Below are 60,948 nucleotides of genomic sequence, written 5' to 3'. Positions count from 1 at the left end.
CTCTTCATTGGAGCCTATTTCTTCTAATAATATTCACTCTCTGAGCAGTCCTACCTGCCCACTCTGGTCTTGTGGGCTCATGGCTGGTGTCTGCTGCTGGATCTGCTTTCTGACTCTGAGGAGCTACAAGACAAAGTTTCCCAGTTATGTGGCGTCACATCATACTATTATTTAAATTGCATAACGTTATGTTACACGCCACATTGCCACACAATTCACTGACTCGATAATTAACTAACTTGAAAGGTGGTTTACCCGGTTCATTATCCTCATTAGTTGTTTCCAACCAGGAGGATGTTTTTGTGAAAAAGTTGCCAATTTTGGCACATTTGGCTGCGTTTGCTTCAAGAGCGTTCCTCTTTTTAATTCTTGCCTTCTCCGCGCCACCCTTGCTCTTTCTATTCTCCATGTTTCAAACAGCAAGCACAGCTGACCATCCACAGCCTACAGAGCACAGATCGTATATGCTCCACAGCTACAGTATAGAGCTACTAACCGTATGTAAGGACAGATTACGTCAGGTCACGGTGCGTCTGCAAAAAAGACGAAGGAAAAAAAAAACAGCTTGCTAGTAGAGGGGTGGCAGCCCAAGAACAGCGGCAGCAGCTTATGTGATCAACTCAGTGCTATGACTGAACACCCCCCCACCCCCCCCAAAAAAAAAAAAGATAAATAAAATATGAAATATATATTTACAGTGAACTCCGGCCCTCGCGGCCCAAATATTATACCGGCCCACCGGGAATTGTCCCAGTCCTCCCGATTAGCCAGTCCGGGCCTGCACATAATGCAGAAACACAAAAACACTCTTAACATGCTTAACACAGGGTATCACAGTATGTTTCAGTCTGGTTTACTGCTGTTGAGCTGGTTTATATATGTTTCAATCTGGTTTATATATGTTTCTATTTGGTTTACTGCGGTTGAGCTGGTTTATATATGCTTCTATCTGGTTTATATATGCTTCTATCTGGTTTATATATGCTTCTATCCGGTTTATATATGTTTCTATCTGGTTTACTGCAGTTTGTGCTTGCATTGTCGCTGCTGTAATTCTTTCGAAGGATTTGTGTTGGGCGCATACGCACGCAGCGACCGGCAGTGAGCAAAAGCTTGCTGCAAAACAAATCTACCCATGGGTACAAATAAAGTCACCTTGAACCTTGAGCTGGTTTATATATGCTTCTATCTGGTTTATATATGTTTTGATCTGGTTTACTGCTGTTGAGCTGGTTTATATATGTTTCGATCTGGTTTATATATGTTTCTGTCTTGTGTATATAGTCACAAGTGTTTGCTCCTGGAGGATTCTGTTGGGTTTCTGTAAATTGGCTTAGAGTCTGGTTTTGACCAACTCTATATGTAAAGTGTCATGAGATAACTTTTATTATGATTTGGTGCTATATAAATAAAATTTGATTTGATTTGATACATGTTTCTATCTGGTTTACTGCAGAGCCAGAGCTGTTATAAAATGTAAAACTGCTGGCTGCTTTGTGCATCTCCTCTTACATAACACATCAGTTATTGTGCTGCTGAAATTTGATTACCAGTAGGGACAAATAATACTGAAATAATAATTATTGTTAAAATATTGTTGAGAATGTATAACTTTAGTGCAACCTCTTGTTTTTTTTTTTGTAATATCACAACTAGATATTTGATGTTATCTTCTATAATACATAAAATGCATATCTCGCCTAAGGCGCCAAAATGCCTGGAAACAGCCCTGACCGATGGGGGAAGTAATTGAGGTCATATTATTTTGATGTTTGTTGACATGCTGACCCCTTGTGGCCAAACTGTGGCACTGCTGAATCAAAAAGTCCAAGTCATTCTCTTTATTACCTTCAAAAAAAAGTTACAAAAATAATAATAGACAAATAGTTTTAGCATCTAGTTTCAAATGAAGCAGTGAGATTTATTTATTTATTTATTTTACATTTTTATGATGTTAATTATTTCTTTGTTTTCTTTGATCTCCACCGCTGCCTTCGCTGGTATCTCCTTCAACAGTCTGTCCTTTGAGACGTCCTTCCGTCTGATGCCGAATGCCTTCGCCAGTCGGGCAGGTGTGATGCTTAATAGCTTAATCTCCCCGTTGACCCTAACGTGCAGGTGAACTATTGTCTGTAGGACTTTGTGGATTCCTACAATCCTCACAGTGTGCTTGTCATTTGCATTCTGGGCCTGGATACAGACACAAAGACATTCAGTCACACTAACAATGAGATGTGAAAAGTTACATACACCATTATTAAATCAGAAATACTTGATAACCTGTAACCCGTAAATATTGTACGAGATATTGGAATACTGATTGAACTTGGTAAAGTCAAGTACTTATTTTAATGAAGTTGGTTTTAGGTTTGTTTTGATGTGATATTAAATTGTGCATCAACTTCATAGTCCATTCTAACATCAGTTTATCTATTATAGGTTATTGTCAATAATGAAATGTGTGAATGTCTGGTTTTGTTTGTGGTTTTAACTGGTGTATGAACTAAATATTACACTTATAATTTTTAATGTCAGTCTTTGTGAATAATGCATGAATGTCTTGGCTTTTTTTGTGGATGGAATAATGGTTATTAATAACTAACGGATATCCGAAGTAAATAAATTAATTAATAAAATAAAGTCAGACATTTTGAAGAATAGGTTTCATTGTCACAGATGTTTCTCAATTTGTTTTGGTTTTTTTGTTTAATTTCACTGGTTCTCAAATTGAGTCATAGTGAAATATCATAGATGTCATAGAAAAACTTTCACACTTTTAATTGTACTTAAACAAGACAATTTCAGTCTGTCAGATCATCACACTAACATTTGTTACAATGCTGAATCTCATGACTAACATATTAACCTCACCTGTAAATTTCCAGCTTCTCCTTCAGCTTCTCCTCCTTCATCTGCTCCATCTTCTCCTCCTCCATCTACTCCAGCCTCTCCTCCTCCATCTGCTCCAGCCTCTCCTTCAGCTTCTCCTCCTCCATCTCCTCCTCCTCCATCTGCTCCGGGCTCTCCTCCTCCATCTGCTCCAGCCTCTCCTTCAGCTTCTCCTCCTCCATCTCCTCCTCCTCCATCTACTCCAGCCTCTCCTCCTCCATCTGCTCCAGCCTCTCCTTCAGCTTCTCCTGCTCCATCTCCTCCTCCTCCATCTGCTCCAGCCTCTCCTCCTCCATCTGCTCCAGCCTCTCCTTCAGCTTCTCCTGCTCCATCTCCTCCTCCTCCATCTGCTCCAGCCTCTCCTCCTCCATCTCCTCCATCTGCTCCAGCCTCTCCTCCTCCATTTCCTCCTGCCTCTCTACTGTCTGACAGCTGACAAAAATATGTTGATGCATGACATATGAACAGATTAGGGATACGAGTGAAACTTTTATTCAACTTCTCACCTGCCTCTGTACTTGTGAGGCAGGACCTTGATTCAGCCCAAAGCATGTTGGTCATGTTGTGAATGTATAAATGGTGTTCTGGTCCATTCAGTGCAGGGGTTCATCCTGTGCTCCACATATGTAGACACTTGCTTTTTTCCAAGGTTCTGTTAGATTATTTACAAGTCAAACTGGGTTGCTGCATGTAATATGTACGGTCTATGATCATGTGTTACTGAAGCAGGTGGTCTGAGCCACGTAAGAGTAAAAATTGGACATGTATGATAATTTTCCTTCAAATATAATTTTCAACTGCTGGTATGATACGGGACTCACTACAAACCAGGTGTTTCAATCAATGCACCTGTTTTCATACAGAAAACCTGGCACCTTTTTGCACACTTTTCTTCTAGTTTTAAAATAAATGTTCTAATGGGAAAGTTACATTGCAATATCTTGTGTGTTGTGTTTGAAAAAAATGAGATCAGAAATCAGGATCAGCCCAAAAAATTGTAATGGGTACAAGTCTATTACATTATACCTATAAATAATGTCAACTCCAAATTTTTCTCTGTTTTAGTGCAGAAAAAGTAACATTAAATTATTAAAAATGTTTACATTAACAAACAATCCTTTCACAAAAAATGTGAATAACCTGATATGATATAACCTATATGAACATGAAAGAAAATTAAGTGTAATTTTAACAATATTCTGCCTGTTACTAAATGTTTTATGCCTTTGTAGATCTGATCCATAATGTACATGCATAAATGATAAGTTGAGGCATAATATTGTTAAAATTGCACTTAATTTTCTTACGAAATTTCCTTTTTTTCAGGTTATTCACATCTTTTTTGTTTGGATAGTTTGTAAATGTAAATATTTTCATAATTTCATGTTATATATAGAGGGGAAAACATTTGGAGTTGTCATTCTGTATAGGTTATTATGCTATTATTTTACTGGTCTGACCCACTTGAGTTCAAATTGGGCTGAATGTGGAACCTGAACTAATATGAGTTTGACTCCCTGACTTACACAAACCAACTTCCTCACCTTAAGTTTATTCATATCATCAGTCAAAGCTTTGATTTCATCATCAGGTTCACTGCCGTCAGTTGCATCGCAGACAGGTTTCATCTGGAAACAAAAGACGAAGTGAAGAAAATCAACGTGAAGTCCACTGTGCACAGTACAGCATTAATATTAAAGCTGGTGTGAGTTCATGTTGGTCTTACAGTTTTGGACGTGGCCTCCTGCTGATCTTTAAAATCAGAAACAAACAAAAGTATGAAACAATAACCATTCTTTAGCTTTTAAGCATCAGTGAATCTGTTAAACAATTATGGAGATTATTTTGTGACTTTTATTATGCAAGCAAAGGGAAAAAAGGCAAACAAAAAATACAGTTTTGAAAAAGAAGAAAAAATCAAGATTTGAAAACACAAATGAAGGTTTCAAAATTTTTTAAGCTTAACGAAATTAATTGTGTTCTCATATTTTAGTGCAAACTGTGTTTTCCCAAAAAATGTGAATAACATGAACAAATATGAACAACCTGAATTGTCTTAAGAGAAGTAGCTAAGTGCAATTTTAACAATATTCTGCCTGTTACTAAATATTGTGTGTATTTGTAGATCCACTGTGATCTGTAAGTTATAATGTACATGTGTAAATGCACCTGTGTAAATTAGAGGCCAAGACAAATTATTGTTTAAAAATGCACTTATTTCCGGTTCATGGTTATTCACATTTTTTAAAGGAAAGTTTATAGATATAAACACTTAAATAATGTAAATTTTCTTCTTTTTTTTTTACACAGTTTGGAGTTGACATAATTTGTAGGTTATTATTCTGTTATTTTCCTGGTCTGACCTGTTTGAGATCTGATGAAGCTGTAGGCCATGTGGACCCTGAACTAAATGAGTGGTCTGTGGTCATATTATTTTGATGTTTGATCACATGGGGACACCCTGTGGCCAAAGTATGGTACTGCTGAATTAGAGTCCAAGTCATACTGTATATTACCTTTAATAGAAAGGTTCAAAAATAATACTAGACAAATAGTTTTAGCGTATCTGGTGATGAATTAATGATAAAACCCTTGTTCAGTACAGTAGTGACCCACCTGCTGCAGGATTCTGCTTCACGGCCACAGCCGGTTGACTCTTCGCCTCTGAAAAACACAATTTAAAGACTGAGTAGATCCAGATCCTTTACTGTAGAAGTATTAATACTGCAGTAAAAAAACACTTATCATAACACCTTCATCACAAGTGCATTTTATCCTCTTTTAATTGCTTATAATTCTGTTTTTATATTGTGTTTTTTATTGTATTTTATTTTGCAAAGCATCTTGTAACTGGTTGTAAAAGGTGTAGAAATAAATTTTATTATTATAGTTTTATAGCTATATTATTTTTTATAGCTATTTTATTTATTTATTTATTTATTTATTTATTTATGGGTGACAAAAACAGATCAACAAGGGCAACAAGCTGTAGTAAAAATATGTATTTCCACTGTGCCCCAGAGATTACTAATATGCTCACTAATTCTAGTATTTTGATTGTCCTGTTTTTAAAAAAAAAAAAAAAAAATCTGTCTTGCCTGGTAAAATACAATAAAATAAAATATAATAAAAGACGCCCTTTGGTTTAATTATTTATTTGTTTTTTTATCATTTCTCCAAAGGTGTCCAGTCAGACATTCCATTTCAATTGGCGAATAAGATATTTTTCAACCACAAATTTAATAATAAATCGTGGAAATTTATCTAAAACGTAAAATAATCTGAATTAGATTGGATTTTGTGTTTCTGTGATGCTAAAATTCAAAACGTGTCCCTGTGCTGAACATTGAATACTTTCTGGTGATATTTTTCTCAACGACTTGCAAAATTTGTATCTGACCGGAGTCAGAGGAAAATAAGAAACAATTGATGGATCCCACAAACATATGGCTACCTCCAAAAATAAGAAAATATTTGTTTATATATGATTTCTTGCATGAAGCCCAATGTTTTGTTTGTTTTTACAGGTGATTATCTGCAGCACATTCCAGTACAATCACTTCCCTCATGCAGTCACTCCCAATAATGTGCAATAACACTGTATAGTGTGAAATATGTGCAATAAGTCCTCTGTTCTGGCAACAACAATGCAATATTTATCAAACATACATGCACTATTTTTATAGACTCATTCATAGATATACATACTGTGAATATTGTTAATATTGTGTCAGTTTTCTTATTTTATTCTACTTTTAGTTCTATTTGTATTTTACTTTTTGGAAAATTTTATGCTGAGTCAAAAACCACACTTGTTTTTTATTGTGACACCTCTCTTTTACTCCTCACCGACACAAACATTAACTCAATAGCAACATCTGCGAAACATAACGTCACTAAGGATACCGCATCCCTCCTCCAATCTACACATGCGCGGTAGGTTCATCTTACCTTCCCTTTTGCCTGAACAACTCATGTAATGGGCACTCCCAGTGCTGTCCTGTCGTGGTGAAGTAACATCTCCAAATATTCTTTTCAAGGCTGATTTCATATTGGCAAAAGAGACACTGGGACAGGCTGTAAGCACCAACTGTTTGTCTTTTATGTTCAGTCCAGCTGCATTAAGTAGTTTGAAGGCCAGCACTGTGTCTGGTAGTTCCATGTTGAACTTACGTATCCTATTGTATCGATGTTCAAACTCCACAATGTAATTCACCATAGACACACCGCTGTCACGTGTAAAGCAATCAAACTCCGTGTACGCCTCGTACTGTTGATCTATTTCTTCTTTTAAAAACACTGAGTCCAGTTTTTCTATGAGTAAATCCATTCCAGTGTCATCTTCCAAGTCATCTGCAGAAATCTCCAGTGCACTTTCCCTCGCTCTGCCTGTCAGCGACAACGTAAGCACTAATGCCTGCTTCCTCCTGTCCACGTCAGTGACACGTCTCCAGATTTCAATCTCCTTTTTCCAACTTTTATAAGACGTCTTTTCGTCAAACGGCGGCGGAGTATTGTAATTTCCAGAAGCAGCCATCCTCTGGTGCCAATATTGAATCAATAACCACACTTGTTTTTTCTTGCGACTGTCGTATGTGACTAGTCTGTATGTTGTGACTAGTCTCTGGTTTTTTCTTGCTGTAGTTACTTGAAGTTGATATGAGGGTTGTGGGCAAAACTGGTATTGGATAGAACCTGTGTGAGGATGTGTTTATATATGGATGAGTACATGAGTGTGTCGTGTGTGCGCAGGCGCTGATGGTCTCGTGTCATACCACCCCACCCTAAGTTAGTGCCCCACTTGGGCCCTACCGATAAAAAATATCTGGACACACCGCTGTTGCACACCTCTCTTACTCCTCACCAATGCACACGTTAATTCAATAACAACAGTAAAATAATAATGGATTAGATTTCTGTAGCGCTTTTCAAGGCACCCAAAGCACTTCACATTATTGATCCATTCGCTCTCACATTCACACTCTGGTGGTGTTAAACTACATTTGCAGACTGACGGAAGCGTGGCTGCCATTCCGCGCCAAATGGCCCCTCCGACCACCAAACATTAATATGCATTCACCAAAGTGACTGACACTGGAGGTAACATGGGTGAGGTGTCTTGCCAAAGGACACAATGGACTGACTAGGACAGAGCGGGAGTTGAACCACCAACCCTTCGGTTATTGAACGACCCGCTCTACCTCCTGAGCCATGGCCGCCCAAAAGATACTACGTCCCTCCTTCAATCCACGCATGCGCAGTAGATAAAACACAACTTAACATTTTATATTTTATATTTCTTTATTTTACTCTTTCGTCTCTGTCATTTTATATTTGCTCTGTTCTTATTTTGTGACATATTGTTATTTTGTTCATATTGTTGCACTGACTGGAGTAGCACTCCTAATTTCATCGTACACACTGAAATATTATTTTAATTTAGATAGTTGAAGTCTTATGTTTAATCACATATTAGTCAGTAGTTCAGGTTTTAAGATAAAATTTTCTTTGTTTCACTTGATTTCTTTGTTTCTCTAGTGAGTGGTGAAGTTCTTAGGATAGGATGGGTCACATCTTGGTCAACATGACAAACAGACAGACAGATTTATGAACACAGGACTTAGGTTTTACCTTAGGCGCACTTTTAAATACAAATGCTCACATAGGATTGTAAACCACAGGAGGTAAGATGTAAAAACACTGTCAGTATAGGTTTAGTCAGGTAACACCTGCCCATTTTTGTGACCCAACCCACTTAGCCCACAAGGGGTTAGCCCATAGTTTGAAGATCAGTTGACAAGGATTATCAAAGTGATGTGCATTGGAATGTCTGGATCCATTTCCTGCTTGGGGTGTGGATCCTCAGTGCTGAGTTGTACTTTGTTGGTGGTCAGATCAAGTCAAAATTAAATTTAGAAAAATGAGACTGAAAAGAATCCGGACTTATTCTTGGAGCTTCCAACAAACGAACACGTTAACAAGACAATCACAGCAAAGTTATTCTATTCTATTCTATTCTATTCTATTCTATTCTATTCTATTCTATTCTGTTCTGTTCTGTTCTGTTCTGTTACAGATACACTAAGGCTCAATCCCAGTTCACCCCTTGGCCCTCCCCCTTACCCCTACCACTTGGCCCTTGCTCTTGCCACAGTGTGGGGTTGAAACATTCCCCTATGAAATGAGACAACCCTTCGAGACCTGTTACATCATCAGCAGTCATCGTGTGCGGCTATAAACAGATGCGACAACTTTGTTTCCGAAAGTATTCACCGTGCCGTCAGCGGCTGTAACCGTCTGCGTTCCGTGGGCTTTGGGCATCTTTTTACGGCTGTCAAACACAAACTGCAGAAATGTGGTCTGTAACGGTCGATCAAATGATTACGTTGTTTACGAAGAAAATACATACATTCGTGTGTTTCTTTCATTGCTGTGTTTACCTCCATCTTGCCAATGATTGGAACAGAATTAAGGGAGATTTCTCATACCCCTCCGCTTGTAGTGTGGCCCTGAAAAATCTCCGTTTCGAGAGCCAAACAGCCCTCCCCCTTAGCCCTTCCCCTCTGACTCATTGAGAACCAGGACACCCCTACCCCTCCATGCGAACGCACAAAATGGAGGGGAAGAAGTAAGGGGGAGGGCCAAGAGATGAAATGGGATTGGGCCTAAATATGCTGAAGTACAAGAGCAAGGACAGATAATGTGACAATACCTGAACACCAGCTGATGTTAAAAACAGACTTACTCTTGTTGTTTTTCTCCTGTTTTTTCTTCATTTTGTCCACAAAGCGACGCAGCAGGTCCTGGACCTCAGCGTCCCTCCTCGGGATCTTGTTCATAATTTCATTGATGATGATGATGGACTCTTCGACTCCATAGTATTGCATGATTAACCGAGGAATGTCTTCCCTGGAGCGTTCGTCCTTCACCCCCTGAGGGATCTGGTCCAGGTAGAAAAGCAGCTTCTTGTACTCAGTCTCATTCAGATGGTCCAGGATGGAATTCAGGGCCTGTTTCCACCTCCTCTCTAAAACTACTAAAGCCATCTGGAAAAAGGTCAAAACAAGCCCGGATGTTCTGAGGACAGAGTGATGCAAAAATAAAACCAAATATTAAACCAATGATGTGAAAAAATATGACTAGAAATTGAAAAGTGCAAAATATATCACATGCAAAATTCATACAAATACTCGTGTTCAAAATGATACGAAGCTTTTCAGCGAACGAAGAATAAATCAAACCAGGATAAATGGAAACAAAAACAAAATACGTTACTGTTACTTAATCTGTCATGTTATTATTACACTTAACATATGAAATTGATTTTCACTTTTTTAAAGTAAAAACAAGCTCATAAATGGTCTGTTTTAATAAATAATAACTGCTTTAAAACAGGATGAGAACATGAAATAGAATGAGAATTGAAGGTTTATGAGTCACTTTTAGCAGATTTTTCATTCTGCCTTATATTTTGTTCATTTGTTGATTTTTGTAATCAAACAAAATTAATTTCTGTTCATTTTGTTGAATATTTTGTTCACTTCAGTTTATTTTGTTGCTTCGTTTATCATACTCCTCTTTCCTGCTTGTAGAGCATAGAGCCTCAACAGTTATCTTCCGCTGTTTTCTGTCTTTTGCTGCCTTCTTTATTTGCTCCCATGTAAAGCAACTGATTTTAATTCATCCACAAGTCTACATCTCCAGGTCCTCTTTTTCTGGATCCCTGGGGTTCTATTCAGTTACCATCTGGTGACATTTGTGACTTCTTTTCTTAGGGTTTGTCCAATCCATTGCCATTTCCTTCCTGTGATTTGTGGCTCCTGGTTGGTTCTCTTCCATAGTTCTGTTTGTTGTTTGGTCGGACCACTGGAGGTGGAGGAGCTGTCTGATCTGTAGATGAAAGTCTGGAGCTTGTTGGAACTGTCGTCGTTTGTTTCATAAAGATGAGGTGAAACCAGTGGATCGTCTCAAAGAAGAGGGATTTATTTGGCACATACATGTACATGGTAAACGGCATACTGGCAGCGTGTCGGCATCCGAATACGAATTACAACCAGTGACTCGTGTTTTTCAAGGATTCCTCAGAGTTGTTACACGTATGTGTTTACGTAAATTGTAGGTAAGTCCATGGCTCAGCTAGTGCCACTGTATCCGTGGAAGGCCTTGGCACACTAAGATTGTTTCTAACAGCTTATATGAACTTTATACAGAGTAAAAGTGTGTCCAAAGTTCACATATAGTATAATATGTCTAAATAATGACATAATAAAAGTAAAAGTAAAGATCCACAGAACCAGCTGTTGTAACTTTCCAAGTTTCTGATTCATACAATAGGATGGATTTAATGTTTTAATTGAATAAATATATTTTGGTTCTGCTCGAAATTGCTGCAGTTTTCCAGACAGGTCACAAAATTATGTAGTATTGAGCTATTTCAACCCATAGAGACTCAAACCTCCACCGGTGACCAAAACATCTACTGATTTAAATATATAATAACTTCTGATCCACAAATCCTATCAATACATGTATAATAATTGGTGTAAAATGCAGTTTTTCCTCTTTTCATGGTCATCAGATATGACCCATTTGGATGTTCAGAGGCTTGAAATAAGAAAAAAAAAAAAAAAAATCTTGAATTAAGCAAAACAAATCTGCCAATGGAACAAGTGAACATTTCCTTGGTAAGATTTCTTGAAATAAGATTTCCAAGATCTATTGTCTAAAAATAAGTTCTTTTATCTCACTGAAAACTTACTCTTTTAAGTGTGATGAGATATTTTGACTAGAAATGAGAAAAATACACTTGGTAAGACTTTGATTTCTGCAGTGTGTTACTACCATGTAAACAAATATCTTATTTTGAGAAAAAAAAATAAATGTTTCCTTTCACATATTTTCCTTTAGATCTGTTGAGAAAAACATGACTAAGATATTTGACGCATCGATTCAGGTTGGACAGGGGGCTAATAATGGCTTGAACATGCACTCAGAAAGCTTATAATGCATACAGATAACACACCAATTAAAAGTGGCCTGTATATTTATTTGAGTCTTAACATCATGTTGACATTTTGTTGACATGACCTGTTCAAAGATCAGCTCAGATGAAGATTTACAGCAAAAAGCATCAAAGTTTGTAGAATTTACATCTCACCTTGTCCTTCGCTCAGCTGCTGTTGTTTCGAAAGATGCTTCTCTTTGATATTTGGAGGTTGTCTGCAGACTTACTGGATGAATGGAGGAAATGTGTGGTTTGATGTGACCACAAACCAACTTCAACAATACTTCAAAACACTCCTTTTTAGAACACGGGTTAATCTAAAGGCAGATACTCACACATTCTATTCATCTCTATATCTCTAAATGACTGTTAACCTTTAAAATATCTAGACTGAAATAAAGAATCCCCCTTCAGCAGACAATGGTTTAGCCTGATCTTTTTCTGCCGCTCAACAAACAATCAACTTTCAGTTTCATTTCATTGTCATACATATGTGGTTTACAGAGGCCTTTTCATTCATTCCTCTGTTGTTTTTTTTTTTTACCATGCAGTGAAGCAAACCTTATAAAAAAAACACTACTTAAAAAAAGATGATGAAGAAAAAATGCTGAGAAATGATTGAACTACAAATGTTGTCATGCCATTCAGCCATGTGTGGGTCTTTCACTTGAAGGCTGACAGAGGGTGTGTCAGTCTTTCTAATCTGACATGTAGCAGCTTGTGAAATGATGTAATTATAAAGACTATATCAGGGATGTAAAACATTTGCCCTGTGGGCCAAAGCCATCCAATCCAATCTGGTCCATGGAATGTATTTGTGAAATGGAAAAAATTAACCATCAGTGGAGTCGAAATCATGTTAGTTCAGGTTCCACATAGTTTAGTTTAGTTTATTTGTCTCAAACTTTGAAGTAAAAAACAAACAATAAAAGCAAGAAATCAATTACATATGCACCCATCAGCGGTCATTAATCACAGAAAATGTAACAAAATACAATAAATTTAACAAATGTACATACAGTTGTGGAAAAAATTATTAGACCATCAAGAGTCTTCAAAAACAATGATTATACAATCAAGTACTAACTCCTGTGTGTATCATGTGACTAAAACAGACAGAAAAGAAAATATGGAATGCCTAAAAGCACTGTTTTGTCAGTACAATGCCATAGATATTGATGAAACTTAAATTATTCTGGTTATTATCAAGAAAACCATGGAAAATGGCTAGATATTGGCTCTGAAATTAAACTTTTATGAGCTATTTTTGTTGTTATCATTATATTTGTCCAAACAAATGTACCTTTAGTTGTACCAGGCGTTAAAATGACCAAGAAATTGAAGAAAACAAGGGTGGTCTAATATTTTTTTCCACGACTATATGTATCAACTCATAATTCACAGTTTGAGAAGGGACAGAAAGAAGCCAAAGCTTATCTAGTCCCACCCTCTCCTTACCAAATAAATTTCCTTCATCGGCTATCATGTTGAAATAGAAAACAATAAATAACTAGTCATAGCACCTTTGTATTGCTTGTATCACCATGGTGTAAACATTCTGTCGAGAAAAAAAAAAAACAAAAAAAACAAATAGAGAACTTAACTATGCAGGGTATAGTATGTAAACCCCAAACTTCATATAAACCCATCAAAAATATATCAAATTACACATACAGTAATATGAAAGTGGTCTGATTACTCAGTATATTTGTATGAGTTGATTAACATTTGTTTGTATTGTCTATTAAATAACAGTGTGTTCTTACATGACTTTAAAGCGTCATCAAGTTTATTCCATAACTTGATCCCACATACAGAAATGCACATACTTTTCAGAGTTGTGTGGACCGCTGGGTAAATGAAGTTATGTTCACCCCTTACACCAGTGGTTCCCAACCTTTTTTGGTTTGTGACCCCATTTCAACATCACAAATTTCTGGCGACCCCAGACATTCAAAACTGAGACTTTTTTTTTTTTTTTTTTTGCTAAAATTAATGTGCTTTTGATTATATAATAGTTTGCTATACAATTGTTATACTATGTTGCAAATAAACATTACTTATAGATGACATTTAAGCTATATAATGTATATAATGCACCTTTTTGGTGTCTGCTTCTCAGTTTCTCTTGGAGTTAAAGTTAGTTCAATTTCACTTATTTTATACTTACTTTAACATTATTGACAGGTTAATATGCTATTATTTTACTGGTCTGACCCATTTGAGATCATATTGGATGGTATTTTGTCACTTGAACTAACATGAGCAAAGTGAATGAACAGTGGCTGCTGAGCTGGTTCAGTTAAAGGACTGTATCCACGGCTACTACAGTGAAACTTGGCAAGTGAACATGACAAATGAAAAGAATAAGAACCAAACAGCAACACAAACAGATGACAAACAGGTCTGACGTGAATGTTCACAGGTGAGTCTTATTTGCAGATCCGGACAGTTATAGGATATGCTAATGATGAGGTGTGGACCAGTAAAATAATAACATAATCACCTACAAATAAGAACTCCAAAATTTCTCGCAAGTGCAGTTTTATAAATATATGTAAATATAAAATAAATATATATAAATATATATTATATTTATATATTTATATATATTATATATATATATTATATTATATATATATATATTATATATTTATATATATATATATAAATATATATATATAAATAAATGTGCAAGGACTTTTGACTGCTTTCCAAATCTGCTCATTTATGACATAAGTCCAGGTGCCAGGCTTCAAATGGTGTACTTTTTTTTTTTTTTTTTTTAGTTTTGGAAAATTTGTCGTACTCAGCCTTTTCTGGAATAAATTCTCTCCATTTGTCAAAAGGGTTACTTTAATAAATTAGCAATATTTTGTGAGCAATTTTTGAGTCAATATTCTGGTAACTTAGTTTTAAAACATTTCATTTACATTGGCCAGAAATCAGATTTTGCAGAGGGTTGTAAATCCTATGCTGAGAAGCTAAAACTTGTAAAAACGTGCAATATTAGATGTGAAATTCCTGCAGCACTAACTTTTTTTTCACAGGTTTACTTCAGGTTCAAACCTGTCCACCCCCCCCCCTAGTGGTAAAATTGTGAAGTCTCATGATGCTCCATTTACATAAATCGGGAACAAAACTACTGAACAAAACACTTACTTTGCATTGCTTTTTTATTGAAATTTCAAACATTGTTGACAGGACAACTTTACCAGGTAAACAAGGAAGAAGCATCAAGAGGTTATGATCAGGTAAGACCACCGTGACAGCTGTGATGAACAGGGTAAGAGCAATGTGGAATCCAGTGAAATCATACTGTATATTACCTTCAAAAGAAAGTTACAAAAATAATAATAGACAAATAGTTTTAGCATCTAGTTTCAAATGAAGCAGTGAGATTGTTATTTTTATTTATTAATCGTAATGATCTTTATTTCTTCGATTACTTTGATCTCCACGTCTGCCTCCACTGGCATCTTCTCCAACAGTTTCTCCTTTGAGAACTCCTTCGGTTTGAGGCCAAACGCCGATCTCAGTCGGCCACGTGTGATTGGTAATCGCTTCATCTGCCCGTTGACCCTAACGTCCAGGTAAACTATTTTGTCTTTCTCTGTTAATTGTTGATTTTGGATTCCTACAATCGTCACAGTGTGCTTGTCATTTGCATTCTGGGCCTGGATACAAACACAAAGACATTCAGTCACACTGAGAAATGAGATGTGAAAAGTTACATACACCATTATTAAATCAGAAATACTTGATAACCTGTAACCTGTAAATATTGTTCTAGATATTGAAATACTGATAGAACTTGGTAAAGTCAAGTACTTACTTTAATGAAGTTGTTTTTAGGTTTGTTTTGATGTGATATTAAATTGTGCATCAACTTCATAGTCCATTCTAACATCAGTTTATCTATTATAGGTTATTGTCAATAATGAAATGTGTGAATGTCTGGTTTTGTTTGTGGTTTTAACTGGTGTATGAACTAAATATTACACTTATAATTTTTAATTTCAGTCTTTGTGAATAATGTATGAATGTCTTGGCTTTTTTTGTGGATGGAATAATGGTTATTAATAACTAAAGTATCCAAAGTAAATAATTAAATGAATAAAATAAAGTCAGATGTTTTGAAGAATAGGTTTCATTGTCACAGATGTTTCTCAATTTGTTTTGGTTTTTTTGTTTAATTTCACTGGTTCTCAAATTGAGTCATAGTGCAAAGTATTTGTGATTTTTTTTTCATATTGAATGTGTCATTTGCATCAGTTTTCAAAGCTGTGTGAATAGTTTTGAGGCCGGTGGTTATAAGGATAGAAAAACTTTCACACTCTTAATTGTACTTAAATGAGACACTTTCAGTCTGGCGGTCTTTTGTGCTATTTTATGTAGTTAGTGCTATCCAAAAAAAAAAAAAAAAGGAAAAATATCAGAGATGCAAACAGTGGATCATGAGTAAGGTGTCCACATCAAGGGAGTAGGTTTGATTTTGACATTGGTGAGGACACAAAAGTGCTCACATGCTGAGGCCTCTTAGAACACCAGACTTGATATAAAGCTCTGATTTTAAAGCCTCATGGGTGAAGCATTGTTATTCAGATCATCATCACACAAACATTTGTCACAAGGCTGAATCTATGACTAACATATCCATCAGTATTTAACCTCACCTGTAAATTTCCAGCCTCTCCTTCATCTTCTCCTTCTCCATCTCCTTCATCTTCTCCTTCTCCATCTCCTCCATCTACTCCAGCCTCTCCTCCTCCATCTGCTCCAGCCTCTCCTTCAGCTTCTCCTCCTCCATCTCCTCCTCCTCCATCTGCTCCGGGCTCTCCTCCTCCATCTGCTCCAGCCTCTCCTTCAGCTTCTCCTCCTCCATCTCCTCCTCCTCCATCTACTCCAGCCTCTCCTCCTCCATCTGCTCCAGCCTCTCCTTCAGCTTCTCCTGCTCCATCTCCTCCTCCTCCATCTGCTCCAGCCTCTCCTCCTCCATCTGCTCCAGCCTCTCCTTCAGCTTCTCCTGCTCCATCTCCTCCTCCTCCATCTGCTCCAGCCTCTCCTCCTCCATCTCCTCCATCTGCTCCAGCCTCTCCTCCTCCATTTCCTCCTGCCTCTCTACTGTCTGACAGCTGACAAAAATATGTTGATGCATGACATATGAACAGATTTGGGATACAAGTGAAACTTATTCAACTTCTCACCTGCCTCTCTACTTGTGAGGCAGGACCTTGGCTCAGCCCAAAGCATGTTGGTCATGTTGTGAATGTATAAATGGTGTTCTGGTCCATTCAGTGCAGGGGTTCATCCTGTGCTCCACATATGTAGAGACACTTGCTTTTTTCCAAGGTTCTGTTAGATTATTTAAAAGTCAAACTGGGTTGCAGCATGTAATATGTACGGTCTATGATCATGTGTTACTAAAGTAGGTGGTCTGAGCCACGTCAGATTAAGAATTGGACATGTATGATAATTTTCCTTTCATTCATTCATTTTCTGAACCTGCTTTATCCTCACTAGGGTCACAGGGGTCGCTTGGAGCCTATCCCAGCTACATAGGGGCGAAGGCGGGGTACACCCTGGACAAGTCGCCAGTTCATCGCAGGGCTAAACATATAGAGACAAACAATCACTCTCACATTCACACCTATGGGCAATTTAGATTAACCAATTAACCTATTAGTGCATGTCTTTGGATGGTGGGAGGAAGCCGGAGTACCCGGAGAGAACCCACGCAGACACAGGGAGAACATGCAAACTCCACACAGAAAGGTCCCACCCCCCGTCGACTGGTGTTAGAATCGAACCCAGGACCTTCTGTCTGAGAGGCACGAGTGCTAACCACTGCACCACCGTGTCGCCCATGATAATTTTCCTTCAAATATAATTTTTAGCTGCTGGTATGATTCGGGACTCACTACAAACCAGGTGTTTCAATCAATGCGCCTGTTTTCATACAGAAAACCTGGCACCTTTCTGCACACTTTTCTTCTAGTTTTAAAATAAATGTTCAAATGGAAAAGTTACATTGCAATATCTTGTGTGTTGTGTTTGAAAAAAATGAGATCAGAAATCAGGATCAGCCCAAAAAATTGTAATCGGTACAAGTCTATAACATTATATCTATAAATAATTTCAACTCCAAATTTTTCTCTGTTTTAGTGCAAAAAAGTAACATTAAATTATTAAAATATTTACATTAACAAACAATCCTTTCACAAAAAATGTGAATAACCTGAAAAAAAGAAAATTTCTTAAGAAAAAAAGTAAGTGCAATTTTAACAATATTCTGCCTGTTACTAAATGTTTTATGCCTTTGTAGATCTGATCCACAACGTACATGCATAAATGATAAGTTGAGACATAATATTGTTAAAATTGCACTTACTTTTCTTAAGAAATTTTCTTTTTTTCAGGTTATTCACATCTTTTTTGTTTGGATAGTTTGTAAATGGAAATATTTTCATAATTTAATGTTTTATTTATATTTATTTATTTATTTATTTATGGAGAGGAAAACATTTGGAGTTGTCATTCTTTATAGGTTATTATGCTATTATTTTACCGGTCTGACCCACTTGAGTTCAAACTGGGCTGAATGTGGAACCTGAACTAATATGAGTTTGACTCCCTGACCTACCAACTTCCTCACCTTAAGTTTATTCATATCATCAGTCAAAGCTTTGGTTTCATCATCAGGTTCACGGTTGTCAGTTGCATCGCAGACAGGTTTCATCTGGAAACAAAAGACGAGGTGAAGAAAATCAATGTGAAGTCCACTGTGCACAGTACAGCATTAATATTAAAGCTGGTGTGAGTTCATGTTGGTCTTACAGTTTTGGACGTGGCCTCCTGCTGATCTTTAAAATCAGAAACAAACAAAAGTATGAAACAATAACCATTCTTTAGCTTTTAAGCATCAGTGAATCTGTTAAACAATTATGGAGATTATTTTGTGACTTTATTATGCAAGCAAAGGGAAAAAAGGCAAACAAAAAATACAGTTTTGAAAAAAAAAAAAAAAATCAAGATTTAAAAACACAAATGAAGGTTTCAAAAATTTTAAGCTTAACAAAATCAATTGTGTTCTCATATTTTAGTGCACACTGTGTTTTCCCAAAAAATGTGAATAACATGAACAAATATGAACAACCTGAATTGTCTTAAGAGAAGTAGCTAAGTGCAATTTTAACAATATTCTGCCTGTTACTAAATATTGTGTGTATTTGTAGATCCACTGTGATCTGTAAGTTATAATGTACATGTGTAAATGCACCTGTGTAAATTAGAGGCCAAGACAAATTATTGTTTAAAAATGCACTTATTTCCGGTTCATGGTTATTCACATTTTTTTAAAGGATAGTTTATAGATATAAACACTTAAATAATGTAAATTTTCTTCTTTCTTTTTTTTACACAGTTTGGAGTTGACATAATTTGTAGGTTATTATTCTGTTATTTTCCTGGTCTGACCTGCTTGAGATCTGATTAAGCTGTAGGCCATGTGGACCCTGAACTAAATGAGTGGTCTGTGGTCATATTATTTTGATGTTTGATCACATGGGGACACCTTGTGGCCAAACTGTGGTACTGCTGAATTAGAGTCCTAGTCATACTGTATATTACCTTTAATAGAAAGGTTCAAAAATAATACTAGACAAATAGTTTTAGCGTATCTGGTGATGAATTAATGATAAAACCCTTGTTCAGTACAGTAGTGACCCACCTGCTGCAGGATTCTGCTTCACGGCCACAGCCGGTTGACTCTTCGCCTCTGAAAAACACAATTTAAAGACTGAGTAGATCCAGATCCTTTACTGTAAAAGTATTAATACTGCAGTAAAAACACACTTATCATAACACCTTCATCACAAGTGCATTTTATCCTCTTTTAATTGCTTATAATTCTGTTTTTATATTGTGTTTTTTATTGTATTTTATTTTGCAAAGCATCTTGTAACTGGTTGTAAAAGGTGTAGAAATATTATTATTATAGTTTTATAGCTATATTATTTATTTATTTATTTATTTATGGATGACAAAAACAGATCAACAAGGGCAACAAGTTGTAGTAAAAATATGTATTTCCACTGTGCCTCAGAGATTACTAATATGCTCACTAATTCTAGTATTTTGATTGTCCTGTTTTTAAAAAAAAAAAAAAAAAAAAAAAAATCTGTCTTGCCTGGTAAAATACAATAAAATAAAATATAATAAAAGACGCCCTTTGGTTTAATTATTTATTTGTTTTTTTATCATTTCTCCAAAGGTGTCCAGTCAGACATTCCATTTCAATTGGCGAATAAGATATTTTTCAACCACAAATTTAATAATAAATCATGGAAATTTATCTAAAATGTAAAATAATCTGAATTAGATTGTATTTTGTGTTTCTGTGATGCTAAAATTCAAAACGTGTCCCTGTGCTGAACATTGAATACTTTCTGGTGATATTTTTCTCAACGACTTGCAAAATTTGTATCTGACCGGAGTCAGAGGAAAAATAAGAAACAATTGGTGAATCCCACAAACATATGGCTACCTCCAAAAATAAGAAAATATTTGTTTATATATGATTTCTTGCATGAAGCCCAATGTTTTGTTTGTTTTTACAGGTGATTATCTGCAGCACATTCCAGTACAATCACTTCCCTCATGCAGTCACTCCCAATAATGTGCAATAACACTGTATAGTGTGAAATATGTGCAATAAGTCCTCTGTTCTGGCAACAACAATGCAATATTTATCGAACATACATGCACTATTTTTATAGACTCATTCACAGATATACATACTGTGGATATTGTTAATATTGTGTTAGTTTTTTTATTTTATTCTACTTTTAGTTCTATTTGTATTTTACTTTTTGGAAAATTTTATGCTGAGTCAAAAACCACACTTGTTTTTTATTGTGACACCTCTCTTTTACTCCTCACCAACATAAACATTAACTCAATAGCAACATCTGCGAAACGTAACGTAACTAAGGATACCGCATCCCTCCTCCAATCTACACATGCGCGGTAGGTTCATCTTACCTTCCCTTTTGCCTGAACAACTCATGTAATGGGCACTCCCAATGCTGTCCTGTCGTGGTGTCGTGTCGTAATCGACCTCCGTGTACGCCTCGTACTGTTGATCTTTTTCTTCTTTTAAAAACACTGAGTCCAGTTTTTCTATGAGTAAATCCATTCCAGTGTCATCTTCCAAGTCATCTGCAGAAATCTCCAGTGCACTTTCCCTCGCTCTGCCTGTCAGCGACAACGTAAGCACTAATGCCTGCTTCCTCCTGTCCACGTCAGTGACACGTCTCCAGATTTCAATCTCCTTTTTCCAACTTTTATAAGACGTCTTTTCGTCAAACGGCGGCGGAGTATTGTAATTTCCAGAAGCAGCCATCCTCTGGTGCCAATATTGAATCAATAACCACACTTGTTTTTTCTTGCGACTGTCGTATGTGACTAGTCTGTATGTTGTGACTAGTCTCTGGTTTTTTCTTGCTGTAGTTACTTGAAGTTGATATGAGGGTTGTGGGCAAAACTGGTATTGGATAGAACCTGTGTGAGGATGTGTTTATATATGGATGAGTACATGAGTGTGTCGTGTGTGTGCGCAGGCGCTGATGCATTCGTGTCATACCACCCCACCCTAAGTTAGTGCCCCACTTGGGCCCTACCGATAAAAAATATTTGGACACACCCCTGTTGCACACCTCTCTTTCTCCTCACCAATGCACACGTTAATTCAATGACAACAGTAAGATAATAATGGATTAGATTTCTACTAGCGGAATTGTACCTGTGGTGCCATTGTACGATAGCACCCTCCCGTGGTGCAACAGTGGCATTGTACCCGTACACCCTCTGGTCTGTGGTGAGTTGGGACCCCGTTAAAATCGCCCAGCATACCTCACGACATTTGAATACGGACATAAAATTGTGCCTAGTAGGTCAGGTCAGGTAATATTTCTATTCATTTGGCAAGTTTGGGGCGAGCGAGCCTGTGAAGGCTGAGGAAAACCCGTACAAATGCCTTCCTGTGCTGCAACATCGATCACACATCGATGAGACACGGAGCAGGGCCGAAACGCACATTAGTAGTAGGATAGCGCTTTTCAAGGCACCCAAAGCACTTCACATTATTGATCCATTCGCTCTCACATTCACCCTCTGGTGGTGTTAAACTACATTTGCAGACTGACGGAAGCGTGGCTGCCATTCTGCGTCATATGTCCCCTCCAACCACCACCAAACATTCATATGCATTCACCAGAGGGACACTGGAGGCAAGGTGGGTGAAGTGTCTTGCCAAAGGACACAATGGACTGATGGGATTTGAACCACCAACCCTTCGGTTATTGAACGACCTGCTCTACCTCCTGAGCCTAAAAGATACTGTGTCCCTCCTCCAATCCAGAGATGTGCAGTAGGTAAAACATAACTTAACATTTTATAATATTTTTATTATTTTACTCTTTCGTCTCTGTCATTTTATATTTGTTCACTTCTTATTTTATAACGTACTGTTTTTTTGTTCATATAGGTCATATTGCCTCAGTTTCTCTTTTTCACATTAGCATCACAACTTACAGATCACAGTGGATCTAAAAAGGCACAAAACATTTAGAAACAAGCCTAATATAGTTCAAATTTCACTTATTATATAGGTATTATAACATTATTTATAGGTTATCATGCTATTATATCATGAATCTGACCCATTTGAGATCATACTGGATGGTATTTTGTCACTTGAACTAACATGAGCAAACTGAATGAACAGTGGCTGCTGAGCTGGTTCAGTTAAAGGACTGTATCCATGGCTACTACAGTGAAACTTGGCAAGTGAACATGACAAATGAAAAGAATAAGAACCAAACAGCAACACAAACAGATGACAAACGGGTCTGACGGGAATGTTCACAGATGAGTCTCATTTGCCGGTCCAGACAATTATAGGATATGCTAATGATGAGGTGTGGACCAGTAAAATAATAACATAATCACCTACAAATAAGAACTCCAAAATTTCTCGCAAGTGCAGTTTAAACAATATTCTGCCTCAGTTTCTCATTTACATATGTGCTTTACAACTTACAGATCACAGTGGATCTACAAATACACAACATTTAGAAACAAGTGTAATACAGTTAAAATTGTATTTATTTTCCTTTAGACATTTCAGGTTCATGATTGTTATTCACATTTTTTAAAGGACTGTTTGTAGATGTAAACATTTTCATGTGTAATTTTACTTTCCTCACATTGAAACAAAGAGAAACGTTTGTAGTTGACATTATTTATAGGTTATTATGCTATTATTTTACTGGTCTGACCCATTGTCATGTCATTCAGCCATGTGTGGGTCTTTCACTTGAAGGCTGACAGGGTGTGTCAGTCTTTCTAATATGACTTGTGAAAATATGTAATTATAAAGACTATATCAGGGATGTAAAACATACGCCCTGTGGGCCAAAGCCATCCGATCCAATCTGGTCCATGGAATGTATTTGTAAAATGGAAAGAAATTAGACTTAAGATATTAACCATGATTGGTGTCAAAATCATTTTAGTTCAGGTTCCACATAGTTTAGTTAAGGTTATTTATCTCAAACTTTGAAGTAAAAAACAAACAATAAAAGCAAGAAATCAATTACATATGCACCCATCAGCGGTCATTAATCACAGAAAATGTAACAAAATACAATAAATTTAACATAAATGTATCTACAGTTGTGGAAAAAACTATTAGACCATCAAAAGTCATCAAAAACAACGGTTATGCAATCAAGTACTAACTCCTGTGTGTATCATGTGACTAAAACAGACAGAAAAGAAAACATGGAATGTCAAAAAACACTGTTTTTGTCAGTACAATGCCATAGATATTGATGAAACTTAAGTTATTTTGGTTATTATCAAGAAAACCATGGAAAATAGATAGATATCAGCTCTGAAATTAAACTTTATGAGCTATTTTTGTTGTTATCATTATATTTGTCCAAACAAATGTACCTTTAGTTGTACCAGGAATTAAAATGACCAAGAAATTGAAGAAAACAAGGGTGGTCTAATATTTTTTCCCGCGACTATATGTATCAACTCATAATTCACAGTTTGAGAAGGGACAGAAAGAAGCCAAAGCTTATCTAGTCCCACCCTCTCCTTACCAAATAAATTTCCTTCATCGGCTGTCATGTTAAAATAGAAAACAATAGATAACTAGTCATAGCACCTTTGTGTTACTTGTATCACCATGGCGCAACCATTCTGTTGAGAAAAAACCCCAAAAACAAATAGAGAACTTAACTATGCAGGGTATAATACGTAAACCCCAAACTTCATATAAACCCATCAAAAATATATCAAATTATACGTACAGTAATATGAAAGTGGTCTGATTACTCAGTATATTTGTATGAGTTGATTAACATTTGTTTGTATTGTCTATTAAATAGCAGTGTGTTCTTACACAACATTAAAGCGTCATCAAGTTTATTCCATAGCTTGATCCCACATACAGAAATGCACATACTTTTCAGAGTTGTGTGGACCGCTGAGTAAATGAAGTTATGTTCACCCCTTACACCAGTGGTTCCCAACCTTTTTTAGCTCGTGACCCCATTTCAACATCACAAATTTCTGGTGACCCCAGACATTCAAAACTGAGACTTTTTTTTTTTGCTGTAATTAATGTGCTTTTGATTATGTAATAGTTTGCTATACTATTGTTATACTAAGTTGCAAATAAACATTACTTACAGATGACATTTAGGCCATATAATGTATATAATGCATCTTTTTGGTATCTGCTTCTCAGTTTCTCTTGGAGATGTCTTAGCGGGGCCAGGCGGGGGAAGAAATCGTTCCATTCTCTGTTTGGTCCGGTTTTCTGACTGCGACTGTGTCTGGGCAGGTTGAAGTATAGTAACGCACGTGGTCACATGATCGGGTCAGTGAAGGTATGCCCTCTCAGATATTATATCCTGCATTTTATTTTAACTTGAATTTTGCGAGGAAAAGTGTCTGCTTTTTTAATTGTAATGGAATATGTATTAAATCATTAAAAAATATTTTTATAAGCAATTTATTTTATCAATTACAAGAAATTTCAGGTGACCCCATTTGAATTCTAGGTGACTCCACATGGGGTCAGGACCCCAAGGTTGAAAAACAGACTGTAGCCTTCATCTCTCATTTTGAACATGTTTTGTGGATTGCTAGGTAGTCTAACTATCATAGCACTGTGTAGGACTAACACTGTTTTAAAAGTAACTAAATCAAAAAATTGTAATAGTCTTGATTTTAAAAATAGGGCATTAGTGTGGTCTCTGTTGCCCAAATGATTAATGATCCTCACAACTCTTTCTTGTAGTGTGCAGATCTTTTGTAAGTTAGATTTATGTGTTACCTCAGACTTCAACACAGTAACACAGGCATGGCAGGATCATTTATGTAAAGACTTACAGACCAATATGATCAGAAGTGGGTCAGACCACTGAAGTACTATCAAAATAACCTATAAATAATGACAACTCCAAATTTTTCTCTTTGTTTTAGTGTAAAAAGGTAAAGTTACGTGACAATATTTACATTTGCAAATTATCCTTTCACAACCTGGACAAATATGTACACCCTTAAATGTCAAAGGGGAGGGAATGCAATTTTAACTACATTATGGCTGTTACTAATATTTTGTGCCTTTGTGTCACTGCAATCTGTAAGTTGTAATGCACATGTGTAAATGAGAAGCTGAGACAAAATACTGGATCAAATTCATGGATCAATGAGTTCTACACAGGACTGGAGCCAAGGAGAATGGGCTCTGTGGCCTAAAGGAAAATACGGTATTTATACCAGGGGTTTCAACTCATTTTAGTCCAATATGATCTCAAGTGAGCTGGACCAGTGAAATAATAACATAATAAACTATAAATAATAACTCAATGTTTCTCTTTTGTTGAAAAAAAAAAAATTCAATTTTAACAATATTATGCCTCAGTTTCTCATTTTCTCAGTTCTCAGTTTCTTGATAATAACCAAAATCACTTAAGTTTCATCAATGTTCACATATTATTTTTTTTCATCAGTTTATTTATTTTATTTGCACATCATAAAACAACAAGAGAAAAAACAACAACAACAACAACATTCAAACAAGACAGCTCTTTTAAAGATAGTCAATGATCTCAGGTGCAACTTGGACTCACACAAGATCTCAGTCCTGGTGCTACTGGATCTGAGCGCTGCTTTTGACACAGTAGATCACCCAATTCTTTTAAATAGACTGAGACACCTGGTGGGCCTCTCTGGTACTGTTTTTAACTGGTTTCAATCCTATCTCACAGACAGGAAATTTTTGGTAAGTATGGATACATGCTCTTCAGCGATCCATGAAATTAGATGTGGTGTGCCCCAAGGATCAATCTTAGGCCCCATACTTTTTAATTTATATATGCTCCCACTTGGGGATATCATCAGGAGACATGGCATCAACTTTCACAGCTATGCTGATGACACACAGCTGTATATTGCCATGTCTCCTGAAGACACTCGGCCAGTTGATGCCCTTTTTAACTGTATTTTAAATATTAAAACCTGGATGGCAGAAAACTTCTTACAGCTCAACCAGGGCAAAACTGAAGTTTTAGTTATCGGTCCTGAGGCTACGAGAGAGAAATACTTACCAAAATTACAAGCATACTCTTTCAACCCATCGGTACAAGTAAAAAACCTGGGCGTTATCTTTGACTCTGAGCTCACTTTCATCCCACACATTAAATCTATTGTAAAAACAGGTTTTTACCATCTTAAGAACATAGCCAGAGTTCGTCCAGTTCTCTCTCGAGCCAACACGGAGATGCTGATGCATGCTTTTATTTCCAGTAGGATTGACTACTGTAATGCCCTGCTTTCTGGTCTTCCCAAAGACAGAATCTCACAACTCCAACTTCTCCAAAATTCAGCCGCTCGAGTGCTGACGAAGACCAGAAGGCGGGCTCACATTACACCGGTTTTAAAATCACTGCATTGGCTCCCCGTGTGTTTCAGGATTGATTTTAAGGTCCTTTTAATAGTCTTTAAATGTCTTAATGGTCTTGCGCCTTCTTATCTTTTAGACTTGCTTTTACCCTATGAACCCTCGCGGACCCTGAGGTCCTCTGGCACTGGCCTTTTAACAGTTCCAAAAGCCAATACAAAAACCCATGGAGAGGCAGCTTTTCAGCATTATGCTCCTCGCCTCTGGAACAGCCTGCCAGGGAACCTCAGGGCCGCAGAGAATGTAGAAATTTTTAAAACCAGGCTCAAGACCCACCTTTTTAATTTGGCTTTTAACTGATGCTTCTGTTTTATCTACGCAAAGGTTTTATAGTTATATTTAATATATATATCTTAAGATTCTTTTAACCAGTGCTTCTGTTTTATCATTTTAATGTTTAATATTTTTATTATTTTCATATATGTCTTAAATTTAGCTTCTTTTAATCAGTTCTTTTATATCTTTTTAATGTTTCTTATTCTCCGGTGTTTCATCAGAGGGAGCCCTCCATGCCGGGGGGCGGCTGTGGACTCCGGGGGCTGTGGCGCCTTCTCTCACTGGGGTCCGCTCCTTTCTGGTGGGTGGGGGTCCCAGTTGGCCCTCTCCCGCTAGTTGGGATGTGGGGCTGTGTTGCTGGTGCCTGGTCGCCGGGGTCGGCGGCTGCCTCCTGGTGCGGATGGCTCCCTGACACAGCGCCTCCTAAATTGATCTTTTACCTTTACTTGTACATTTTTGTTCTGGTCTACCCGTGCTCAGTCAGTCTTCTTAAATATGTGTGAGCTTGTGGGTTTGCATGTATATGTGTGTGTGTGTGTGTGTGTGTGTGTGTGTGTGTGTGCGGGTGAGTGGGTGGGTGTGGGTGGGGGGCGGTACTGATTTTTAAACTGATATGTAAAGCACTTTGTGCTACAGTTTTTAATGTATGAAAAGTGCTATATAAATAAAGATTATTATTATTATTATTATTAAACAAGTCACATCATTGTGCAGGAGAGGTTAGAAGCCAAAAAAGGCTTATATGAATACCTCCCCGGAAATGAACAATACACAGGAAAAAAAGGGGGGGGGAAAGAAAAAAGAATTAAAAATACAATATAACTGAATTAATAAACTAAAGTAAAAACTAAAAATGCAAATCACATTATAAATCATCAAATACAAATCAAATGATATACAGCCTTACATTTTTTCATGAATTAGAGTCCTTTTCAGATGCTTTTTAAACAATGATAAAGAAGATGTTGATTGAAGTTCAGGTTGTAGATTATTTCACAGATTTGGGATCAATTTGAGATCATACTGGATGGTATTTTGTCACTTGAACTAACATGAGCAAACTGAATGAACAGTGGCTGCTGAGCTGGTTCAGTTAAAGGGCTGTATCCATGGCTACTACAGTGAAACTTGGCAAGTGAACATGACAAATGAAAAGAATAAGAACCAAACGGCAACACAAACAGATGAAAAACAGGTCTGACAGGAATGTTCACAGATGAGTTTCATTTGCCGGTCCAGACAATTATAGGATATGCCAATGATGAGGTGTGGACCAGTAACATAATAACATAATCACCTACAAATAAGAACTCCAAAATTTCTCTTTGTTTTTGTTGAAAAAAAGTTCAATTTTAACACCATTATACCTCAAATTTCTCATTTGCACATGAGCACCACAACTTACAAATCACAGTGGATCTACAAATACACAAAACATTTAGAAACAAGCCTAATACAGTTAAAAATTTCACTAATTTTATACTTACTTTAACATTATTGACAGGTTAATATGCTATTATTTTACTGGTCTGACCCATTTGAGATCATACTGGATGGTATTTTGTCTCTTGAACTAACATGAGCAAACTGAATGAACAGTGGCTGCTGAGCTGGTTCAGTTAAAGGACTGTATCCACGGCTACTACAGTGAAACTTGGCAAGTGAACATGACAAATGAAAAGAATAAGAACCAAACAGCAACACAAACAGATGACAAACAGGTCTGATGGGAATGTTCACAGATGAGTTTCATTTGCCGTCCAGACAATTATAGGATATGCCAATGATGAGGTGTGGACCAGTAAAATAATAACATAATCACCTACAAATAAGAACTCCAAAATTTCTCGCAAGTGCAGTTTAAACAATATTCTGCCTCAGTTTCTTATTTACATATGTGCTTTACAACTTACAGATCACAGTGGATCTACAAATACACAACATTTAGAAACAAGTGTAATACAGTTAAAATTGTACTTATTTTTCTTTAGACATTTCAGGTTCATGGTTGTTATTCACATTTTTTAAAGGATTGTTTGTAGATGTAAACATTTTCATGTGTAATTTTACTTTCCTCACATTAAAACAAAGAGAAAAGTTTGTAGTTGACATTATTTACAGGTTGTTATGCTATTATTTTACTGGTCTGACCATTTGAGATCATATTTGGCTGTATGTGGCCCCTGAACTAGAATGACTTTGACACCCTGGTTTTCGTGGGGGTGGTCATATTTGTAGCAGCCCCAGTGTAGAGAGTGACTGGTACAAAACTTTATTCCATCATTGAGCACCGTGAAACTAAAACACAAACGTTTGTACATAATCAGTAGTTTTGCAAATTTGTCTTAGTTTATATTTTCTTTAAAAGCACAAACCAATCAAACATAAAACACACTCATAATTAAAATTCTAACTTAATGCACACAGACATTTCAAACAAACAAAAGAACAAAACAAACCAGTATAATTAATTGCTTCATACCTTACTCTGCCTACCAAGGGTGCAAACTCTTCATTCATCTGGTGAATGGCAACAGGTACACGACCCCCCCCCTCAAAAAAAAAAAAAAAAAAAACCCAAAACAAAACAAACAAACAAGAACAATTTGACATGAATATCAAGCTTGATATAGTTGTCTTCTCTGTTCAGCATAACCTGGTCTGTGTGGGAACCAAGCGAATGTGGCAAATACAGGTGTGTGATAGTCAACCTGATTTAACTCAAAGGGGTGTGGCAATCCCAAAAAAATGGAAAGAATACCCCAGCAGAAAACCAAATAAAAAGAAAATCCAAAATAGTAATAACCTTCTCAGTCACTAACAATATTATTTGGATGTTTGATCTTATGCTGACACCTAGTGGCCAAACTGTGGTACTGCTGAATCAAAGCGTCCCAATCATACTGGAAATCCAGTGATTTTAAACATTTTCATAATGTAACTTTACTTTTTCCGCTCCTGTTATTTTACTGATCATATTGGACTGAATGTGGCCCCTGAACTAAAATGAGTTTAACATCCTCTTTATTACACCAAAGAAGAAAAGGAAGCAGTTAAACTGACAGCAGAAATGTTGGAAGGAATGTGGAGAATTTAATGTAGATCAGGGGTGTCAAACTCATTTCAGTTCAGGGCCCACATACAGCCTAATATGATATAAAGTGGGCCAGACCAGTAAAATAATATCAATAATAGGATAAGAACTTAGAAATAATGTCAACTCCAAAGTTTTCTCTATGTTTTTGAGTGAAAAAAGTAAAATTCCATTATGAAATTGTTTACACCTACGAACTGTACTTGAACATAACATGAACAAATATGAACAACCTGAAAATTCTTAAGAAAAAAAGGGCAATGTTAATAATATTATGCCTAAATTGATCATTTATACATATGCATCACAACTTAAAGATTTAGTAACAGGCAGAATATTGTTAAAATTCCACATACTTCAGATTGTTCATATTTGTTCAGGTTATTCATATTTTTTGTAAAAGGATAGTCTGTAAATGTAACTTTTTTTTGTAATTTTACGTTTTTTTACACTAAAACAAAGAAGAAAAATTGCAGTTTTCAGTATTTATACGTTATTATGGTAATATTTTACTAGTCTGATCCACTTTAGATTGAATTGACCTAAAATGATTTTAACATCCTCGATTATTAATATCTTCAGTGCAATTTTTGTATTTCACAAATTCATCCCAGGGGCCAGATTGGACCCTTTGGCGGGCCGGATTTGGCCCCTGAGCCGCATGTTTGACACCTGTGATGTAGATCAATACACACACCTTTTGGAAATGTGATAAAATAACTGTGTTTTGGGGGATGGTGTGTGGAGTGGTATGAGATTCCAATGTGCTGTAATGTTCTGTCTTTGTGTAATTTGTCTGATGGAAATGTAGTGGGAAACGACATATTTGTTTAAGATACTTTTAGCGGCTTGCAAAAAAGCTATTACAAGGAACTGGGGAAAGACAGAACCACCAACAAGGGACCAATGGATTACAATTATTGAGGGAATATATACAATGGACAAAATAACTCACAAACTGTGACTGCAAAATGCACAAATGGACAAAAAAAGGAATAAATGGACTGATTACAGAACTTAGAATGGTGGAAGGACTGAATAATGTGAATGTAAGATCATGTAGTATACCCAAGCAAGGTTTGTTTGTATTTTGTTGTTTTTGCTGATTATGATTGTAAAATTTCAATAGAAGCTAAAGTTAAAAAAAAAAAAAAAAAGTTTAACACCCATGCACTAAATGTTAAAGAACCGACCAAATGTCATGTTTTTAAATAATACAAGTCTTCTCAGTACTTACACACACTTTATTGCACATATTTTTGCAATATGGTCCAATCCCCACATACGTACACACATTTAATTATCAATACATCGTCTTATTTCAGCAGGTCATCACGGTTTCTTCTCTTTAAAACAACATTTGGACCAGTGATGAAAATAAAAATTGGGAATATTCAAAATGCTTTTCCACTTCAGTACAAAGAAATCAGACGTGCATGTCGCTTTTATGTATCACATGTATGAAGGAATGATTTTAACATTTGATCCAACAACAACAACAACAGTAACAAACACATTGAAAATAAATAATCCATCTGAAACCTGCATTAAACATCAGCTGTTCAATCCGTGGTCAGTTTCAAAAGAAACCGCTGACAGTAACTGGGGAAGGTGACGTCCAGCGACTGACGTGAGGGGTCAAAGGTCAGGTCTATGTGACCATGTACTCCTGTCGTTTGTTGAGGCGGACCTGGCACAGCGACACGGCGCCCACAGCCACGTAGATGGCGGCGGCGATGAAGCAGTTGATGCCGACCTGGTTGTACAGACTGTAGATGTTCCCAGGAGGATTTTTACTGGAGAAAGAAAACCACGTTACTGAAACACTGACAGACACCGTTTGTAGGATTAACCTGTTGCTGCTCTAAAGGCTTTATTTCAGACTCATTAAGTGTGAATATGACAGTTTATGACACAAGTGAAAGTACAAAAGCAGATGACACGTTATAAAAGCACTGTTTATGTTAATGGAGAACATTGGACCGATGTCCCTGTGTCTAACCGGCATGCTCTATCGAAGAATCAATAACAAGTTGAACAAATTACTATGTTACAGTCCTGTGGTCTTGATGCAGGAGATTAATTTCCCAATAGAAGTGGCTGGTACTTTCACTGGAGGAGAACTCAACTAATTAAAGTCCATATGTATGTCTTCCTATCAGTGATCAATAGTAACAACATTGATAACTGTAACCATTTCAATGTTATTACCCACAAGTGTCAAACATGCGGCCCGGGGGCCAAATCCGGCCTGCCAAAGGGTCCACTTCGGCCCTTGGGATCAATTTGTGAAACGCAAAAATGACACTAAGATATTACCAATCCTTTTAGTTCAGGTTCCACATTCAGACCAATTCAATCTCAAGTGGATCAGACCAGTAAAATACTATCATAATAACATAGAAATAATGACAACTCCAAATTTTTATCTTTGTAAATGTAAATATTTTCATGTATTTACACTAAAACAAAGTTTAATTTCGCAAAAAATGTGAATAACCTGAACAAATATGAACAACCTGAAATGTCTTAAGAGAAGTAAGTGCAAGTTTAACAGTATTCTGTCTGTTATTAAATGTTTTGTGTGTTTGCAGATCCACTGTGATCTGTAACTTACAACGTACATGTGTAAATGATAAACTGAGGCAGAATATTGTTAAAATTACACTTATTTTTTCAGTTTGTTCATGTTATTCACATCTTTTGAAAGGATAGTTTGTAGATGTAAACCTTTTCATAATGTAAATGTACTTTTTTCACTCTAAAACAGAGAAAAGTTTGGAGCTGACATTATTTATACATTATCATGTTATTATTTTACTGGTTCAGCCCACTTCAGATAAAATTTAGCTGAATGTGGAACTGAACTAAAATGAGTTTGACACCCCTGTTTCAAGTTGTTCATGCTATTCAGATTTTTAAGGAAACGTTGTAGATGTAAACATTATCATAATGTAATTTTTCTTTTTTCATGAGTATTATTTTACTGGTCCAGCCCACTTCAGATCATATTGGGATGAATGTGGCCCCTGAACTAAAATGAGTTTGACACCTCTGTTATAAACCATCTAAATATGGACCACTATAAGTACAGGGAAATTTTTAATATTTCTAAAAATTTGTCAAAAATTTTAAAATCAAAATTTCTGAAACCTGTGAGCAGATGTCATAGACATTGTCCCAATGAAGTGCCAATTCTTTTTTTTTAATGACTCTGACCAGTAGTTTCAGAGAATAAGAGAGTTGAAATCTAGACATTGTAGACTTTGATTTTGACCCTTCAAGGTCACTCAAGGTCAAAGGTCATGAACCCAAATGAAAGTCCATATGTGACTTCCTATCAGTGCTCAATAGTAGCTATATTAATATCTCTAAACATTTACATGTTATAAGCCATCAAATTATGGACCATTAAAGACCAATTTTTAATACTTCAAAAATTTGTCAAAAATGTAAAAAATCCAATCAGCTGGTGAGCCAAAAGGGAATGTTGACAAAGAGAATGTGGACCAGAACAGAGGCCAATATGGCTTTGTTCAGACAGCAGGTCTTAATGCACAATTCGGATTTTTTGGTGAAATCCGATTTTTTTGTGTGCTTGTTCATATTAGCCTACATATTAAATGCGACTTCTATCAGTTTTGAGTATGAACTGAATGCGACCTTGAAGTGACCCGCATGCGCAAAAGAGGTCCTGATGTAATACATGACCATGTGGGCACGAACTGCGTTTACGGAGGTAAATGTTGGTTTGTGTTTTTCCCACCACTCCTCCTCCTGGGACGCAGAATTGTGACATTCATCGCATTTCAGTGACATAAAGGTTGGATAAATGCGACCTGGCCGTTCAGACTGAAGTCGCATTGCTAAATATCAGATACGTATTGAATTTAGGACCACATATGAAAGTGGCCTGGGTCAGATTTGAAAAAAAATAGGATATATGCCGTTTAAACCGTCTTTTACAGATCGCATACAGGTCATATATGGGCAAAAAAAAATCGGATTTGGGCCACATTTGCCTTCAGTCTGAACGTAGCCTGTGTGATGAGAATTTTGTAAATTGATCACAGACTCTGACCAATGCTGGTCACATGCAGGAAACCATATATGAACTATATTTCTGAGAATGAACTTTGTCCCAGTCTGTCTTTAGTCACATGACTGGGGGCGGGTCCATCAGTGAAACATCAAACAACCACTATTTTTTAGCCACGACCAAAGTTAAAGCCATATTTACTCATCATTTGTCTGGGGCAGAAAAAAAAAACATGGTTTGTACTCAGCGTTAAACTTTCAACAGAATTCAGTGATGGTATATAAAGCACAGAAAATCATCAGGCTGGTCTCTTAAAACAGTGCTGTTGTTTTCATGATACTGCATAAATGAATAAAACTCGCAGTGTTGGACTCACTCGTCTCGGATGTCCGCTTCAGTGAAGGGGACGTCTTCAATCAGCACAGCCGACTTCGCGCTGAAGAAGATTCCCAACATTGCCTAAAAAACAACAACAGGATGTGTTTTTACTGTCAAATTATTTGGGGTGAGGAGAAATGATATAAGATACACTGGCTATTTGGTTTTTCCTGCTCCAAACTAATATTATTATATCAACCTTTATAAATCCTCTATTAGCGCAAAAAAAAAAAAAAATAGTTCACTTCTGTACTGATAATCATGATTACTAAAACTAATCAGAATAAATTACTGAATGATCCTGATTTGTTTGTTCGTTTGTTTCTAACTCAGATTACATGTCTCTTTCTGCTATTTTTATCACATTGGTGGTTTTTAACGTTTTATCTTCATCTTGCTGAAAAAGAACTCAGACTGTACTCATGTTCTTCAATAAAATAAAGTATGACAGGCACTAAATCACAAAATCAATCACTACAGGTTTTTTTTTTTTGTCTCATTTCATCTGTTTCATCTTTAAAAGCTAATCAAACCTGTGAACACCTGTGATGTCTGCTCAGCATTAATTTCCATCTCAGTAGTTATTCTTCTTGGCAGTTTTATATTGTATTTATTGTATTAATACTGTATTGTATGATGTACACTTTTATATACTAATGTGTTGTATACACTGCATTGTCTTGTTTGTATGTTTAGTCTGTTTTTAAATGTTGAGGACTATGCATGGAAAATAGCTCCCAGATAAATCCAGCATATTTACACAAAGTAATGTTTTTACTTGTACTGAGTGTTCATTAATATGCACTGTCCTCATCAAATAAACAAATAAATAAATAAAATAAAAACAGGTTTGTCTTGTTGTGTCTTTTGTTAATAATTTAAAGTCACTAACTTTATTATTTCTTCAGGGTCAAAAATCAGAAAAGTGATTTGACATTTATTATTATATTACCTGAGAGTCTGAGTTCTTTTAAGTCCAGGTTAAAGACTCACCTGTTCACTGCTGCTTTTGACTAAAAGGCTTTTTACTTTTTAAATTTTAAATTCTCTTTCGAAACTCTGCACTGCAACTCTTACTTTAATATGTGTGTGTTTTTATATTTTTGGATTTTCTGTGTTGTTTTCTTACTAGTTGTTTTTAATCACTTTTTACATGTTTCTTTTATAATGTTTTAAATGTGTTTCTTTTTCCCTGTCATTGTATTTCAATGTCCTGTGTGAAGCACCTTGAATTGCCTTGTTGCTGAAATGTGCTATATAAATAAACTTGCCTTGCCTTACCTGATACTGACTGATATGAAAATACTTATTGTGACAACATTTTTGGCTGAATGTATTATGTAATAATATGGTATACTGTTAAATGGTAGAAAAATACATATATTTCAGATGTCTTCCTGTTTTGAAAATGCATGTTTCTGTTGAGCTCTTTTTTTCCCTATGGAAGTGGAAACACTGACTTCTGCTCTGAGACATCATGAAGTCAAAAATTCACATGATGATTATTTCTATGTCTAATGATAGAACACTTTAATTAAAACACTATTAAATTTATCATACTGTCATTGGCTGACACACTTATCTATATATAAATTTATTTTATTTATTTATTTCTAATATGCAAAGAAACCAAATAAAACAAAACGAAGCAAATTAAGACAAAAACAAAATAACATTTAAATGAACAGGATCTATCTTCAAGCACACACAAGTCTGAATTTTTATGGTCGAAAAGGAGTAGAGAGAAATATAAACTTATTTAAATAAAATAAAAGGCTAATAAATGATATATTTTTATAGTGAAGCCTATGTTTGCACAGACCACACTTACATAGAAAATAGTTCATTTTAACCCTTTCATGCATAGTGGTCACTACAGTGGACAGCTGTTCAAAGACATTCTCTTGTATGTTTGTGGATTTTGCTGTTTTAGTTCCATATCAGCCAACACAGTGGACGCTTATGCACCATCCCATACACTGACATTCACACCATTACTGTTACTTTACTGTTCTAAATAAACCTGATCAGCTGTAACATGTTTGAGGGTAAAAAAAAAAAGTTAATTGTTATTAAACTGTAATTAACAGGTGTTTTTTGTTTGTTTGTTTCGGGGGTTTTTTTTAACAAAAAGTTTTTTTTTGTTTTTTTTTTGCATATTATCTCCATGAAGTTAGTAATAACTAGTATTAGAGGATGTTAAATGTGAGAAAACATCAGATTAGCAGCATTTAAGATGTTTTTGTTCCATAGTTTTCACACCGTGTATCTTGTTTCTTTGCAGGATATGTAAAGTGTCATGAGATAACTTTTGTTATGATTAGACGCTATATAAATAAAATTTAATGTGATTTGATTTGCTTCTAAAATTAAATGCTTGGCGTCCAGCTGAGGGGACACTTCTGTAACTCCATGAAAAAAAGGTTCATAAAATAACTTAAATCGCATTGTTTTGTTCGGGGGTTTTTTTGTTTTTTTTTTCTGTCTAAAGAGAAATAAAAACCACTTGGGGGGGGGGGGGGGGGGGTCTTGATTAAGGTTCTCATAATTCATGCATGAAAGGGTTACGATATCTTAATTTCCACCAGTGGATATTTCTGTGGAATGACCATGTGTGCTTTGGTTCCGTAGAAGTGGAAACAGTGACTGTTCTGAATCATGAAGCCAAAAACTCACGTGAAAAAGTCACATGATGCATTTATTACTGGAAATTTTGTGGATTGCAACGTTTAAATGAAACTGATTTATTCTTTAATTATTATATAAAGTTTTGCAGTTCACAGATAAACATTTAATATCTATTGACTCAATAGAAAACACATTATTAAACTTTCTAACTTCAAAATGAAGTCTAATCTGCACGAATGTAACAGAAACACGGGAGTTAGACGTCTCCATCAGTGTAATTACACTGAAGTGACATTTACCTTGGCCTACTAGGGCTCAGTCTATACACTGAAAATGAATATATTGTTCAGGCATTGATGTCGAGTTTGTTATATCATACGCTTACTCCAGTTTACATTTTACGTCCTTAGTTAAACACATAACATCGAATGAGTGCCAACAGACTACATTTAACTAACAATACATTATAAATCAGCCGTGAACGCAATGGTCCGTTTTACTCCAGGAAATACTCAGATCCTACCAGCATTATCACCCCCCAGATGCTGATCACTATCCCGCACGCGGCCATCTTGGGCCCGCAGAACAGCAAAGACGGCATGTCCTCGTCCCGGTGGTTCGATCAGTCTGGTTCTGTGCGGATTTTTTAATCACTAAACCGAAAAATGTCCAGTGGAAGGACGACGGTCCAACCGATCGACGCAGTCAGCTGATCAGTAACCACTCGGCTCCAAAGATCCTCTACAGCAAAGATGGTTCACCGTGAAACGGCACTTCCTGTGTACTAGCAGGCGTGGCCAAAGGGTTGAGGACGATAGTGGACGAATAAAGTTTATATAAAATGATTACGCATTAATTGCGCTGATAAATATCATTATTTAATCATGACTAGTATTAAATTTAAGCTATCTTCTTCGTGTTTACCTCCTTTAGTATTTTAGTGTTTTGTTACCAGACTGCACGAGAGTGTGTTGCCAAGATAGAAATGAATCTAACATAAAAATACGCCGTTCCTAATCAGCATATCTTAAAAAATAAAAAACAAAAAATAGTTGATATTCATTTGTTCAATGTAGCTTATGAAAAAACTCCAATGTTTACACACGACAGCCGAGATGGAAAACTGTCATTATGCACGATGACGTTCACTTCCTCCTTTGAAAGTGAACGGGATATCATCTTGATCATCTTGTTATCAAACGTCTTTGGCTTCCTCTTGACCAATGGAAACGTCGAATCCACCACGTCCCGCCTTTTTATTAGATACTGACCAATAGCCTTCGATTTATAAATTCGCGGAACATTCTCTTTATCCCGTTGGTCTTTGTTGTTAATATACCCATCATATTACTGTCATATTATTAAGTATCCTCTTCTTAATATGTGATTTAAACACAATATTTCAAACTGAATCAAAGTGTTGAAGTTTCCTTTTAGATTTCTGGTTCTTTAGTAAATCCCTCCGACGCCGCAATGGAAGCCCGCTAACGCCAGTTAGCTAGCTAACGTTACACAAGCTAACTTTAGCTAGCAGCTAGCGGTGTGATTTCGTGTTTTTGTTTTGATTAAAGATAAGTTTCAGAGGAAGAAGCTCCAAATCTTCTCCGACATGACGTCTGCCTCAGCTAAGGTGAGTCTGAACCGGCTACCGGACTATTAAAGCACTGTGAGTATAGAAGAATTGAAAACCGAGGTGATTTGGGCTGTTCATGTTTCATAAATTGTCACAGTAACAGGAGTTTCATCCAGGGGTTTAGGTGGATTTGCATGTTGCTGTCTTTAAAAACATTTTCTCAAAGTTTGTGAAAGGGTTGAACAAACACGTTTATAGCTGAAGAAATAATACTTTCACATAACTTTGAACATTGTTGTAACCTACCTCTGTACACCTAACTTTCTACTTGTAAACAAAGCCTATTTCATTTCTGATTAAAGTAAAGAAAGTCAGTGCTATCTGAGTTCTAAATCAACAAAATGAAAACGGTACAAATGTGTTTATGTGGTTTAAAACTCATCACTACGGCCAGAGCATGACAAATACTTCAAAATATTCCACAATTTTAGAGGCAGAATAAATCAGTTCTTTACAGACAAGGATGACTCCTTGTTTTATTGGCTCAAAAGGGGGGAAGCAGTAGCAAAAACTAGCACAAATTCAACATCAGTGTGGCATTATAGAGTGTAGAATTGGCAGTGAAGAGTGCCTTGAGCATCCCTGGCAAAAAAAAACAAAACATCATCACAAAGTGCAACAAAATATATCAGTGTTATAGTGGTAGGGAAATCCATGATTTAAAAACAATAATATAATATGATAAAAAGGGTGTGTTTTTAGTTTTTGTTGAGCATGAGCAAGACGCACTTATCTAGATTAAGGTTACTCTTGTAATATGTTGCACAGGCCAAAAAGTCAGACCCTGTCCTCTGCTCTACAGGTGGGTGAGATCTTCTCAGCTGCAGGTGCTGCCTTCACAAAGTTGGGGGAGTTGACCATGCAGCTGCACCCGGTGTCCGACTCCAGCCCTGCAGGGTGAGGGAGGAGAAGCCCGACGGCAACACAAGACTATAATATTTAACTTGGCGTTCAAGTGGTTGATGTTCTGCAGTGTTATCGACAGACTCTGTGTTTGTGTTTTATCTTCAGAGCCAAATGGACAGAGACTGAGATCGAGATGCTGCGTTTAGCCGTGCGTCGATTTGGAGACGACCTCAACAACATCAGCACAGTGATCAAAGAGCGCACAGTGTGAGTCTGTCTGATAGGATCACTTCACTGATTTATAAACAGTTTACAGTAAAAGAACCAGAGCCTTTTAAATGTAATGTCCAAATGTATGGTTTCCTACTCTACTTTTCTTGTATTATTGTAGTGGTCATTGCTGGTTATAATCCTTCAGAATGACTCTAAGGTCACAACAACTAGACAAAAACTTGGTGTACTTAAAAAAAAGTATGAGAACTTATGTTATACATCTCTACCATATCAACTTGCATTTCAAATAGGGATAAACTGATAATTATCATTATGGCAATACAATATTTTCTTTTGTCTCCATATTCCAGGAGTAGAGCAGTGATTTATCCGGTTTCCTACCCTCAGTCTGGTCCCTGAAGTACTCTCTTACTTCCTTTTACAGGGCTCAGATAAAGAGTACGGTGAAGAGGAAGCTGTATGAGGACAGTCGAGTCCCCATCTCCTCCGAATCCCCTAAGAAGACCGTCAAGAAAACTGCCGTTGCCATGACGACCACTCCAGTCCCTGCCGGTCCCACCATGATCGCTGTGCCATCGTCTCAAGTTGTTGTGCAGACGGGCATGCAGAGCAGCCCTTCTCTGGCTCCGCCCATCAAGAAGCAGAAAACAGCAGGTGAGGAAGGTTTTTACCTCACTGTGCTTTTATTTTGAAACCCTTTGTGACTTGTTTTTGAAGAACGGCTTCACTTCCTGTCCTTAGATGTGACACTGAGCGCTCTGAATGACTCCGATGTGAACAGCGACCTGGTCGATATTGAAGGACTCGGAGATGGATCCTCCAACAAGAAACTCAACTTTGACCAAGGTCGGTGACACAGAGCTGATCAGTCCCCAATTACCAATCAATCTATATCAATGAACCTTTAACTAATGCAGATTTCTGAACGTTACAGTCGTAGTCAATCAGATGTCATCCCTTTTGATGGTTCAGTTTGTCACATTTAGGAGCTTATAAACATAGATGAAATATCACATCTACCACCTGAAAATGAGAATCATGTTTTCATTTCTTTAAAATGAGTTGTTCACATAGATGGAGCTCAGGAGAAATTTCTTTTTTATATCTTGGTCATAATATTGTATATTTTTCTTTTAAATTGAGTATGATTTTTACTATTCACACATAAATATGTGGCTCATATGAAAATAAACATAATTATTTATGTACAGTACATGCTTTAATCTTCTGACCCTGTTGTCTTCTCAGAGAGTTTGAACCTTGACTCCAGTCTCATCATGAACTCCAGTGACCTCCCCCTTCTGTCCCGCTGACCTTTGACCTCTACTCGTGACTCATCAGAAGAAAACAGACCTTCATGTAGGAGACTTGTAAAACATTTAAGCTTAAAAGAACTGTTAGGATTTTTGTGGTTAAAACGGCAGCAGACGTTTATTTAACAGCTCTTAGTTTTAGTTCAAATGTTTTAGTTCATAAGTTTTTCAGTTTGAAAACAAGAATATGTCAAAGTAATCTGACATTAATAATTTGTTGTCTCATTTCTTATGTTCTCGTTTTATATAATCTTAGTTTGAACAGTTTTACATGCAATTCAGATCAATCTGGATAAAGACACTGTTACAAAATGAAAAATGTTTTCAGTTTATTTCTTGATCCACACAGTGACAAATGTTAAGTTTTATTGTCTTTTAATAGAAACATTTGGAAATTTCAGAAATTGTAAACTAAAGCAGCAACGATTAATGACAGATGAAGAAAATGATTAATCATCTATTGTCTTGTTATTTTTCACATTAGTTGATTAGAGGTTGGATTTGCTGCTTTTTATTTGTAAAACATTATCAAAATATTTAAATTTGACTTTATTTGGTCTAAACATTAAACCGATCAAAACATCGTCTTAAAAAGAGATTGTGACAAAAGGAAAAACATGTAAAATTTGTTCTGTAAAAACTCAGCTACATCTAATGAATAAAGGTTTTGAGAAAATATCCCTTACTTTTTGTGAAAGGGAAAAAAAAACAGCAGTCATCTTCACTTAATGTTAAATAGGACACAGTGTTTTATTTTTAAGTCTCTTCATATTTACCAGAGCAAATTATTACAAAAGACCAGTCTTCAATTGAGCCGTCTGCTGGAAATGTTTTTTTCTTAATATTATCAGATCAGAACCAAACCATTTCAAAGATTCACTTACTCTGGAATGAAAAGACAAAACATTCATAGAAGCCACTGGACTGTTATCAGAACAGTTTAGATTATTGATTTGTTGTGATGGATTTATTGATCATCAGTACAATACTGTTGACAGGGTTTAAGAATCAATACACGGTTAGTTTGACCTGATTGTGATTGGATTAAATGGCAAAGAAAACTGTAAAATATCACCACTTTTTTTTTTTTTTTTTTTTTTAAGATTATGACACTGGCTGAAACATGGGATAAGAAATCTGTTTTTCTGATTGAAAATGTTTTTTATTAAATAATTCTAAAAAAAAAAACAAAAAACAATGTTTTTATAATGTTTTGGTCCAAGATGGCATACTGCACAACTTAAAATTAGTTTCAGTTATTCTGCCCACTGAAATAGTACCTTTGACATTTTATTTAGGAAAATATGACCTTTTTTATTGAACCAAAAATCTGCTTACAATGAGATGATAAAGACTGATTTCAACCTAGATGGATGTGAATAAGACAGGAAGGACAGTCAACAGAACAAGATGAAAAAGACAAAAGATGAAAAGGTACAAGATCCAAACATGAAAATGTAAAAGATTAAACAAAGTAAAACAATGTAAGTGTCATAAGAAAAAAAGTAAGTAAAATAATCTTTCGAAGAAAAAAAATTAATTCACAAGAATTTTTTTTAATGAAAAACCAACTATGAGGAAAAAAAAAATCTCTGAATTATACTCAGAACTTTGCAGGAAAATAAGAACTTCTCTAAATTTTTTCACAAATGCATGACAAAATCTCAGTGAATATCAAGTTTTGTTTTTAAAAGATGTGCCACTTTTCATTTAATATTGTGAGTTCAAACATTATCCACCCCTAATATCCTGTGAGGATTTAGACTGAAACACAATCCAAGAAAAAAAAAAAAGAAAAATATATTCAAGACTGTTGATTTAAAGCAAAAAGCTCTGAACAGTTGAGAAGCAGTGGATGAAAACCTTAAAATTAACCACAGAAAAACATGTTCTCATATGATACAGATTCATTTATTGATAGTTTTCATATACAATATAATATATTTATAGAGTGTACATGAAGAGCTGTCACTAAAAACTAAAGTTGTTTTTATAGCCGTCAGGAGGGAATGAAGACATGAATATAGTTTCTGAATTTTCAGTTGCATAAAAATACATCTCATTTGTCTTCTTTAGAGAATTTGTCAGAACAAAAAGAAGAGGAAAACAACTATTTACACTGAGAAAATACTTTTGTGAATTCTTTCATAATGTGCTTTTTTTTTTCTTTTTTAAATTCCCTTTATCATCTCTAGGAAATCTCTAGCAGCCCTTTATAAAGCCGTCCTTCAATCTGGTCAATTAGTGGGTTTTTTCAGCACTTCAATGTCAAACTGTTAAACTACAGCCCCCAAGATGCATTGCAGCAACGGTGTGCAACCACAGCAGAGGTTCATGGGTATTATAGATTCTACAGTCAGTCAAAGAACCAAAATGTAGAGGCTACAGCCAATGTTTACATGTAAAACTTCTGAGTATAATGATTGTTTTGCCCTTTTTTTTCCAAGGCTCATGGGTAGTGTAGTATCTAGAGGGCTGTGTTTTGGATTGATGGGTTTGAGAACTAAAGTGCCGAGGTTAGATTGAACATGAAGCTTCTGATTCAGAAGTTCGCTGCTGTTTTTTGTGCTGAAAAATCAGCGACGTCCCAGGTTGAAACATCACTTTAATACTGAAAACTGCTCACTTGACTCAACGCCCCCAAAACATTTTATACTTGTTTCACTGGCATCATGTGACAAAAATGTTATGGGATGTGAAACAGACACAAAGCTTTGATTTGTACAGCGTTAAAACCAAAATGATCTTTTTCACATAATGTGTCACCAAACAGAACAGACAATAAAACCCGACAGCTCCGACATGACCGAAGATTTGTCGTAATTTTCATGAGCCTTGAAGTGGGAGGAGCTGTTTGGCTGAATCATCAGGAAAAAAAAAAAGATAAACAGCTGTGTGATAAAGTTTCTGACTGATAAAAACATGGAGCCTTTGGACATAAAAACTGAAGAGATGAAGCTTTTTTTAGTTAGGCTATAGAAAAAAAAAAATCAAAACAAGAATGTCAATAGTTTCCTATTTAATGATGCATTTCGTCCACAAAACTAGCAAATAAAATGTCCATCACAACTAAAACATTCAACAGAAGAACAGAGTTTGGATTGAACTGATAGTAAATGAAAATAATAAATTAAAAACTCACAGATAACAGTTTGTAAAACCGTGAGGGCAGAATCTGGTCAATACTGGATATAAATTTTACATAAAACAAAAAGATTATCACACTTTCCGACCTCTCTGTGTATTGAAGCTTTTTGGCTTAAAAAAAAAAAAAATTGTAATAATTTTCTGAAGCTGTTATTTGTGCGGAGTCCACGTCACATTTGGATCCAGCTACAAACAAACGGTTAGTCTTCATTCTCGCCAACAGAACGGAAAGATTTCTGTGCAAAGTTCAAATACATTAAACATTAAAGCGTCACGACAGTTTAATTTGGCAGCGACTTGTTACATCAGAGAAAATCCCTCCTGCTTCTCACAGATCAATGTTAAAAATGTCCACATTATGAAACGAGTATGAAAACTCAAAAGTATGAGTGAAAAAACAAGTTGTAAGAGTTGATTTTATTTTTTATTTGTCCAAAAATGACAGATTTGGACACCAGAATGTGTATGGTTATTTAGTTTAACTTTTTCCTGATTCTCACATAATTTAAACGAGCCAAATTTCAATAAAGTCAACAGTTTGCAACGCTTTTCCATAAATTCTTACTTCTATTGATTAAAATTTTTACATTCGAAGACGAAGTATTTTATTTAAAACCAAACATTTTTTTAGTCAAGGATAAAATAGTAATGTGTAATCTGTTTTCGTGCTGGGAAAACACAAACTGAAATAAAAAATGTTAAAAGATGCAATGCTTCAGCTGCTTAAATAGAACAAAAACATTATGTATATTTTATATTTACTTAAGAATAAGATTCAGTCAAAAACCACCCGACTCTGTACCGTTTACTTGACAAAATCCTAAAATGAAAGCATATTAATATCATGTTACGACAATATTACACTTTATATAATAAAGTATAATTATTGTGACAAGTTGGTCACATTAAATGAAATGTATGAAATTTTCTTGTATAATTTTTGTTTGTAAATTAAAGGGAAACAATAGACAATGTTAAATTACACTGATTTTTGATGTGATCTATTATATCTTAATTTTCTTCGGTCAGTTTTTCATTTATATAATTTCTCCATGTTTTAGTTAAAAATTCTTCAGTTTTAATTATTGTATTAGTTTTTATTACATTTTTTGGTCATGAAAAATTGTCATTGTTGTCTTTCATTCTAAAATCTTTGTAGAGGTTTTAAATTGTCAAATAATGATTCTCTCAGTGTAATGCTGCTAAAATTCATATTGTAATATCACTCTACTGAAGACAATTGTCTTTAGAAGACTTCACGTGTCTTTATTAGGATTTAAAGCCAAATTTTGATGATTAAGTGAAACAGGAAAGACCCTCAGACACAACAAGTCTGGAAATAAAACAAGAAAAAAACACATAAAGCAGCAAAATTTTACAGCATGCAGATCTGTTACCATGGCGACAGAACACAATGAAAATGGTGTAACTGTAACTGTGCAAAGTCGCGACGACAGAAAATGAAAATCAAATCTGTCACTTAAAGAGATTTGGAAACTTTGTTCACGACTCGGATGGAGACGTGTTCAGACTTTTTTTTGGAATAAAAACAGCTTATAGAGACGTACGATGTACGGACAGGTGACACGATGCTGAAACCACCTGATTTAGGCACGAACGATGAGTGAGGATACAAAACTGTACAAAACTGTGCAAGTGCAAAAAGCTAACTGCCTCTGACCCCTGTTGACCTTTCTAAAGAGAAAGAAACAAAAAGCTACTGAGGGCTGACTGAAATCCATGGATCGATTGTTTGTCCATTTTTCAAATCAAAACCAAATCTTGAAAAACAGACAAAAAAAAAAAAAAGCTATAATGACTTGTAAACCAGTGAACGACTGTAAGACTATAACCCCCAAGATGGATTTAAACAACATTCAATATCACCTTAAACAGGAAAACAAGTCTTTATCCACCATAACGTTTTGGTTTAGAAATTAATATTGAACAAGCTGTTTTCTTTGTCTTTTGAGATTTGGTTTTACCTTGAAAAATGGCCAAATGATGGACTGAAGTCGGACAGAGAACATGATGTGGCAGATGAAGAGTGCAGAGTCAGTATTTACAAAGATATTCACATATTCATACACTATTAACAAGCAGGCGGTTTATTAAACCGTCTGCCACCATGAAACGCGGCATCCCGTCGGCTGAAGTGCAACACATGCAGATGAAGATGCCGGAAGTCTGCCACAAAAAGAAACCAGAAGGCTTCAGGCAGGAGAAACCTTTCGTTAAAACACAAAAATCTTCAAGGCTGCATTTACCGACATGTAAAACCCATGTCGGTTTCACTGGTTGAGACTCGGATTAAAAAAAAACAACAAACCTTCATGTTTTCAGTTTGGTGTGTTTTTGCTTCTGAGTGAATTGGATTCAGTTCAGCAGAAATGTGACTGATGCTAAACTGAACTGGTTTAAGTGCTTCTGAGTTCAGATGTCTTCACTTGAGGTTCTGTTTGATACGACTTCTTGAACCTCTCCTGGTAATGACTCATCTTCAGAACCGACAAATATTCACTCAGAAGGGTTCTGGACATTCACAAACGGCGTCCTCTGATTGGTCAGAGCACAGAACCAGTCCACTGACCTGATGGACACTTCAGAGGTGCAGCTCAGAAATGATGCCAAGACCGTACTCAGTTTCCCAAAATCCTCTGCAACATCAAACTTTTGTGATGAATTCAAGATGGAGACGGTGGTGAATCCTCTGGGCTGGGGGAGGCGAGGCGGCAGATATTTTCATTTTACTATTAACGCTTCTTGTTTGTTAAACAGTGACACATTACTTGATGTCACAACAAAGATGTGGATTCTTTTTAAAAGGGAAAGGATCAATTGTACTAAAATTAAAATTTCTTAAATCCAAACAATTACAACTTTTCTGATTTTTAAATTATTTTATTTCACATAACTATGTCCCTGAGGTGATCCAACCTTTTTTCCTAATTCGAAAAATATTCATTTATTTGTGATTTTGTTCATCTCCAATAAATAAATTGCTTTAAGTTTTGTGGCTGAAGTGCTTGTGATTTTTTTTTTTTCTTTTACAAATTACAGAAATGATCCGACACTTCTCTAAAAGTGGAATATAAAATCTTTACAGTATATTCCTGATTTGTGGACATGTGTAGATGTATATTTAGAATATGCTGTGTGTATGTCCACTGCTTTCTCAAAACACTGGAATATCATCTCTTGTGGTTCTAGCCAACATGTCTTCATCAGAAAAATCTCCATTAGGGAAAAAATTCAGATTCAGAATATAATGTTAAATGTTTAGAATACTGAAATATTAGCGTGAATGTATCTGTACTCATTGACTCAGACAAGTTTATCTTAAGTGTATGAGCTGTTGCTTTATTACAGAGTGGATTTAACATCTGATGACAACATCTGATGTCAGAATCTGATATGAAAGGTGTTTAGAGGGGCCAGATATGTTGTTGCGTGTCGTAACATTTGACGCATTGCATAAAAGTTGGAAATAGTCGCATGAATTCGACTCATCGCCCAGCCCTGATTCATCTTCACCGTCCCACTTTTGAGGTTTTCCAATGAATTGAAATCCGACCGGACCGCATGGAATCCAAAACAAAACCGCCGTTGGTTCATCAGTTTCTGAATCTGAGCTGATATGATCCTCACCGTCCAATGAGGCTGCAGAGGAGGCGGGACTTACAGTGAAGCTGGTCTGCGGGTGATGGTGGTGTGTCTGTCTCACCCCACAGTGAAAGGGTCAGGGGTCAGGCTGAGGGGTTTAGTGTCCGGGGTGCTGGTGGGGGGTGAAGGAGGTGAACGACGGGGGAGGAGACTGAGGACTGACGCCCCCTACAGGTGGAGGAGAGTCTGCAGCCGACTGAGACACACTGAGGGGAACAAACGACATTTATTTAGGATTTAATTATGGCTGTATGACAATTATTGTCTTTATTGACCAACCTATTTAACATGTGAAACCTAAGGCTATGTCTACATTAATATATTTTGATTTTGAATGCAAACAAAAATGAATCTCAGTCCGGACTAGTGTTTTGGAAATAGTCACTGTACATTCTAACACAAATGAAACACATTACATGACAGATGACGCCTCGAGATAGACAGACGTATGTGTAGGATATTGGAGTATTTAAACAATTAGACCTCTAGCCTAGGGGTGTCAGACTCATTTTCTTCCAGGATCCATATTCAACTCAATGTGATCTCAAGTGGGTCATACCAGTAAAATTAAAACTTACTATATAACTATACATAATGACAACTTTTTCTCTTGCTTCAATAGCAATAAAAAACATAAAATTATGAAAATATTTACATTTATTATCCTTTCACAAGAAAAAATGTGAATAATCTGAAAAAAGAAATTTCATAGCAAAAACTAGAAAAGCTCTTGGAGAGCGCAGACCTCCGCCAAGGCAGACCCCCCCCCCCCCCCCCCCCCCCCCCACACGCACACACACACACACACCGATCACCACCAAAATTTAATCATTTCTTCCTTGTGCCAGTATCAACATTTCCTGAAATTTTCATCCAAATCCATCCATAACTTTTTGACTTATTTTGCACAGAAACAGACAGAGGGACAAACCAATGCCAGCAAAAACATAACCTCCTTGGCGGAGGTAAAAAAAAAAAGTGCAATTTTAACAATTCTGCGCTTTCTCAGATTGAGATTAGTAAAGTCTGTCTAGTTTTGTCTCAACTTATCATTTGTACATGTGCATTACACACAATATTACACAAACATCTGGTAACAGGCCTAATCTTAAAAAGTTTGGAACTAAAATAATAATTTCTACAATATTAGGTCTCATTAACACAATTTACAGATGACAGGAATTAGTAACAGGAATAATTATGTTAAAATTGCTCATAGTTTTCTTTACACATTTCACGTTGCTCATATTTGATCAGGTTATTCACATTTTATTGTTAAAGGATAGTTTGTAAATGTAAATATTATCATAGTGTAATATTCTTTTTAAAATATTAAACCAAGTAGAACATTTTTAGTTGTCATTATTTATAGTTATTTATTTTGGCTCTGCTCTAGCCAATCCAAGCTTCAGTCTAGAACCTGAAGATCTGTGCAGCTGCCTCATAAATGTGGACAATTTTATAATTTTATCTTTTTTCTGTTTGGTTTGGATTTGTTCAGAGCTATGTCATTAATAAAACTTGAATTATATTGAGCTCTGATGTTGATGGTTCATACTGAATAAAATGTTAACACAAAATGAGACCTTTAATAACGAATAGTTTGAGAAATCACATTTGATGTCATGCATCTTTTCATTCAACATTTTACAGCTTCAATATAGCAAGACTTTCAAATTATCTTATCACTTGTAAAACTACCTGAACTAAATTGAAATCATAAAGAAAAATGAAAGAGTGAAAAAAATAATAATTAAAAAATAATTTTCTGTGTGCGTTGACAGTGATCCTCACCTGACCATGTAGCTGCTGCGGTGGGCGGGGTCAGTTACCCCAGCAACAAAAAGCTTCTTAGGGGGTCCGTCAGACTCCACTCCTCCTGAGAGAAAAGGAAGTCAACACATAATGAATATATTTAATAAAGGAATTAATTCACTTTAAACTCTGGAGGTTTTCATTATATTACATGGTGTTCATCTGACATTGGTATGGAAACGATTAGGCCGATCAAAAAGTGAGACAGTTAATAGTCTAATCATTATTCTATTAAAAACATACACTTTATGGAACATTTCTACCACTTTTGGAACAGCTTTAAACATTTGTAACACTCCTATAACCCATGTGTAAGAACGAACACTTCTTCATCTAAGTACAGATGTAATACTTTAGACTTTGGTCACATGACTCCCAAACACTTTTCACACTTATTTAACAATCAAAATATTGCAATACGATTATTATCAAAACAATATCTAGGGATAAATCTGAAGTCTATTAAACCAGGCAAGTGTTTCTTAAACTAATTTGTCAGTACTGTCGTAAAGAGTGACAAATACTTTATTACACTTACACTATATGGACAAAAGTATGTGGACATGTTGAATTCAGTTGTTTCTTTTCTAACAGGTCTCGGATACAAAACAATAATGACTAATGTCATAATATAATTTTATACTGTAATAAGTTAATAAACATCATTGCATTGGTTAGTTTTGTTTAAATTGTTATCTTAGCTTCCAAAATGCCTGCGAGATGGTTTTTACTTAACATTGATTTTATTTATTTAATTATTTTATCCATGCCTATGATTCTAAATGTTCTACCTCTAAATTTAAAAAAATTATAAAATTCATGCTCTGACTGTAAATAATAATTTTCTACAACAACGAAACCATCTACTTTCTTCACATCTCACTTAGGAAGAAAAATCTCCCAATAAACTTTAAAGAAATATTAATATTTATAAACTATATGGACAAAAACATTGGGACACATCATGTCTACAGCTGTAAGATGTCCTGTTCATGATGATGTGAGATATAAACATCAGTATTTCCTTCATAAATTTCTCTCAATGTTGAGAGAAATTCAGTAAAAACCATCTCTGAGGCATTTGGGAAGACGAGATAACAATTTAAACCAATGCAATGATATTTATCCCAATATAAAATTATATTATAACATTTGTCGTTATTGTTTTGTATCCCAGACCCCTGTTAGAAAAGAAACACCTGAATTCAACATGTCCACATACTTCTGTCCATATAGTGTATCTTTAATACTTCTGAAACAGCTCTGTGGCAGGTTTGTTACTTTCAGGACACTTGTCTACAATATAGGGTGTCCCCAAAAAAAAAATTAACATCATTTCATCACCTAATAATTTGTTTAAAATTTAGGTTATCTTAACGAGAATCTGCCAGGAAGATGGATTTGACGTGCTAATGATGGAGACAACGTGCTATTGAAATGGCTCCCACGCTCACCTGACCTAACACCGTGCGATTTCTTTCTGTGGGCTTACGTGAAAGAACAGGTCTATATCCCACTACTTCCCACGTGTAGAGGAACTCAGGAGGAGAATCACTGAGGCTCTGATGAATGTTACACACGACATGCTGCAGCGAGTGTGGCAGGAACTCCACTACCGACTTGATGTGTTCCACGTCAAAAGTGGCGCACACATTGAACATTTGTAATCACTTTGGAACATTATAAAATTACCACCCCCCAGAATTTTCAGTTTGAAATTTGTAGAATAAAACATTGTATGTCCAAAATAAGTCCCATCATTTCTCTTGACCAGGGCTCTCAAACTTATTTTCTTTCAGGTTCCACATTCAGCCCGATTTGATCTCCAGTGGGCCGGACCAGTAAAATAATAACAGAATAACCTATAAATAATGACAAGTCCAAATTTCTGTCTTTGTTTTAGTGCAAAAACACCCATTAAATTATGAAAATACTTACTTTTATAAACTATCCAAACAAAAAAGATGTGACAACCTGAAAAAACTAAAATTTCTTAAGAAAAATTGGTGCAATTTCAACAATATTCTGCCTCAACTTATCATTTCTACATGTGCATTATGGATCAGATCTACAAAGACACTAAACACTGAGTAACGGGCAGAAAATTGTTGAAATTGTGCTTAATTTTTTTTTTTTGGCATTTCAGGTTGTTCATATTTGATCAGGTTATTCACATTTTATTGTTACAGGATAGTTTGTAAAAATAAATATTTTCATAATTTAATGTTATTTTTTGCACTAAAACAAAGACAAAAAATTGAAGTTGACATTATTTATAGGCATAGCGTAATTTTTTTTTTTTCTCACATTAAACCGAGAAGAAAATATGGAGTCATTACTTTTTGTAGGTTTTTATGCTATTATTTTATTTGAGATCATATTGGTCTGCATGTGGAACCTGAACTAAAATGAGTTCAACAGCCTTGATTGTGGAATTCTTACACTTTGCAAATTCATCCTATGGGCCGGATTGGAACCTCTGGTGGGCCGCATGTTCGAGACCCCTGCTCTTGACCATGTAGTCACCCTGATATGGACGTCTCAAATTATGTCAGTTTTTTTGGGACACCCTGTACTTTTGCGAAACTATGATATTTTCCTAACACTTTTGTAACATTTCTGTATCATCTGTAACGCTTTGAGCTGTGATCGCTGTCATGTGACGGGTCCAGGCTGCAGTATCACAGCCTGTGGTGGTTTTACGTACCTTTCCGTTTGAGCGGCGTTAGTGGAGGCCACCTCACGGCGCTGACTGCTGGTCTGCAGGACAACAAACAGGAAACACTCAAATATCGTGCATCAAGTCAAATGACTGAACCCGGAGAGTGGCTTTTATTAGGGTACCTGAACCTCCTGGTGGGGCTGGGGGAGGAGTTTGGTGTGATGCCGCTGTCCTGGGACTGGATCCACTGAGACACAGACAGCAGAGCATCATGGGATGAGAACAATATAATGCATATTTAGTCATTTACCACATTTCAGGGTTAGACGTCATTTGTTACTGTTTGGTTTTAATGGACTCTAGATATGGAATGGAAATTTACATTCTTTTTTTAAGTCAAATAATAATAATAATAATAATAATAATAATAATAATAATAATAATAATACACTTTATTTGTAAGTGCCATTCAGGGAAACTCAAGGACACTGTACACCAAAAGATAAAAAGACAGTAAATAAAATACAAACAAAAAAAGAGTAAGAAATGTGTAGAATAATCAAGTCATTTCTTGTTGATTTGATTTGTTCATTCATCGTGACATTGTCGTTGTCATCATCATCATCATCATCATCATCATCATCATCATCATCATAACAACTTCTCAAAATAATAATAATGAAAAAAACAGACCAAAAAAGGAGTAGGTAAACCACAAGTATATCATTTAATTTTTCTTATTACATATACTGCTATAAACATTCGTTCTGCATGTTTAATATGTAAAATGTACATCTTTATTATGCCAAACAAAAATCAGTTAAATTGGTCAATTAAGCTTACTGTTTTGACTAATTGACTTAATCGCTAATTTGTGCACAAGTCAGTGTGTTAAAGATGAACCAGATTAATTTGGTCCATAAAACTCACCGCTGGTGTGTGTTCATGCCATTGACTGACTGGAGGAGCTGGGATCAGACTGGAAGCACTGGGAAATAAACAGAGTTCATTCAGCCTGAGTCTTTAAATGTCTTTCTGTATTGTAGTTTTAAACCATAAACCACAACAAAAAAACAAAAAAAAACAAAGTCTGATAGCGTCTTGGAGAACCACCTTAGACAAAAAATACTGTTCTCATATACATGTGACTAAATACATGTAACACACTGTATATTTGGCACAACTGACTAATTACTATCATCTATGAAAAAGTATTAGGGTCACACTGAGGATAAAGAAAAATAGATATTTTGCAAAAAAAAGTAAGGATATACTGATAAATGTAAAACTCTTGGCTGATAAAGATATCTAAAATGACATTAACAGCCGATGCTGATATTGTTAGTTTCAATTATTTTACTTTGTTTTTGTTATTTGTTTGTCATTTATCCCCCCTTAGCAGAGGAATCTGGATTATAAATAAAAAGAAAATAGTTATTATTCAATCTTTCATCTTGTCTTTGAATTAATACAGATTCATATAAATTTATGGAAAAAAAACAACCAACCAAAAAAACCCCCACAAAAGATAAATATCTGCCATTGGAAAATACATCATACAGTCACAGAAAAAATTATTATACCATCAAAAGTCATTAAAAACAATGGTTATGCAATCAAGTATTAACTCCTGTGTGTATCATGTGACTAAAACAGACAGAAAAGAAAACATGGAACACCTACAAGCACTGTTTTTGGTACTACAATGCCATAGCTATTAATATAAAAACTTAAATGATTTTGAAAATAGCTAGATATCAGCTCTTAAATTAACCTACTATGAGCTATTTTTGTTATCATTATGTTTGTTAGTTGTACCAGGCATTAAAATGAAGAAGAAATTGAAGAAAACAAGGGGTGGTCTAATATTTTTTTCTGTGACTGTATATGCAGATACAGATAATGGATGATATCAGCAAATATTGGTTGATACCGATGTCTGGACAACATATCAGTGCATCCCTAAAAACTGCCAAAACATTATGAGAATATGGTTGCAATATTTTAAGGGAAAAAAAATTTAATATTACTAGATGGTTTTTTGTAATATTTCAAAGTAAAAGTCAAAACATTGTGAAAATATAGTTGTGATGTTTTGAAAAAAGAAATCATATCATGCGAGTTGTGTCAATTATCAGCTGACTTTTTTCATGTAACAGAAGGACTTTATTTTCAGAATACGTATCTCTCTCTCTCTCTCTCTCTCAAAAAAACCATATTTTCTTCCACTTAATATTTATTCTCTAAATATCAGGTTTTCCCCTCACATCCTAACACTAAAGACTAATCCAGTGTGATCTTGTTCTCATATTATAGGAGGTCAGATTTTTGTTGATGAATATTTACGAAGTACACAACTGTTGAAGTCAGAAAAAAATCTGCAGTATTTTTTTGTGTACTCTAGAGTGAAAACAGACTGAAATCATCCTGTAAACTCTGATGTCAAACAGGTTATCAGCTCTGTAATGTCAACAAGCCTTTGACAAAGACAGTGTTTGTACCTTAGTCTCTGCAGACTCCCTCTGAGTGTCATCTCCATATTCTCCTCCTGTGACACAAACACACCTTCAGTCATTATATTATACATCTTATATTTACTAAATTTACATAGTACGATCAGATTATATGATGTGATGCAGTATGTTGGGACTACTAATTAATTTACAAATGATCTGAAATTGAATTGATGATTACAACCTTACAATATGTCATTGAAATAAATTATAAGTTTAAAAATAATTCTGTCCCACTGTAACAAAATAGTTAAAAAAAATCTATATTTGTCTTTAGAAATATGACATCTAAAGCATCAGGATGTTCTTGTGTATAAATGTGGGCCCAAAATCTGTCAAAACATACATCAAAAGTTTACTTCACATTTTTAATAAATAAATAATCTGTATTTAAAAAAACTTTAATCTGAGAAGAGACAAAACATACATAATCTTAATACTCACCAAACACTATTCTTTCAAAAAATGGAGTGACAGTTGCATCTGTAGCTATTTTTCTCTACTTAATTTCATTTTAACCTTAAATACAAAGAACTCCAACATTTTTGACTATATAATGCACAGGTGTCAAACATGCGGCCCATGGGCCATAACTGGGCCGCCAAAGAGTCCAATCCAGCCCATGGGATGAATTTGTGAAATGTAAAAATTGCACTGAAGATATTAATAATCATTTTAGTTCAGGTTCCACATTCAGACCAATTCGATCTCCAGTGGGTCGGACGAGTAAAATACTCTCATAATAGCCTAAATATAATGTAAACTCCAAATTCTTCTCTTTGTTTTAGTGTTAAGAAAAGTAAAATTACATGAAAAGGTTTACATTCACAAACTATTCTTTCACAAAAACTGTGAAAAACCAGAACAAATATGAACCTGAAATGTCTTAAGAGAAGTAAGTGCAATTTTACCAATATTCTGCCTGTTAATAAATGTTTTGTGTATTTGTAGATCCACAGTGATCTGTAAGTTGTAATGTACATGTATAAATGAGAAGCTGAGGCATAGTATTGTTAAAATTACACTTATTTTTCTAACAAAATTTCAGTTTTTGTCATGGTTGTTCATGTTATTCACATTTTTTAAAGGTTAGTTTGTAGATATGAACATTTTCTCCAGATGTTTTTTTTTTTATTGAGCCAAGCTAACTTATATATACAGAAGTGTCGTTTCAATGCTCATTTCTGCTTATATCCAAAATATAAAATAATTAAAAATAAAACAAAAATACAGAGGTATTGGATTTGTATTTCTCACAAATATTTAACAAATACAAGTAGGGCAGGGTTACCTCCTAAGACTTGAAACATTGTCAGGGCTGATATTTCAAAGAACAACGGGTACATAAAAATAAAGGAAACAAGTACACAAAACAAAAATAAACAACAGGTAAGGCACCTGAGGAACACTGGCCTTTCATCCTATTTTCCAAATAACCTTCCCCCTCATCCTTACCCTCCCCATATCTGGATGTAAACATTTTCATCATGGAATTGTACTTTTTTTTTTTACTCTTAAACAGAGAAAAGTTTGGAGTTTACATTATTTATATATTATTATGTTATTATTTTACTGGCCCACTTTAGATTATATTGGGATGAAAGTGACCCCTGAACTAAAATGAGTTTGACACCCGTCTTAGACTGAAGAAGTAGAATTAAATAATAAAGTCATTTTATTTGATGCCAAATTTAGCTTCTTCTCTATATTTTAGAGGTTTGTGATGCCTCACCTGTCTCTTCTGGTCCAGTCTGTCTCCGGTCAGAGAGAAGGGAGAGAGAGGGACAAGCTGGAAGACAACACACAAAAAATAACACTATGATTTTGACGTTCTCTGTGACCCCGGAGCTCTTGAACACTGACTTTGTTACGGCATTATTTCCTGTCAGGCATAAAAGTCACTTGTACGCAAACGTGATGAAATCTGATACCACGCACCTGTGACGGACAGCTGGGATTGATGGACACACTGCTGCGCCGGTATCGAGCTGAAGACACCGGACTGAAGACAGTCATGCCATCACTGACAGAAAAAGAGGCACACAATATGTTTTTATTCTGTCGGTTTACACTGGACACACAAATGAACAGCTGGAGATTTCATCTGTGGTAGTTGTATTTGAAATGTAGTAGAATAAAGCATCAGACATATCTGTGAGAAAAAAAATCTCAAATTTAAATCTTAACAAATCAAAGAAGGTAAGAGGAGAAGGACAATATCACTGTTTTATAGTCTAGAGCTAAGATGGGTTTATGTGGATGTCTCATGAGCTGTAACCCTATCACTCACCTTTGCACTAAAGAACACACTTATTAGTACATGCAGGTCATGGTAAATACATGGGGTCAGTTCTTAATGTAAAGAAGAATATTTTTAATAATGCACCAGGTTAGAAGCTTTTTGCAGGACTGAGTTATAAAACACTATTATAATAATAATTGTTGCACTACATTTAGCATACTGAAATATAACTTTATACATTATATTATTACAATATTATTATTATAACCTCCAGCACAAACCGTCTAAAAAACAGTTTTTATCCCAGGGCCATAATTGCACTGAATACTGCTGGACATTAATTAATTACGTGGAATGCTGAATGTTGTCCAGAGTATATGATGATGTTTTATGTGTCTTTTATACTTCTAGTAACACTCTTTTTTTATGCTGCTTTTTAAATATTTATGTGTCAGGGCCTTTTATATTTTAGTTTTTATACTCTTTTATATACATTATTTATACTGTTTTTAAGGCACCTAGGACGATTGCACTTTTTAATTTCGTTGTACCTGTACAATGACAATAAAGACATTCTATTCTATTCCTTGGACATTAACGGCTATGATAATCACAATATCATTTTGTATTTTAAACATTGTTACTATTATGTAATACCTTTAGTCTTTGGCTTTTATTATTTATCCTGGCAACTAAAACACAAATGTGTCAGTGTTTTGGTGTTTTACTGTGTAGTCTGATCAATACATTTGTTGTAAATATTTGAGCTCTCCATTCTGAAGTAATGCAAAATCATTTGGAATACAGCATTAAGATTATACAAGGTCGTAACAGCTTAATACAGGTTTCCACACTTATTTGTTGAAGAAAATTCAGGACATAAATAGGGAAAGTTCTGAATTCAGGGCAAGTTTTCATTGAATGGCCCCTGTGCAAACAGGACAAAACTATTTTAAAGGTCTTTGTGTCACTGTTTGGATAGAATAAAATATAAGATGAATCAAAGATCGGTTCCTATATATGCACAAAATCAAATCTCATAGTTAAGAAAACATGTCCTGGTAAAACACAGGTGTCAAACATGCGGCCCGGGGGCCAAAACCGGCCTGCCAAAGGTTCCAATCTGGCCCGTGGGATGAATTTGCAAAGTGCAAGTTAGGGCATCAAACTCAAAAATAACATCATAATTACTTATAAATAATGACAACACTATTTTTTTTTTCTTTGATTTAAAACAAAAACATTAAATTATGAGAATGTTTACATTAACAAACTATCCTTTAACAATAAAATGTGAATAACCTAAAATGTCTGAAGTAAATTAAGTGCAATTTTAACAATATTCTGCATGTTACTAAATGTTTTGTGCCTTTGTAGATTGGATCTGTAACGCATATGTATGAATGATAAATCGAGGCAGAATATCGATAAAATTTTAATTACATTTCTTAACAAATTTCATTTTTCAGGTTACTCACATCCTTTTTGTTTGGATAGTTTGTAAATGCAAATATTGGGATAAATGAATGTTATTTTTTGTGTTAAAATAATTTGGAGTTGTCATTATTTATTGGCTATCACGCTATTATTTGACTGGTCCGGCCCACTTCAGATTAAATTGGGTTGAAGAAAATGAGTGTGACACCCCTGTTGTAAAATAATGTAAAAACAGAAATAAATGTAATGTTTTTGAATAGAGCTTTGGTGGCGGATAGGTGCAGTACCACTGACCTGACGCTGGTAATCATGGGGGCGCTGTTCGACCTGCGGAGTGCCCCGCCTCCTGTTCCTCCTGCTGCGCCTGCGCATTGGTCCACTTCCATCCGTTCCATACCGCGGTCCGCAGGCCCGACGGAGGCAGCGCCTAATGCCGGGCTTAGGACCTGTCGATGGCGGCGTCGGGTTCTACTCAAGCCCGGTGGAAGCCCGACCCGCAGGCCTCACCTGCAGCAAACCCCGAGCCGCCAAGTCAGCGGTCTGAACAACGAAGCAGTTTGTTTTTTTTACCGCATTTCCTCAGAAAAACACCGTATCCGTGGGTGACTGCGACTCAGACGGACATGAATAACCCGTAGATACGCTTCACTTGCTGCTGTTTGAAACGCAAATTTTATCGCTGTTCGAAAGCGAGATAAAACACGGGAAAATCCTCCACAGACAATAACTAGTCCTCACACAGGTCAGACTCACCCGGGGCTCCCGGCTCTTCCACCCCACTTTCACCAACAGTCCGCACAGGTGACGTGACTTTTGGGATTAGCTGTTGAGCTAACTTGGTTTGCAGTAAAACCTCCAGTCACGGAAAACCGCTAAGCAGCTGTCCGAAAACAGTCTCACTCGGGCCGTCCTCAGTCCGCATGAAGAACCGGTTCTACTGCTCCCACTAACACTGAGCAAAGCCCCGCACTGCCCCGAGAAATACTGAAATTTAACAGTTTGAAAGATTTTACAACATAGTCCTTCACCAAATAGAGGTAGTTCACCAACTGTGAAAACAGCGCCGCTCAATGGACACAAAGAGAACTGCAGCTTTAGAGGCGAGAAAGTGACTGAATGACGAACAAGTCAAACTTTTACCCTAGGCGAGAAAATACAATGTAACAATAAATTCAAAGAAATACATGTTAAAATTTTGCACAATATATATGTAACAAACTCATATCTCTGTAAGTTTTTAGACGTTGAGATTAAGTGCACTTTCTGTAACAATGAATCAGAAAAAAATAATATTTATTTTATTACTGTGCATTCAAGTGAGTTCTGGTCTCGATTAGAAACTTATATTCTGTGCAAAATTAAAATAAGTGTGAAGATAGAATGTAAAAACATCCCTTATTTTGATCCCAATAATGACAAAATTCTGTTGGGTTTCTGTAAATTGGCTTAGAGTCTGGTTTTGACCAACTCTATATATAAAGTGTCATGAGAGAACTATTTTGTTGTGATCTGGCACTATATAAATAAAATTTGATTGATTGAGTGATTTGATTGGTTTTTCCCCTGTAAGTCGCTTTGGAAAAGAGCATCTGCCAAATGCATAAACATAAAATTGAATTTTTTCTAAATTTATTAATTTTGTTTGGGAAATTTCACATACACAAAAGTAGAGTGTTTAAAGTAACCCCCTGTTTTAGTTTTAATTGTGAATTTAAGAAATACATCAAAGCATTGAGATATTTAGATTCAATGAGGAGCATAAAAACTGTCAAGCTATACAATAAATGGTTTAAAGAGGAAGAGAGTTAATGTTATTTTTACTTAATTGGAATTTCTGTATTTTATTTATTTTTCTTATGTTGATTTATGTCTTTTCGTTATTTATTCGACTGTTGAGAGCATATGTCTGTCATTTTTTTGTACACTTCAACTGGTGTTTGTGCACTGTCTTTGCCTTTATGGACGACGAATATGTGGTTGTGCAATATTTGTGCCTTTTTCTAAATTGAATGTTTGAATAAAGCATTTTGAAAAAAAAAAAAGAGAGAAAATACAGTGTCTCTGGGGTTTTAGATGGTTAGGTACAGAAAAA

The 60,948-nt window shown here is 35.7% G+C and overlaps 3 protein-coding genes and 1 long non-coding RNA gene across 4 annotated transcripts; 1 reads left to right on the top strand and 3 right to left on the bottom strand.

The window, feature by feature from the left end:
* Positions 1-1,826: 1,826 nt before the first annotated feature.
* On the bottom strand, positions 1,827-3,001 carry LOC115433604 (uncharacterized). The gene is made up of 2 exons (XR_003937388.1): positions 2,872-3,001; positions 1,827-2,190 (listed from the first exon to the last, which is right to left on the bottom strand). It is a non-coding gene; the product is annotated as an uncharacterized LOC115433604 (long non-coding RNA).
* A 28,531-nt stretch (positions 3,002-31,532) lies between these two features.
* rnasekb (ribonuclease, RNase K b) lies at positions 31,533-38,092 on the bottom strand. Its single transcript, XM_030154765.1, has 3 exons — positions 37,875-38,092; positions 34,722-34,804; positions 31,533-32,102 (listed from the first exon to the last, which is right to left on the bottom strand). The coding sequence occupies exons 1-3, from the start codon at positions 37,950-37,952 to the stop codon at positions 31,958-31,960; spliced, it is 306 nt and encodes a 101-aa protein (XP_030010625.1). The 5' UTR covers positions 37,953-38,092; the 3' UTR covers positions 31,533-31,957.
* Positions 38,093-38,624: 532 nt separating this feature from the next.
* On the top strand, positions 38,625-42,183 carry bacc1 (BPTF associated chromatin complex component 1). The gene is made up of 6 exons (XM_030153832.1): positions 38,625-38,981; positions 39,787-39,881; positions 39,996-40,097; positions 40,489-40,718; positions 40,806-40,910; positions 41,313-42,183. Exons 1-6 carry the CDS (start codon positions 38,961-38,963, stop codon positions 41,375-41,377), a joined length of 618 nt encoding a protein of 205 aa, XP_030009692.1. The 5' UTR covers positions 38,625-38,960; the 3' UTR covers positions 41,378-42,183.
* Positions 42,184-43,272: 1,089 nt separating this feature from the next.
* On the bottom strand, positions 43,273-59,923 carry LOC115432822 (protein FAM122A). The gene is made up of 9 exons (XM_030153831.1): positions 59,151-59,923; positions 57,116-57,200; positions 56,910-56,966; positions 55,166-55,212; positions 53,595-53,652; positions 52,847-52,911; positions 52,710-52,762; positions 49,982-50,066; positions 43,273-48,393 (listed from the first exon to the last, which is right to left on the bottom strand). Exons 1-9 carry the CDS (start codon positions 59,249-59,251, stop codon positions 48,285-48,287), a joined length of 660 nt encoding a protein of 219 aa, XP_030009691.1. The 5' UTR covers positions 59,252-59,923; the 3' UTR covers positions 43,273-48,284.
* Positions 59,924-60,948: the final 1,025 nt, after the last annotated feature.

This window comes from Sphaeramia orbicularis, chromosome 14 (genome assembly GCF_902148855.1).
Source record: "Sphaeramia orbicularis chromosome 14, fSphaOr1.1, whole genome shotgun sequence".
Taxonomy (NCBI): domain Eukaryota; kingdom Metazoa; phylum Chordata; class Actinopteri; order Kurtiformes; family Apogonidae; genus Sphaeramia; species Sphaeramia orbicularis.
The sequence above is the reverse complement of the archived record's forward strand: the minus strand, read 5'-3'. Positions and strand labels throughout refer to the sequence as shown.

What these genes read in the sequence shown, in the direction of transcription:
- bacc1 (XM_030153832.1), top strand. Translation starts at nt 38,961, where the DNA reads ATGACGTCTGCCTCAGCTAAG. An exon ending in TCCGACTCCAGCCCTGCAGG is followed by an intron (nt 39,882 to 39,995) that starts GTGAGGGAGGAG and finishes TTTTATCTTCAG; the next exon opens with AGCCAAATGGACAGAGACTG. An exon ending in GTGATCAAAGAGCGCACAGT is followed by an intron (nt 40,098 to 40,488) that starts GTGAGTCTGTCT and finishes TTCCTTTTACAG; the next exon opens with GGCTCAGATAAAGAGTACGG.
- LOC115432822 (XM_030153831.1), bottom strand. Translation starts at nt 59,251, where the DNA reads ATGGAACGGATGGAAGTGGACCAATGCGCAGGCGCAGCAGGAGGAACA. An exon ending in CCCATGATTACCAGCGTCAG is followed by an intron (nt 57,201 to 59,150) that starts GTCAGTGGTACT and finishes TTTTTCTGTCAG; the next exon opens with TGATGGCATGACTGTCTTCA. An exon ending in AACGCCGCTCAAACGGAAAG is followed by an intron (nt 50,067 to 52,709) that starts GTACGTAAAACC and finishes CTTTTCTCTCAG; the next exon opens with GAGGAGTGGAGTCTGACGGA.
- rnasekb (XM_030154765.1), bottom strand. Translation starts at nt 37,952, where the DNA reads ATGCCGTCTTTGCTGTTCTGCGGGCCCAAGATGGCCGCGTGCGGGATA. An exon ending in TCTGGGGGGTGATAATGCTG is followed by an intron (nt 34,805 to 37,874) that starts GTAGGATCTGAG and finishes GTTGTTTTTTAG; the next exon opens with GCAATGTTGGGAATCTTCTT. An exon ending in GAAGCGGACATCCGAGACGA is followed by an intron (nt 32,103 to 34,721) that starts GTGAGTCCAACA and finishes TTCTTTCTCCAG; the next exon opens with TAAAAATCCTCCTGGGAACA.